The 66,041-nt window shown below is 38.7% G+C and overlaps 1 protein-coding gene across 1 annotated transcript; it reads right to left on the minus strand.

Annotated features, from left to right (window-relative positions):
* Positions 1 to 24,744: 24,744 nt before the first annotated feature.
* On the minus strand, positions 24,745 to 41,282 carry LOC141632407 (protein FAR-RED ELONGATED HYPOCOTYL 3-like). The gene is made up of 4 exons (XM_074444957.1): positions 40,981 to 41,282; positions 40,502 to 40,676; positions 24,973 to 24,976; positions 24,745 to 24,860 (listed from the first exon to the last, which is right to left on the minus strand). The coding sequence occupies exons 1-4, from the start codon at positions 41,280 to 41,282 to the stop codon at positions 24,745 to 24,747; spliced, it is 597 nt and encodes a 198-aa protein (XP_074301058.1).
* Between the last annotated feature and the right edge of the window lie 24,759 nt (positions 41,283 to 66,041).

A 66,041-nucleotide genomic window follows, 5' to 3' on the forward strand; every position in this document is an offset into this window, starting at 1 on the left:
TATAACATAATTCATTATCTATCGATCTCTTATATATTTATTCTTTTGGGCCCTTGAGCTTTATTTGTTGGGTTTACCATATTCCTAGTTGGATGCTAGTTTAGTTTAATTAAAATATTATTAATTCCCGTCTCGTGTTTTATACAAGTAATCCGTTAATTACCGCTCTTTCACACATTCTATTTATTGGGCTTTATATGTTTATTTGGCTGGGCTTGTCATATTCATTCAAGTGGATTTGTCTTGTTAATTTAAGTGGGTTTATCTTGTTAATTTAATTGGACTTGTCTAGTTTACTTAGTGGGGGTATAAATGAGTTACTTGAGCTTTGTCACATTTTATTCCGTAATTTTCATATAACGTAAATTATTCATTATCATTCATTATATCTTATTTAATCGGCATGTTAAATTATAAAAAGGAATGTTTAGTAATATAACACAAGTATGAGATATTTATTATAAGTACTGGAAAGAGTCATATTCTTGATAATGTCTTGTATTAATCTGTTGTGAGAGGCTTGGTCCTATCGGATACTAGAGGTGAGCTATAAGCCCCCTAGTTGCGATATGATCGTCGGGATTGATGCTTCCATCCATACTCATGGTGAGATGCAAGCCATAAGTATTAATGATACATTAATGATCCCGCGTCATATAATGTATGCATGATCATTCTTACTCTTATTGTGACTCAAGTGTGACGTTTTACATTGTGTGACGACTTGACATTCCTTATTTGCCCTTTCGGATCTTTGGTTACGGATATGTGTGCCATGTTTCCGTAGTGGGTTATCCTTCCGCCTCTTCGGACCTTTGGTTACTGACTGTGTGCCATTTTCCGATTTGGGGTTACTCGACCTTTGGTTACGGACTGTGTGCCATGTTTCGAGTCTTGGATGCGGATAGGTCACCGCATGTCGAATCGGGTGACGTCCATCCTGAGAGTCTGGATCCAGGTTTAGACCAGGACCGTATTATTATCATCGTCCTACCAGGAGGTTGGAGTCTAGGATGTAGTCTTGTGTGTGGTATCTCAAACATGCTTTAAAGGTAGCTTCTGAGCCGGATACTCCGTCTACACTTTGTGTCGGTCTTACACTTGTGGAGTCGTGTCAATATGAGTTGGTTGACCTGGTTGTTCTATGCCCTTGACTGCATATTTATTCTAATATATCATGCCTATTCCATTAAGAAAGTATTATGCCTATCTCCTCATGATTATCAATTATATCCTCTTGTTCTTTATTGTTTATATGATGCATGATCTATATGTTTAATTAAGTGGTTGTTTACTTGCATTTCGACATATTGTGGCTGGGAGAACCTTGAGTTACTCCCCACTGACTGTGGCGTTCATGTTTACATGAATGATAGGTGGTGAAGATGCTTACATGGGGAAGACGTGTGGGCTAGCGAGAACTAAACCCTTGGACCTTAGTTGCTAGTTTAGAAACCCCTTATATGGGTATTCATGGGATATCTTTTCCCCGCTTTCTAGACTTGGGTCGTAATAACCTAAATTGGCCTATTATTGTATTTTGTTTCTTTTCGTTTTTGGCACCCGCGTGTTAATCTTTAACTAGTAATTTAAAAGTTTTAAAAATCTCATAAATTCCGCTTTAATTTATTAGTTATATTTTCCGCTTTATCGCGGGGTGTCACAGTTGTTATCAGAGAATATGTTGCTCCCGACGCACTCACGTGTACCCCAAATTTAATTTGAACTTGACCTTGAATAATGCATGAGAGATGGGTAGACTTAAGGACCTAAGGTGGTAGTCTGTAGTGTGTTTGCTCTTTGTTAGGCTTTAACATGTTTGTTGATCGTCATTTAATATCTGTTGTGCCTTTGGATCATGACCGTGAGCTTACCTACATGAAGATCAAGATTTGGTGCCTATTGCCGGAAATTGAAGATTTATTCAACTTTGAAGAACGATTCTACTTCCTCGAAGATGTTTCTCACTCTTTGTGTGCCTTGCCTTATTCTTTATCTCTTGGTGCTTATCCTTCTTCTAAACTCTCTTCTCTTTTATTTTGAAATCTACTCTTATACCCCTAACTTGTTCTTTGTTCCTTGCTTATCCTTACTTAACGCCTTTTTGATAATACTCTTTCTTTTGAGGAATGTTGACCTTGGTTGGGAATTTGACTTTTGAGGAGATTGTGGTGTTTGACCCTTAACTCTGGTTTTGAGAGGTTGTGATGTTGGAAAGACTTAAGTGGTGTGATGAGACATACTTAGTGGTTCTTATACCTAGATCCTTGATAAAGTGAGTATATTTGATTGGTGGATTTTGTGTGTCAAGTGTGAGTTGCATTGGTTACTAAGGTTATAGAACTTGGCTTTGTTGTTTATGTTTGGGAAACTAGCGCTTAGTACTTGACCTAAGGTGGACGAAATTGAATGGTGGATTTGAGGATATAGAATTGACTAAGTAAGTCGAGTTTTTGATTGGCTTCCATAATCACTTTGGACATGAGAGTTTGATAATGTGTATAACCATATGAGAAAAACTAATGGTGGGATTATTAGTTAGTTTAAGGGAGTGATATTGATTACTACTTGAGGTATGATATGAGAGTAAGACTAAGCTACGTTGTTGGGATGTCTTGGCACTTGTTTTAGTAACTAGAAAGGGTAATGGTATGGTTGACACCAATTGTTAAGTTTAAGGACATAGTTTCAATTTTTGGTGTTAGGATGAAGAATATGAGGTGATAAAGTGTTCTTACAACTAAGACCTTGTTCCTTGAGAATTTGATGGTAAGTTTTAGGATGTCAAATTTGAAAGAATACTCCTTGGGATGTTGATGACCATAATGGATTGGTGATGTGATTTGATTTTAGCTGGCTCTTAAGAGTTCTTGAGTTGAGAGAGACTTAGTATTGAGAAGAATTTGTTAACCTTATAATTTTATAGGCCTTGAAGTTGCATTGAGTACTTGAGATGATGGGATGATGTTGTAGTTGAGTGTAGTTCCGCTTTTGGGAATCCTTAATAAGTAAAAGGATAGAGAGACTCGAGATTTCATTGATTTTTCAGACTTTGGGTTGACTTGTTGCTACCTTGCCTTATAGGAGAACCTTGTGGAATATTTGAGGAACCATTTCTAGGAATTTAGAGCTTAGTATTCGGATCTTTGATTGGGGATTTTACCATTTTGAGAAACCCGTGGTTGACACTAGTTGGATATGAGTATAGCTTTGTTGGAACTTTGACCTTGACCTTGTGGAAGTCGTTTGTAGATGTTTGAGGTTTTGCAGTAGTGAGATCACACTTATAGTGGAGTACCCTGTTTCATGGAATTGCTTAGGATGAAGTAACATGAGTGTTTTGAGGAAATCCTTGGAAGTGTTGTGATTATGAGTTTTGTTGTTAGGAAGTTTTCGGAACCGTTTAGGATGATGTTTTTGTTCGAGGTTTGAGTACCTGGCGTTTCCTTGTTGTCTAATTAATCTTCTTCTTCGACCATAAGCGTTACCGTTCATACCTTTCTTCCTCGCTTCATCTTGCTCCTCCCTTGAGTTTGATGCTAGTGACCTGTGAAACTCTACCTTTGACATTCTTAGTGACTTGACTTCAATTCTTACCCCATGAAATTAATCATATCTCTTTTGATTAGTTAAGTTTGAACCCTTTTAGCATACTTACACCTATGATGTCAAAGTTATTTTTCACTTCGTGAAATTTCTAAACATTTCAAGCTACCATTTTTGATTCGTTGTTAAAAGTTTATGTTACTTTTGCAAAACCTTACCTATTTTAAAGATTTGAAAATGAAAATTTGATTTAGTTCCCTATTCATTCCATGAGTATAAACTCATTTATCACGATTTTAATTGCTAAACTCGAGATTTCTTTAAATTTTATCCAACTTCTATTAACTTTGATCTATTTATGATTTCTTTGTCAAAGTTTGATGTTATCATTTCACAAACTTGCCTCCTTTTTAATTTTAAAAGTGAAATCTTCATTTCTATTTTGGATTTTGCAAGAGAAAATTTGAGTAGATTACCTTTCTCTTTTGATTTTAACGTTGATCGGATGTTAGACCTCGTTATTGGAGACGTTAAATAACTTGTTCTACGCTTGTCGGCGAGAGATTTTTGTTTTAAATCTGTCTTTGGTTTGGAAAGTTAGCGTTCTTGTGTGCACGACAAGAGCAATTTCGTTCCATGAATGAGACTTACACTTTTGAAAACTCTTCATTAATGTTTTTGAAAGTATTTTAATTTTTGATTTATGCAAATGATTTAATTTTCGATCCGGTTCGGTCGGAAAATTTTATTTGGAACTGTTGAAAGAATTTCGACTTACGACAAGTAACCTTTAAAATGTTTTGGTTACCGATTACAATTCCAGTTTTATTTTATATAACCTTTCATTTCTAGTTTCAAGTTTCGAGGACGAAACTTTTTAAAAGATGGGGTGATTGTAACACCCGCGAATTTCCCATTTTGACATTTAAAATTTATTAAACCGTTTGACTTACTTTATTAAGTACTTTTGAATTATTCAATTTAAGTAATTTTATGTCAAACACGATTTTTATAAAAGTAATATATAAAAGCTCATTTTTATAAAAATACATATGATTAAATTATATTCTTGAGGCATAATTTATATAAGAATAAATGTATACATATTTTTGGTCGGACAGTAATAGTGACAGTAATAATAATAATCTCTATCTTAAATTCCGTCTAGCTATAGACCGTCACATTTCCACTTGTGAGACTAACCTTTCTCGACCTACCCTATATTGACAACACATCACACCCACCTAACATCCTACACTCTACTTTTAAAATTATCTCTTTATTATATATTTATATAGTATTATTATTATTATTATTATATATTATTATTATTATTATTATTATTATTATTATTATTATTATTATTATTATTATTATTATTATTATTATTATTATAATAATAATAATAATTATTATTATTATTATTATTATTATTATTATTATTATTATTATTATTATTATATATTATCATTGTTGTTGTTTTGTAACCCGTCCCCACTCCCCCTTTTCTTCTTCATTTCCTGCGAGAAACAAGAACAACAGCAGCCACATAACAACCCATACCACCTCCATTTCCATCGACCTTCAACCTCCATTTTCTCCCTTATTTCTCAACCAAACTCCATTATTTTTGTACCATTAGCTTCCTCGTCCCTTCCCCGTTCTTTTAAGGTAAGAAAGCTTTGATTTTATTGAATTTTCGAAATGGGCATCTTATGACAAATTCGGTTTTGGTGACTCAAACAACTCGTTTTTCCTTCCCTTTTAGTTGAAGACCTCGAATACTGAAGAAAGCTCGTGCTTTGGACGTTTTCACTCGGGAATTCGAGAGTTAAAGGTAACGGTGATAGGTTACTTGACAATTAGTCGATACTTTCGTCCTTCTTACTCGATCTTTCCTTTTTCATTGTAAAGTTTGAGTCTTTCCTGAGTTTCTCATGTAAGAAGTTTAGTTTTCAGACTTGTGGTTAATTTCCATGGTTGGCGTGGGTCGAAATGGTGGATTGTTTGAACTCCGTTTGTTTAGGAACCATGGCTGCGGAGCTCTGCCTACTCGAGCTCTGTTTAGGACTGCTTGGGTTTGTCTGTACAGGTGGTCCGTATAACACCATTCTGGGGAAAGTTTTGCAGGTCTGTTTTGGGACGGGTGTGGATGCTGGTTGTAGGTAGTCGCGTGGTGGCTGTGTCGAGGCTACACACGGCTTGGTTGGGTCTGTTTTGGTGCCCTTTTTCAGATGGTCTCGATGGGTTGTGTGACACGGTTTTAGTACTAGCTAGGGAGCAGTTGTGCAGTTTCGGGTCTGCCTTGGGACGGGTGTAAGAGGGTTTATTGGGTGGTATCATGGATCTGTTTTAGAGCTGTTTTAAGGACGGTTGTGTGAGGGTGTTGGGGTATGTGTTAAGCTCAGTTTTTGGGTGGTTGGTTGGGTTGTTTGTCTCGGTTTTGGGTGGCTTTTGAACAAGTTTGATGGCTGGGTGTAGGGAAACGGGTACAGGGCCGTTCAATGGTCCCTTGTGTCGTGGGTCGAGTTGTGTTTTGGCGCTAGTTTTGTTTACTTGAAATTATTTAAATAATCGTCTCGTAATTTCTATAACGTAATTCATTATCTATCGATCTCTTATATATTTATTCTTTTGGGCCCTTGAGCTTTATTTGTTGGGTTTACCATATTCCTGGTTGGACGCTAGTTTAGTTTAATTAAAATATTATTAATTCCCGTCTCGTGTTCTATACAAGTAATCCGTTAATTACCGCTCTTTCACACATTCTATTTATTGGGCTTTATATGTTTATTTAGTTGGGCTTGTCATATTCATTCAAGTGTATTTTTCTTGTTAATCTAAGTGGATTTATCTTGTTAATTTAATTGGACTTGTCTACTTTACTTAGTGGGGGTATAAATGAGTTACTTGAGCTTTGTCACATTTTATGCCGTAATTTTCATATAACGTAAATTATTCATTATCATTCATTATATCTTTTTTAATCAGCATGTTAAACTATAAAAAGGAATGTTTAGTAATATAACACAAGTATGAGATATTTATTATAAGTACTGGAAAGATTCATATTCTTGATAATGTCTTGTATTGTTCTGTTGTGAGAGTCTTTGTCCTATCGGATACTAGAGGTAAGCTATAAGCCCTCTAGTTGCGATATGATCGTCGGGATTGATGCTCCCATCCGTACTCATGGTGAGATGCAAGCCATAAGTATGAATGTGACATTAATGATCCAGCGTCATATAATGTTTGCATGATCATTCTTACTCTTATTGTGACTCAAGTGTGACGTTTTACATTGTGTGACGACTTGACATTCCTTATTTGCCCTTTCGGACCTTTGGTTACGGATATATGTGCTATGTTTCTGGATTGGGTTATCCTTCCGCCTCTTCGGACCTTTGGTTACGGACTGTGTGCCATGTTTCCGATTTGGGGTTACTCGACCTTTTGTTACGGACTGTGTGCCATGTTTCGAGTCTTGGACGCGGATAGGTCACCGCATGTCGAATCGGGTGACGTCCATCCCGAGAGTCTGGATCCAGGTTTAGACTAGGACCGTATTATAATCGTCGTCCTACCAGGAGGTTGGAGTCTAGGATGTAGTCTTGTGTGTGGTATCTCAGACATGCTTTAAAGGTAGCCTCTGAGCCGGATACTCCGTCTACACTTTGTGTCGGTCTTACACTTGTGGAGTCGTGTCAATATGAGTTGGTTGACCTGGTTGTTCTATGCCCTTGACTGCATATTTATTCTAATATATCATGCCTATTCCATTAAGAAAGTATTATGCCTATCTCATCACGATTATCAATTATATCCTCTTGTTCTTTATTGTTTATATGATGCATGATCTATATGTTTAATAAAGTGGTTTTTTACTTGCATTTCAACATATATTGGCTGGGAGAACCTTGAGTTACTCCCCACTGACTGTGGCGTTCATGTTTACATGAATGACAGGTGGTGAAGATGCTTACGTGGGGAAGACGTGTGGGCTAGCGAGAACTAAACCCTTGGACCTTAGTTGCTAGTTTAGAAACCCTTATATGGGTATTCGTGGGATATCTTTTCCCCGCTTTCTAGACTTGGGTTGTAATAACCTAAATTGGCCTATTATTGTATTTTGTTTCTTTTCGTTTTTGGCACCTGCGTGTTAATCTTTAACTTGTAATTTAAAAGTTTTAAAAATCTCATAAATTCCACTTTAATTTATTAGTTATATTTTCCGCTTTATCGCGGGGTGTCACATCCTTGGCCGTTGAGCATGAAGAGAAGCGATCGAATTCTGCAGTATTCATGCCATTTTGTAATAGGTTATTGCTTTAGAATTCTTTTCGGCCTTCTTGTAGTCAGCCTCGACGTAATCCTCTTACTTTTTCTCATAGGTAGTGCCTTCAGCGGATGCAACCAAAATTTTATGCGGTCCATTTTGGATAATCCTCCAGCACTCCCAATCATGACCCTTCACATAGTGAGTCATCATGTTCTTCCATAAACCATAATTCTTCCCATCAAATACGGGACACTTGAGATATTTGGAATCCATTTATCACGTGATAGGCAGCGTAATATAAAACGATAAGATAAATAAAGATAGACAGATCAGGCTCTTTGCGGTTAGGCAATCAAGACCACGAGGCTCTGATACCAATTGAAGAGTCTATCGATCCCAAATACCCAAGAGGGGGGGGGGTGAATTGAGGATTTAAATAAACTTTAGCCTACTTTTTTTATTATAAGAATGTAATTAATTATTTAAAGTTTATTGATTAAACTTTAACTAATTAACGAATTAAAACAAAGCGTAAGGAAAACGAAAGATAAAAAAAGACACACGGATTTTTGAAGTGGTTCAGTTTCACAAATCGAAACCTACGTCCACTATTCTCGATTAATAAATTTAGTACCTTTCTACGAATTACAAATTTACTAACCCAACTCGTACAACTAACCCTAGTTGTAACTCAAGTAAGTATCGTTAAATACTCGAGTGACTAACTTACGCTAATAAGAAAGCACTAATGATTCTTCAAAAAGTTCACGTTAGTGAACGAGTAAGAAATCAATTAAGCACTATTATCTTATAACGATAATGAAATAATGAATGCACAAGTATATAAGGCACACGACCTTTTCAAAATAACAAAACGGTTTTTTCTTGTAATACACGGTTTTTGATTTTAAAATAAAATCAAAATTGTGCTCAAAGGTCGTACTTTCAAATGTAGCAAAAAGTAGAGTAATAGCAAAAAGAGGAAGCATGGCACTCGGTTTCTTCGAAACCCTAGAGGCCGGAATAATAGATATGTAAATAAATCATATCTTGTTATTTCTTTCCTTAAAATCTTAGGAGATAATAGAGAATAACTAAAAGATAATTTTATCAATTATTCTCCTATTATCTTTTCCTTAAATCTTAAGATATGATAAGATTTTCATAACAAAAATATCCTTATCATATATAACCATATCAAGCTAAATATAAAATATATGTTAAGATAATTCTAGAGAATATAATCTTAACAATGATCAACTTATATTGCTAAGTTCACACGAGAACAACACGGCTCATGGGCCTTGATTTTCGTGAAAACCCTAGCTTGATAATAGGTTAGATTTAGGGTTAAAGAGTATGTAATATTAGAAACCCTAATTACTAATATGACTCAACTCATAAGTTGATTCAACATAATTACTAATTATAAGCTTAAAATAAAACCACACTTAATATGAATATGGGCTTCCTTGTTAAATAAATACTTTTTGCTAAAACCTTTAAAAGAGATAAAAACATTTTTCGAAAACAATTTGAAAACATTTTAGTCGTGTATTATGTAAACATGACATCTCAATGTTATAGTAAAAGAGCTATAACATTGAACTCTTATATAAGCAATGTTATAGCTGTGAAGCTATAACTTTACCAATTTAAGAAGTGCACTCAAACGTTACCATTACGAGATAATCACCTATGCTATTCTAATCTTCTTAGGAGATCTTCGAGTGTAGGCTGCTTCATCATTCAAGCTTGATCAATATTTAAATGAGCTTCATCTTCTCATGAATGCTTTAATAATTCTTTCACCATCTTGTAATATCTTGATCCGTGTTTGAGGGATTGATCACAATATGTTCTTGTATACTTTCATCACAATTCTTTAAGCTTTGCAAATAATAAGTCTAATCTAAAGAGACTAAACATACACTTACGCGCAACGAGTATATAAAATATAAAGTACTCTTGACATCATCAAAACATAAACATATATATCTATATGGTAAATGTGGTGTGGGAATGGTAGTCTCAGACTCCTAAATATGAAAAGTCAGCTTGTTTCGTTATGATGGTTGTATCCAAATTTGAGGGACGTCCGTATAAGTCTTGGTACCACAAGAAGTTATATCGGCGGTTATGTTGTGCTCAAATCGCTGCATCTTTACTCTTGGCAAACATGAATAAAATAAGGACTGAATTGCTGGACGCTGTTGAAATCTTCATCGAATCCAAGAGAACTCTTTGGCTTGACATATATGCAAGGAGAGAAGCCCTTAGAATGGCCAAAGGAAAGGCACCAGAAGACGTACTGACAGATGACGAAGAACCGGTTCAGGAGAAACCGAAAAAAATCAACACTGAACTGCCTGTCCTTCATTTTAAAAAAAAAAAGTAATGTTAATCTGTGACTAATTACAAGTCAGATTTCTTAATTACGTAACATCTTACCTTGTCAAATTCAGTTTTGTTTTAAAACACTGCTATTGGACAATAATTTAAACAACAAATCATTAATAAGTAACTGTAACACTAAGACAAATCATTAATAAGTAACTACTCTTAATCAAGGGAAACATACAACGTGGTTTACATCAATTTTTAAATTTAATTTTAACTTCTTAAATAAGTTTTTTACTTTCTGACTTCCAAAATAAAGTAACAGTTTTTATAGCAGTTAATTAATTTTGATAACTGTTTTTAACCATTAAAATTCAAGATTGTAACTACTATTGGACTTTATTTTAAACCACAAATCATTAATGATGTTACTGTAATAATGTGACGGTTAAAGAATGTGACGCTTCGAATTCTCCACTCTCCGCATAAGTTATAACTGCTCTTAATCATGGGGAACATGCAGCATGGACTACATCAATTTACACTTATTTTTAACTTTCTCAATTCCAAATTAATTAAAAGTTTATTTTACAGCAGTTAATTCAAAAATGTAAGTACTTCTTATTCTCACTTGTCTATAAATACAATCATTTTCATTCAACATATGCACTTCTCTTTTTTAAAAAAAAAAAAAAAACCAAGACAAAACACAACAACTTTGCCTTAATTACAAAGGTTTTTTGTTTTAAATTTTTTGTTGTTTTGCAATAGTAAATCTACTTAAAATTTATCGAATCTTTAATACTAAAAATGTTGCTCTATTTCGATTTTAATATCTTAATACCTTGCTTTCTGTTTTCATCGTACCTGCATTACTCGAATGCTATTACCAAGAGTAATACCGTTACAGTTTAAGTTTTTTTTATTAATATATTTTATTTTTGCTGGTACAGAGACAAAAGGTCAAAACAATGGAACAAATTAAGAAGACACTTTCAGACACCAAGAATGAGCTTAAAGAAACAATAAGGCATAGGGATGCCTTATTTGAAGAGGTTTTGGCGTTTCATACTAAGGTTCAAGAACTAGAAAAATTTTTACAATTGCTTGAAGAAGATTTTCAGAATGCTGAAGCGCATGTCAAATTTCTGATTGCAGAGAAAAATGTATTGCGAGACAACTAGAAGAAAATAAGGAGAAGAAATACACCGAAGCTGATCTGGACATGCAATTTCTCCTTGGTGTAACAGCTTTAAGGGAATCATATGCCAAAATCCACCCTTTGAATAAGGTAAATTAGCCTAAAGTTGTGGAAGCAATTGAAGAGATGGAAGGTTACATGAAGCGTCTTAAGTTGGAGTTGCTTGAGGATGAAAGTAGCGTCCATGCTTCCGGGAACAAACGTCCTAGAAGGGGCTGAAAATTTTGATATATTTTTAACTGTACAACATCATGCTGTTACTGTAACAACATGCTGTTACAGTTTATTTTAAAGATAACTATTGTTAGTTTTTGCGGAATATTTAGTTTTTTTACTCGTTGTTGACTTGACATTTTGTCTAAGAAGATATTTTTCATGAATGAACGTTTCCTAATTTAATTAATTGCGCAATTTATTCTGTTTAAATAGCATTCTATATTAACACTTTTTCTCTAACAATGTGATGCAATTTCGTATATGGGTCTGTACATGTACGTATAAGTTTTGTACAAATATGCAATTTCATATTGGGTCTGTACATGTACGTATGTGTATTAAAATACGTATAGTACTATTCAAACTTTTAATATTCATACCTACGGGTCAAGTGGTAGCTTTAGAAGCCCGTGACAAAACTCAAAAGCAAGAGCACTAATCTGAGTATAAGCAAAAGTTGGATAGCTGGTCACTTTCCAGAAGATACCAAGACAGCTGTTTTCCATAATTTAAAAGCAACGGACCATATTAACCTGCAAATCAGAATTCAACAACACACTTGAGTTACTTTTCTAGTCATCTCTGAAGCTGACTATAAAAGGCAACATCAACATTCATATCAGGCATCGAGTTTTTTCTGCAAAACAAAGGAAATAGGCCTCAAGCCAAATAATTTTGTATTAGATTGTAACTCAAGATCTCCTGTAGTAATTCCTAGTCAATTACTTATTCAAATATTGTAAGTTTTAAAAAGATATATTTTAATAAAATTAAGTTGGTCAAAATCTTTTTGATTTCATTTACTTTGTTCTGTTTTCACTTCTATACTTGTCTTTGACCCTGGTATCTGTTCCTGGTATCAGAGCCATTTTAAGGCTCAAAGCATACAGTGTCTGTCACCTTTAGGCAGGTGTTGGTAAGGTGTTGGTCAGCCCTGGTAAGTCCGTTGGTAAGCCGTGTCTAGGTGCTCCCGGTAGGGTGGTCCCATTGTTCCCGTCTGCATAAAGTCTGCATTAATTAGTGTGTCAAAACCTTTTTATGGCAAACTGGCTAAGAAGAGCATTTCCAATAGGAACAAGTAGGGATTTAACAACAGTTCAAAGCAATGAAATCAATGTTCCCGTTGATTTTTCAAATTGGGATATTCCCAGAGAAAATCCAACTAGCATATATCAAATAGGATCATTTGATTTCAAAACTGCTTTTTCAATACGAACTCATGAAGACACTCGAAGCATTTGTAATCCTATCGAAACATTGCACTTGCTTTCTCATACATGTATTCAAAGATATATACAGAAAAAATATAGATTCATTCATTTTGGATTAGTTCAAGTAGCAGTCAAACCTTTAGTTCATAAAGGTGTCGATTGTCCTTTGTTTATGGCTTTAAGAGATAATAGATTAAGGTCATATAAGGATTCATTATTGGCTGTTATACAAACTAATGTGTGTAATGGACCTGTATATTTCAGTTGTTTTCCTGATTTTTCAATTGATTTACATGATCCATTAATTCAAGATTCTTTGATTCATGATATTCATATTCAAGATAATAAATTCAAAGATTTTGCAAGGAACTTTGCAATTGTCTTTAGAATTTATTTCAAGTTGATGACCTCAACTGTTAATCCCAAGTTTATTCATGAACCCTCTGCCAAAGAAGAAACTATTTTCTTGGAAGTTCATTCAAAAGACAGTAGAACTAAATCCTTAGTTACTACTGCTAAAACGCTTTCATGTGATAAAATAACTATCCCTGAGGAACTCCAGATTATTAACGAACCTCCTACTCTTAATATGCTCAAAAAAGATTTGGATGAAGTTATTGAATATGATAAAAGGGTCATTATGAGATTTAACTCTTTTAAAGAAGGATCTTCATCTTCTACTTCGATTCCAAGATACGTTCCTCCACGAAAATCATGCTCTCAAATTGATTTGCAAAATTCCAATTATAAAATTCATTTTAAATCTCCAATTCCAGAATATGAAGCCACGTCATCTCCTCCTCAATCTCCAACAGCATCAGACTTCCAATCTATTAATATGCTTAAGGAAGATTTTGAGATAGATAAGGCTTATCTAAGAAAAGACTTTAATTCTCCTGTTAATGTTCAAAAGAAATCATGGTTTCTTTCGTTTCCGGAAGAATTTTAAAGTCAAATAAGGGAAATTTGGTATGAAGATATGAATCATCATTCTTTAAACATACCTTTTTTCACTTGGTTTTCTCTCTTTTGTCATAACAAGAGTATAGAAAACCCTTATGAGCAATCTCAAATACAAGTTCAAACTCAATTGAGAAGAACTTGGAACATGGCGGATGGAAGAACAGTTACTTCTGTTCATCCTCCTCTTGCTCCAATTAAATTTTCCATAGAGGAACAAGAAGTTACAGCTAATTCCTTCAAAGTCGGTCGAAAAGATCAAGCTAGCGAGCCAGTAATTGTAGATGATATATTAAAAATATATCAGCAAAATAATTACACTAATCAAACCTTGAATTCAAGAGCCAATCAAGTAGACCATATGTCTACTAAGATGGACTCTACAAGGTCATCTGACCTACTGAAACCTTTCCCTCAAAAACAAGTTTCATTAGGAAAATTTCCTAATGAAATCTCATCTCAAGCTCATTTCAAAGTTCAAAGTCTGCCATATCCTTTATTGAATAAAACATCTAGTTCATCAAATTCTTCTAAATCATCACAGGAAACACCTCCTAATAAAATAGGCGTTATTTCAAGGAATTCAGATTCTATTTCAACTTCCGAATCTGAAGATTCCGATCAAATTATTCAAATAGAAAATCAATTCTCAGAAACTCCAAATATCAATAAAATACGACGGTCTTGGAAAAATATCTCCACAAAAAACTATTATCCTAGACCAACTCCTCCTGATATTCAATATGAAGAACGATCTAAATTCCGTACTCATGAATATCATCCTGATACAATTCATGAGTGGAACATAGACGGAAAAGCTGAATATGAAATTCTCAATACACTTCAAGAAATGGGTATGGCTATGGCTTCCTATAAAACCGGTAGAGTTAATACTGAACAAGCTGTATTTGGAAAACTAGTTTCTGGTTTTACAGGATAATTGAAGAATTGGTGGGATAATTCCCTAACTCTTCAAGATCAATTAGAAATTCTTAATCATTCTATCATTCTTGAAGATGAAAACGGGATTGAACAAACTGTTAATGACTGTTGTAGCTTCCTTATAGTTACAATAGCCATGTACTTTGTTGGAAATCCCAGGGAAGAATTATCAGCTCAAAAGATTGTCTTGACTAACCTTCGATGTCCAACATTAAGTGACTATCGATGGTATATGTAGGAAATATCGGTATACTTCCCTTTTAATTATAAGGATTATAATGAAATTATATTAATGATAACTAGTCATAAACGAATTAACATCAACAAAAGAGAAAAGATTAATAATCAACCTTTGGTCCTTGCAAATATGGCCTAAGAACAATATCAAAATTGATATTCGCCTAATCGTTGCACCCAAGATGATATGAGAAATGCTCTTTTGTTCTTGCTAGAATCGATCCCCAAATTCACTAATTAATTTAGGGTTTTGTGTGATTTTTAATGAGAGAATTTTTAGGTCAAAAATTAGGTTAAAAAGGTATAAACAAAATGATCTCCCTCTCTCCCTATTATAACCGAAATAGGGAGAGGAATAAGGGAAGATATTTCTTCCTTTTTCGGTTTTGACCAACCGAAAAATAAGAGAAATTATTCTCTTATTTTCGGTTTTTACACCTACCAAAAATAATGAGATTAAATCTTCTAATTTTTGGTAGTTTACAAAATGTATAAATGTGTATTATTTTCTCAATTGTCTATATATCGACATGTATTAATAAGTCCACTTATAACAGCTTGCAGTCGATTCATCAATACCAGTATGTCAACATATATTATGACAATATTGTATAATATATACATTAACTATAAATATCGCATATTTATAATTTGCTAATTAAATATAACTGGTTACATTTAATTACGAATTAACATCTTAATTCGTTCAAGCTAACATTATATACATTAATTAAATATAATATATTATATTCAATATACGAATTGACAGTTAATTCGTCTCAGCTAATATTATTTAATTAGATTAAATAATAGTCTCATCAACACATTGACTAACTGTTTAGTCAAATACATGGACTAACCTTTTAGTCAAGCGTCAATGTGATTATATTTTCATACAATCACATCTCTCAAACACATCCTTTAGGTGTGACTTTTAGGGACCAGTTGATCACCGCCATCAGTATGATAATAACGTCAAACTTTCTAGCAAGCCAACCGTTATTAAGTAATCGTTAATCAAATGATAAAATACAAAGTATACCCTTGTGAACTTATAAGAGATTTATAAATGTTATCACACTAATTGTGGAGGACACAAGCTCCAACAAACTCCCACTTGTCCTCACAAGTGCATGTGCGATAACCGATTCTCATATCCTAGAATTTCTCCCACTCAATGTAAAACAATTTGCAAAATCCGTATTCACAAAGGTCGTATTTTACAAGTGATCAATATCAAGAGTGGTTTGCCCGACTAGAGAGTAACTTAACTGATAAACGAATCATCATTCGAGCATGGCCATGCATTTCAGTTACAACTCCTCGAGTGGCCCTGAGAAATAACTATACCTGATAAAGGTTGGATATTTTCCTGAACTCGAATCCTGCAGATATAAGCACAGTATGAAATGACCCAGAAAAAAATCTGCTTAGCCTCCTGTTACGGCAGACCATGAGAAAGAAACCAAAGTCACCCAAAAACTGCCTTAATCTCAAGAGACAGTCGATAGTTAAAAGAATCGACTCTAGTAACACAATGGACATCCAATCCACGACCTGGCACCGAATGTTTTAAACATTTAGGACTCCATTACGTTGTCACAAAAATTGTCCTACGAGGTATCGTTATAACTCGTATCTGTGATCGATCAGCCAACTGTTTGACTTATGGCTCGTTGAACCCACCATCAATCAACTTCACAAAATAATAGCCAGAGTTATCAGCTCATGTAGGCGATTACGGACCAAAAGAAATATAATGTAATTCAGTTCACTTTGTGGCGTTAAATGTTGTCAGTACAATCCACATGAAAAACAAAATATTATAATAAAACGATGAAGTTATAACTAGTATATGAAAAAGAAAATGTATCGAATCCATAATCAACTACTACAACTCAAGAACACGTTTAACTCCCATGGAAATAACGTGCCCTTCATGCTTATCATAATTCGACGGTTTAGTGAGAGGGTCCGCGATGTTATCATCTAAAGCTATCTTGTCAATCACTATCTCCTCTTGCTCCACGTAATCACGGATCAGGTGAGCCTTCCGATGTACATGTCTAGACTTGTTGCTAGACTTAGGCTCCTTAGCCTGGAAGATGTCACCTCTATTGTCACAATAGATGGTGATCGGGTCATTCGAACTAGGAACTATCGTAAGTCCTTGTAAGAATTGACGCATCCATATAGCTTCCTTTGCTGCTTCCGAAGCGGCATAGTACTCGGATTCAGTAGTAGAATCTGCTACAACATCCTGTTTGGAACTCTTTCAGCTGACCGCAGCACCATTAAGAGTGAAGACGAACCCGGACTGAGATTTTGAATCATCTCGATCCGTTTGGAAGCTAGCATCTGCGTAACCGATTGCACATAGCTTAGTATCTCCTCCATAAGTCAATACCCTATCCTTAGTCCTCCGTAGGTAATTAAGGATGTTTTTAACAGTTATCCAGTGTGTTTCACCTTGATTCTTTTGGTACCGACTCGTCATACTCAATGCATATGCCACGTCTGGACGTGTGCATATCATGGCATACAGGATTGATCCTATGGATGATACATAAGGAATACGACTCATGCGCTCAATACCTTCAGGCGTCGTGGGTGACTGAGACTTGCTCAAATGCATCCCAGACGTCATTGGAAGGTTCCCCTTCTTGGAGTTGGTCATGCTGAACCTTTCAAGAATCTTATCCAAATAAGACTCCTGACTCAATGATAACGTCCGTCGTGATCTATCTTGCTAGATACGGATTCCCAATATGCGTTGTGCCTCACCCAGATCTTTCATCTGGAAATGGTTCTTCAACCATCCTTTAACCGAAGATAAGAGAGGAATGTCATTTCCAATCAAGAGTATGTCATCGACATACAATATCAAGAAAACAATCTTGCTCCCACTCGACTTGATATATAAGCATGGTTCCTCGACCGATCGAGTGAAACCATATTCTTTTATCACCTGGTCGAAGCGATGATTCCAACTCCGAGAAGCTTGCTTAAGTCCATAAATGGAACGCTTAAGCTTGCACACTTTCTTAGGATTTTCAGGATCTATGAAACCTTCGGGTTGTACCATGTACAACTCTTCCTCCAAATAACCGTTTAAGAAGGCAGTTTTCACATCCATTTGCCAAATTTCATAGTCATGAAAAGCGGCAATCGCTAAGATTATCCGAATGGAACGCAGCATAACTACGGGTGCAAAAATTTCATCATAATGTAATCCGTGCACTTGAGTGAAACTTTTTGCCACTAGTCGTGCCTTATAGGTATCTGGTTTCCCGTCTACAGAACGGTTTATTTTGTAAAGCCATTTGCACTGTAGAGGTTTTACCTTATTAGGTAAATCAACTAGATCCCATACGTCATTCTCATACATGGAGTCCATCTCGGATTGCATGGCTTCAAGCCATAGCTTTGAGTCGGAACAGGTCATGGCACCTTTATAGGTAGCGTGTTCATTACTCTCTAGGAGCAAAACGTCACTCTCCTCGACCATACCAATGTATCTGTCCGGAGGATTAGAGACTCTACCCGACCTCCTAGGTTCCTGAGGAATATTAACCGTATCATCAGTTGGAGGAACAACTTCCTCCATCTGTTCTTCGGTTGTTGGTTCTGGAATCTCCGACAGCTCGAAGGTTCTATTACTTGACTTGTTCTCGTGAAATTCTTTCTCTAAGAACGTCGCACTAGCCGCAACAAAAAACTCGATGTTCGGTAGGCGAATAGAAGTAATGACCAAACATTCCTTTTGGATAACCAATAAAGTATGTCTTGACCGATCGCGGGCCGAGCTTATCCTCGTGTCTCCACTTAACATAAGCCTCGCAGCCCCAAACCCGAATAAAGGACAAGTTACCGTTCCCTTCCCCATTTCATATGGAGTCTTGTCGACAGCTTTAGACGGACTTCGGTGAAGTATAAGAGCAGCTGACAAAAGTGCAAAACCCCATAATGAATCAGGTACCACCGTATGACTCATCATGGATCGAACCATATCAAGTAGTGTTCGATATCTCCATTCGGACACACCATTTAATTGAGGTGTTCCAGGTGGAGTTAATTGTAAAATGATTTCACAGTGTTTAAGGTGTTGATCAAACTCATTTGAAAGATATTCGCCACCCCGATCTGAACGGAGTGCTTTAACCTTTCTACCAAGTTAGTTCTCAACCTTATTCTGGTATTCCTTGAATTTCTCAAAGGACTCACTTTTATGCTTCATTAAGTAGACATATCCGTATCTACTCAAATCGTCCGTGAAAGTGATAAAATATCTAAAGCCATCTCTAGCGGTAATTGACATAGGTCCACATACGTCAGTATGTATGAGTCCTAATAGGTCACTAGCGCGCATTCTAACACCTTTAAAGGAAATTCGAGTCATTTTGCCGATAAGACATGATCCACACGTGCCAAATGTAGAAAAATCGAATGCGGGAATAATCCCATTCTCGACGAGTTTCTTTACACGTTTTTCATTTATGTGTCCCATTCGACAATGCCATAGATATGTTTGATATTTGTCACCAACCTTTAATTTCTTATTATTCACGTGTAATATATCCGTGGTTTGATCTAAGATGTAAATTCCATTCATGGAAACTGCTTTGCCATAAATCATTTCATTGAAAGAGAAATACAGCTATTATCCTTTATTGAAAATGAAAAACCGTCTTTATCAAGTACGGAAACAGAAATAATGTTCTTAGACAAACTGGGTACATAGTAACAGTTATATAAATATAACTCAAGACCACTTGGGAGTTGGATTACGTATGTTCCCTTCGAGACTGCAGAAACTCTAGCTCCATTCCCGACTCGCAGGTCCACATCACCCTTTCCGAGAGGTGTGATGTTTTTTAGGCCCTACAAATGATTACACAGATGAGAACCACAACCAGTATCAAGTACCCAAGTTTCGAAACTTGCATGGTTAATCTCAATCATATGAATATAAGATGACATACCAACAGGAGTGTCGCGGCCTGCTTTTATGTCCTCACGGTACACGGGACAGTTCCTCCTCCAATGTCCAGTCTTGTGACAATGGTGGCACTCAATGTCACCGCCCTTGCTTTTTGCCTTGCCTTGTGCGCCACTAGTCTCACCAGGCCCACTCTTACCGTTTCCTGGCTTCTTAAACTTTGGCTTACCTACAGTTAGGTCGCCGGGAGCTTTTCCCTTACCCTTATTCTTGTTGGAAATCATGAGAACATCTTGCTTCATGCTCCCACTCAATTTCATATCCTTCTCGGTCTGTACGAGAAGTGAGTGTAGCTCATGAGGACTTTTCTTCATGTCATTCATGTAGTAATTTGCCCTAAAAAGGGCAAAACCATCATGAAGTGAATGAAGCATACGGTCAATGACTATGCTCTCACTGATTTTGCAATCAAGTGCCTCCAATTTCTCGACATTCTCAATCATGTTACGAATGTGTGGGCTAACCGGTTGGCCCTTCTGGAGTTTCGCATCAAAGAAGCGACAGGTATGCTCATAAGTAATGATTCTCGGTGCTTTTGAGAACTCGTTAGTGAGCGTGGTAAAAATCTTGTTTGCACCTTGGGCAATGAAGCGTCTTTGCAAGTTGGTTTCCATTGTAAAGATGAGTACGTTCTTTATCGCACCCGCTTCCATGACGAAATCACTATAAGCAAGTGACTCGTTAACTCCTGCATTGGGGCCTGGGTTTACCGGTATTGGCTCAGTTAAGTACTTGAGCTTACCGTCAGCAATGGCGATTCCGCAATGATGCCTCCCGATCCGCAAAGTTGGACCCGTCATTTTTCAGACGTGTGAACTGATTCATGTGGTCCATGAAAGCTTTCAGCCAGGACTCGCGTCCAAGTGTGGCACTTGGCATTGGGATTTCGTTATTTCCAGCCATTTGTTGTAACAGTATTATCCAAATAAACGTATTCTATACTGCGAAAAGAAGAATAAATATAATAAGCATACTCATCGTTTATGATTTAAGTCTAATGCAATACTTTTATAACGCGAAGACTCAAGCATTTATACAATTGACCTCCCTCAAGAATTATATAAATGATCCCAAGACTCAATTTTCTGTAAATTGATAAGCCAACCTCTTGGCTAATTCTACTATTAGAATTCTTGGTCGATAAATTTCTGTAAATTCTATCTTTAGTCCATCATAATCACGAGAAACTCTTCGGACTATAATGTTTAGGTAAACTAAGTCATCACAAACTACTTACCCAACGTACAAGGGGGTCATATGGAGAGTAAGGTCCTATATGCCTACCGACGAAGAAGGGATTCATAGTTGTTTGCCCTTATAAAGACTAGTCTCAATTTCAGTTTTAGAGGAAGATCCCATCAACTTTATTTTAATTCATTTTAAGTGAACTAATATCTAGCATGCGAGAATGAATAAACTAAGGTGATGGCTTAAAATTGTGTGACATCTGTATGTCTATGAAAACTAACATTCAACCTATATGAGTCAATTTTCATGCATTTTAGTAGGTGGTTTGGTTTAGGCGGAATATGATGCACTAACTATCATGTGAATGACAAGCAATAAGAATGGAAAAACGTAAAACAAAATAATGTCCTAGTGTGGACTATCTACCAAAAAGAACATAAATATAACTTTGGAATCCATCCTTGGACCCGAGAAGCTTGTCTTGATGTTCCATCTTGGTCCATGTAGCGGGAGTGAGCAATCCAATCTCCATCGTTAGTCTTCTCAAAATTACAATTTAAAAATTACATAATAAACCTATTTACATTCTAATTTCAAAACCGTAATAATTAAAGAAAACCAAACGGAGATACGAGATCTCAAATTACATTAAAAAATATGTTTCCATCATTACGAAAACATAATTAACTAAGGCCACACTAGGTATTACAAATTACAACCGATTGCAAAAATACGTAAATAAAACCATTCAACGATTCATTCAACTAAAATAAAAAACATCAACTATAAAATAAACATTCAAGACATAATTCCTTAATTATGTAGATTAATTTATCCAAACCACCTATTTAAATGATCAAATTAAGTGACAATTCCTCAATTACTCACATTAATTTCAATCTTAATTCACATTGACCTATAATATAAATTAATCTCACATTATTTTAAACCTCTTTAAAATAATTAGGTATCTTGATTTGTGAACCTCTTCACAACAATTAATCATACATTATAAATTTAATGTATAATCAATATTGGCCAAAAACTAACAAAAACAGAAATTTTTTTTTTTCTTTTTGGTCTCGGCAAAACAGGAAAATAAAAAAAAACTGTTTTTTTTTTTTCTTTGCTCACGGCACTTACAAAAAAAACAGAAAAAAAAGACGAAAAACCAATTTTTTTTCTTTTTCTTCTCGGCTTAAAAAAAACAAAACAAAACAGCCCTTTTTTTAATTATTATTATCAAAACAAAAACATTAAGATGAACAAATTTGTTTATAGTTGCTATTAGAACAAGATTGGCATAATCATCAACAATATGAATTAATCCAATATGAATTAATGATACATGATTCTTAAACAACAATTTAATCTCATGTATGCCAAAAACTATATAGTAAAAACAAAAATCATCATTAATCAAAACAATTCCATTTACATTTCAATTTAATGCTAATTAAATCAAAACATCTACGACTTTATTATATTATCATCTTAACCTATTAAAACAACAATATGAATAAATCTAAATGGAACAAAAATATCAACAAAACCGAAAAACAACTCGACATACAAAAAAAAATGATTCGGAATTTTTTTAAAAAAATTTCAGCCAAATTTTTTTTTTTTTCGTTTCTGCAAATTTTTTGTTTAAATCATTTATGAAAATCACACAAAAATAATTCCGTGTCCTTGGCTCTGATACCACTTGTAGGAAATATCGGTATACTTCCCTTTTAATTATAAGGATTATAACGAAATTATATTAATGATAACTACTCATAAACGAATTAACATCAACAAAAGAGAAGAGATTAATAATCAACCTTTGGTCCTTGCAAATATGGCTTAAAAACAATATCAAAATTGATATTCGCCTAATCGTTGCACCCAAGATGATATGAGAAATGCCCTTTTGTTCTTGCTAGAATTGATCCCCAAATTCACTAATTAATTTAGGGTTTTGTGTGATTTTTGATGAGAGAATTTTTAGGTCAAAAATTAGGTTAAAAAGGGATAAGTAAAATGATCTCCCTCTCTCCCTATTATAACCGAAATAGGGAGAGGAATAAGGGAAGATATTTCTTCCTTTTTCGGTTTTGACCAACCGAAAAATAAGAGAAATTATTCTCTTATTTTTGGTTTTTCCACCTACCAAAAATAATGAGATTAAATCTTCTTATTTTTGGTAGTTTACAAAATGTATAAATGTGTATTATTTTCTCAATTGTCTATATATTGACATGTATTAATAAGTCCACTTATAACAGCTTGCAGTCGATTTATCAATACCAGTCTGTCAACATATATTATGACAATATTGTATAATATATACATTAACTATAAATATCGCATATTTATAATTTGCTATTTAAATATAACTGGTTACATTTAATTACGAATTAACATCTTAATTCGTTCAAGCTAACATTATATACATTAATTAAATATAACATATTATATTCAATTTACGAATTGACAGTTAATTCGTCTCAGCTAATATTATTTAATTAGATTAAATAATCGTCTCATCAACACATTGACTAACTGTTTAGTCAAATACATGGACTAACCTTTTAGTCAGGCATCAATGTGATTATATTTTCATACAATCACATTTCTCAAACACATCCTTTAGGTGTGACTTTTAGGGACCCGTTGATCACCGCCATCAGTATGATAATAACGTCAAACTTTCTAGCAAGCCAACCATTATTAAGTAATCATTAATCAACTGATAAAATACAAAGTGTACCCTTGTGAACCTATAAGAGATTTATAAATGTTATCACACTAATTGTGGAGGACACAAGCTCCAACAGTATAAAGACATGTTCCTTACTTATGTGCCAAGACGATCAGATTGCAATGAATCATTCTGGAAAGAAAAATTCATATCTGGTCTTCCTAACCTTTTCGCTCAAAGGGTATTTAGAAAGCTTAAAGAAACTGTAGGATCTGAAGAGGTTCCTTACAAAGATATAACCTATGGGCAATTATTTGCCTTCGTAAAGAATGAAGGTTTATCTTTATGTGAAGAACTTAAACTTCAATCAAAATACAGTTCAGACAAGAAACTTTCTAGAAAAGAACTAGGATGTTTCTGTGAAGGATTCGGCCTTGAAAAGGTTCAAGCTCCTTCATCAAAAAGAAAAGCACATAAAAAATAAAGCAGTTTCAAACGTCATTCAAAAGAACGAAGTTACCCTTATTACAAAAAGCCTCATAAATACAGAAAGAAGAAGTTTACACCTTCTTCATCAAAAGAAATTATCTGCTATCGATGCGGTAAAGCAGGCCATAAAGCAGATAAATGCACCACAAAGAAGAAAATAAAAGAATTATTTCATAATGATTCAGAACTTTGTAATAAATTATCAAAGCTTCTTCTTCAGTCTTCTTCCACTACTTCTGAGGGGGAAGAACTCGACATAGTTCAAAACTCATCAGATTCTGAATCTTATGATTCAGCATCATCCTCCCCTATTCAAAAAATTAATGTCATCTCTACAAAATAAGATAACAACAAAGATAAGGAATTTCTCTTTGATGTTATAGACAAAGTAGATAATCCTGACATTAAAAAGGATGCCTTAATTCGTCTCAAAAGTCTAGTCTTGAAAGATCAAAATCTTTTACCTTCTATTACTGAGCCATTCAGTATATCAAAACTTTTTAACAAATATCCTTCTACAACTGTTAAAGGAAAGTCACCAGTTGCATTAGAACTAACAGCTTCACCTGTTAAACAAATGCAACAAGAGATCAATTCATTAAAAGTTCAAATTAATGAAATCTAAAATTTTTGGAAAATCTTAGAATCTATAGGTCTTGATATTGACTCAAGACTTACATCCCTGGAAGAATCACGATTCATAACAAGTAACCCAGACCAACAGCAAGGTCCTCAAGGATCATCAAAAGACGATTCGGATCATGAAAATAAATTCATCAAAACCATTAGTAAGATAAAATTTCAAAAATGGTACTGCGTAATTACAGTTAGAGTTAAGGATTTTACCCTTAAACTCATGGCACTACTTGATAGTTGTGCTGATCAAAACTGTATTAAGGATGGAGTTATACCATCCAAATATTACGAAAAAACTGATACCAAATTATATGGTGCTAATAACAGCCCATTAAAGATCAAGCATAAAGTTCCTAAAGCTCATATCATTAATAAGGATTATTCCTTTAAGAATACTCTAATTGTTGTGAAAGATGTTTCGGAAGATTTAATTCTTGGAACACCTTTCCTAACACAAATTTATTCCTTTCGAGTAGATAACTCTGGGATACATACAAATATCTTAGGAAAATAAATAACATTTGAATTTCTTTCTCCTATTGCTCAAAAGGATATTTCATTACTTCAATCCTCTACTATTTATCAAAAGATGAATACTATTCATCAAAAGCTTATTCAGATTAAAAATTTGAAGGAAGAAATTTCTTATGAAAGGATTGATGAAAAACTTCAATCCCCTGCAATTCAAAAACAGATTGATAATATTGAAAATCTGTTTAAAACAAAGGTCTGTGCTGACATTCCCAATGCATTTTGGGAAAGGAAAAAACATGTAGTCACACTACCTTACATCAAGGATTTCTCTGAAAGATTAATCCCTACTAAGGCTCGACCCATTCAAATGAATACTGAGCTCTTAGAAGTCTGCAAAAAATAAATTCAAACCCTCTTGGATAAAAAGCTCATTAGACCCTCCAAATCTCCCTGGAGTTGTGCAGCTTTTTATGTCATGAACAATGCCGAAAAAGAACGAGGAGTACCTCGATTAGTTATCAATTATAAGCCTCTTAATAAGGTACTTCAATGGATTAGGTATCCAATACCTAATAAAAGAGACCTTCTCAAGAGACTTTATAACGCAAAAATATTTTCAAAATTTGATATGAAATCAGGGTTCTGGCAAATACAAATTGCAGAACATGATAGATACAAAACAACATTTACAGTCCCATTTGGACATTACGAATGGAACGTAATGCCTTTTGGACTCAAAAATGCTCCTTCAGAATTTCAAAATATTATGAATGAAATACTTAATCCATTTTCAGCATTTTCAATTGTCTATATTAACGATGTTTTGATATTTTCGCAAAGTATTGAGCAGCATTTCAAACATCTTCAAACCTTTCTTTATACAATTGAGAAAAATGGATTTGTAGTATATGACCCAAAAATGAAGCTTTTTTAAAGTAAGATTAGATTTTTGGGACATGACATTCATAAGGGAACTATACGGCCAATAGCGCGAGCTATCAAATTTGCTGATAAATTCCCAGATCAAATCAAAGATAAAACTCAACTTCAAAGATTTTTGGGATGCCTGAATTATGTTTCAGATTTCTTCCCAAAATTAAGACAAATTTGCAAACCCCTTTTTGAAAAACTCAAAAAGAATCCTTCTGTATGGTCATCATTTCATACTAATATAGTCAAGCATCTCAAAGATAAAGTCAAGTCATTACCTTGCTTAGTCATTCCTCATCCTAGTGCATTCATGATAGTCGAAACAGATGCATCTAATATAGGATATGGAGGCATACTTAAGCAAAACCTGCATCAAAAAGAGAGTCTTGTCATATTCCATTTTGGTATATGGCTTGGTCCTCAAAAAAAGTATTCAACTATTAAAAAAGAAATTTTATCTATTGTTTTATGTATTTCAAAATTCCAAGATGATTTATACAACAAAAATTTCTTTTACGAATTGATTGTAAATCAGCAAAAGAAGTTTTAGAAAAAGATGTTCAAAATATTGTATCAAAACAAATTTTTGCAAGATGGCAGGCTATACTGTCAGTATTTGATTTTGATATTGAGTACATAAATGGAGATAAAAATTCTCTTCCAGATTTTCTGACACGAGAATTTTTACAGGGACGAAATGTTGATTTCATCCAAGAACAAGGGCAAGGGAATTGCCCAACAGGGATACCAGTCCTCTGATGACTACGAGATGGATATTCAAATCACAAAACTAACCACATCAAAATCAACTACATCAAAAACTCAAAACCCAATCAAAACGTCCAATCAATTTATACCTCTAGCTTCAAATTTTCCTGCTCTGCCATACTCTCAAGCAGTGCAAAACCAATCCAATTTGACCAAAGCACAGAAACAACAGAAGGAAGTTAAAAATAATACTTTCCGAGCCACTGGCTACTATATCACTAAACAAGTAACAGAAACAATCTGCCTAACCAAATTCAAAACTACACCTTCTGTCCAAGAAGTCAGGAAAAATACCTATAAAACCTTTCCACAAGGCTTTCATTGGTTTCCTGATCACATTAATAAAACCCAAAGATTTTATGAATTCATTCTGGATGACTCTGGTTCAGCAAAGATAAAACATGAGCGATCCCCTACTGATGGTCGCATTATTTACTCAAAACTCATAATCAACAAGGTTCTCCATTCGGATGAATGGATCGAACCTTATGCAGAAAAGGAATTTTAAAAACGATTCATCCCTCAAACATATTCATATACAGATTACAAACAAGCATGGTCTAGAACTCTTCTTCTTCAAGACTATGACCATTCTTGGTTCATAACATTCAATAAAACCTGTCCGAAGAATTTCCCTATCTGGTTCTATACCCGGTGGTATTTCTTTGGACCTACTCAGGAAATATACCCTCCAAATTGCACCAAAGGGTTTGAAGTCTTTCTTACACATACCAAAGGAGAGTTATACTCAAAACCTTTACTTTTCCATGCCGAATTCAAAATTCCATGGATACTTTGTTGGCACTACGCCCTTCTGCAAGTGTATCCATCTCCCTATCCCCTCTCGTTAGTCAGCGGATTCAAAATCAAATGGTGGGACAAATTCCTTGTTGAAATCTGCTCCCCTGAAAATGTAGAAAAATTCATTTAAATAGGAAGAAAATTAGAATGGGGTGTCCACCAACTCAATAAAGGCACATCGCCCTAGGAAGGGACGGGTGATACCCTGTCGTGGGAGAGAGTAAAAGAGGGGAAAGACGCCTTTAAAACGGGACGAAAAAGGGTTGTGGGTTGGATTAGGCGTCACCGCTTCCCGGAGCCGCCTAATCTAACCCTAAACCCTTTTCCTAAGTCAAAGGTCGATCGTAGTGCAAAAACCCAAGACTAAACCCTAGGGAGGGACGGGTGATACCCTGTCGTAGTATCGTGGGAAAGATTAAAATATGGGAAAGACGCTTCTAAAACGGGACGGAAAAGGGTTTAGGGTTGGATTAGGCGTCACCGCTTCGCGAAGCCGCCTAATCCAACCCTAAACCCTTTTTCTTAGTCAAAACTAGTTCATAATCAAACATATATTAACACTGTGACTCTAAAACATGTATGCGAGTAAAAGAGGGGAAAGATGATTCTAAAATGGTTCGGAAAAGGGTTTAGGGTTGGATTAGGCGACACCGCTTCGCGGAGCCTCCTAATCCAACCTTAAACCCTTTTCCGTAGTAAAAGGTCGTTAGTAGTGAAAAAACCCAAGACTAAACCTTAGAGAGGGACGGGTGATACTCTGTCGTGGGAGGGAGTAAGAGAGGGGAAAGACGCTTTTAAAACGGGACGAAAAAGGGTTGCGGGATGGATTAGGCGTCACCGCTTCGCGGAGCCGCCTAACTAGCCCTAAACCCTTTTCCTTAGTCAAAGGTCGGTCGTAGTGCAAAAACCCAAGACTAAACCCTAGGGAGGGGCGGGTGATACCTTGTCGTAGTATCGTGGGAGGGATTAAAATATGGGAAAGACGCTTCTAAAACGGGACGGAAAAGGGTTTCGGATTGGATTTTAGGCGTCGCGGCTTCGCGGAGCCACCTAATCCAACCGTAAACCCTTTTCCTTGGTCAAAGCTAGTTCATAATCAAACATATAATAACACTATGACTGTAAAACATGGATGAGAGTAAAAGAGAGAAAACACGCTTCTAAAACGGGACGAAAAAGGGTTAAGAGTTAGATTCGGCGACACCGCTTCGCGGAGCCGCCAAATCTAACCCTAATTCCTTTTTCTTAGTCAAAGGTCGTTCGTAGTGCAAAACCCCAATACAAAACCCTAGGGAGGGGCGGGTGATACCTTGTCATAGTATCATCGGAGGGATTAAAATATGGGAAAGACGCTTCTAAAATGGGACGAAAAAGGGTTTCGGGTTGGATTTTAGGCGTCGCGGCTTCGTGGAGCCACCTAATCCAACACCAAACCCTTTTCCTTGGTCAAAGCTAGTTCATAATCAAACATATAGTAACATTGTAACTCTAAAACATTAATGAGAGTAAAAGAGAGAAAAGACGCTTCTACAACGGGACGGAAAAGGGTTAAGAGTTAGATTCGGCGACACCGCTTCGCGGAGCCGCCAAATCCAACCCTAAATCCTTTTTCTTAGTCAAAGGTCGTTCGTAGTGCAAAAACCCAAGACTAAACCCTAGGGAGGGCCAGGTGATACCCTGTCATGGGAGGGATTAAAATATGGGAAAGACACTTCTAAAACGGGACACAAAGCGGTGACGCTTAATCCAACCCTAAACCCTTTTCCTTATTAAAAGGTCGTTCGTAGTGAAAAAACCCAAGACTAAACCCTAGGGAGGAACGGCTGATACCCTGTCATGGGAGAGAGTAAAAGAGCGGAAAGACACTTTTAAAACAGGACGGAAAAGGGTTTCGGGTTGGATTATGCGTCACCGCTTCGCAGAACCACCTAATCTAACCCTAAACCCTTTTCCTTTGTCAAAGGTCGACCGTAGTGCAAAAACCAAAGACTAAACCCTAGGGAGGGGCGGGTGATACCCTGTCGTAGTATCGTGGGAGGGATTAAAAAATGGGAAAGATGCTTCTAAAACGGGACGGGAAAGAGTTTAGGGTTGGATTAGGCATCACCGCTTCGCGGAGCCACCTAATCCAACCCTTTACCCTTTTCCTTAGTCAAAGCTAGTTCATAATCAAACATATAGTAACACTGTAACTCTAAGATTTGGATGGGAGTAAAAGTGGGGAAAGACGCTTCTAAAACGGGATAGAAAGGGTTTATGGTTGGATTAGGCGACACCACTTTGCGGTACCGCCTAATCAAACCCTAAACCCTTTTCCTTTGTCAAAGGTCGTTCGTAGTGCAAAAAACCCAGACTAAACCCTAGGGAGGGACGGTTGATACCCTATCGTGGGAGGGATTAAAAGATGGGAAAGACACTTTTAAAACAGGACGGAAATGGGTTTAGGGTTGGATTATACGTAACCGCTTCACGGAGCCGCCTAATCCAACCCTAAACCCTTTTCCTTGGTCAAATCTAGTTCATAATCAAACATATAATAACACTGTGGCTCTAAAACATGGATGAGAGTAAAAGAGAGAAAAGACGCTTCTAAAAAGGGATGAAAAATGGTTAAGAGTTAGATTAGGCGACAACACTTCGCGGAGCCGCCTAATCCAACCCTAAATCCTTTTTCTTAGTCAAAGGTCGTTCGTAGTGCAAAAACCCAAAACTAAACCCTAGGGTGGGCCAGGTGATACCCTATCGTGGGAGGGATTAAAATATGGTAATGACACTTCTAAAACGGGACGGAAAAAGGTTTAGGGTTGGATTAGACGTCACCGTTTTGCGGAATCGCCTAATCCAACCCTAAACCCTTTTCCTTATTAAAAGGTCGTTCATAGTGAAAAAACCCAAGACTAAACCCTATAAAGGGATGGGTGATACCCTGTCGTGGGAGAGAGTAAAAGAGGGGAAATACGCTTTTAAAACGGGACGGAAAAGGGTTTCGGGTTGGATTATGCGTCAACGCTTCGCAGAGCCACCTAATCTAACCCTAAACCCTTTTCCTTTGTCAAAGGTCGACCGTATTGCAAAAACCAAAGACTAAACCCTAGGGAGGGGCGGGTGATACCCTGTCGTAGTATCGTGGGAGAGATTAAAATATGGGAAAGACCCTTCTAAAACGGGACGGGAAAGGGTTTAGGGTTGGATTAGGCGTCACCGCTTTGCGGAGCCACCTAATCCAACCCTTAACCCTTTTTCTTAGTCAAAGCTAGTTCATAAACAAACATATAGTAACACTGTAACTCTAAGACATGGATGGGAGTAAAAGTGGGGAAAGACGCTTCTAAAACGGGATAGAAAACGGTTTAGAGTTGGATTAGGCGACACCACTTCGCGGTGCCACCTAATCAAACCTTAAACCCTTTTCCTTAGTCAAAGGTCGTTCGTAGTGCAAAAACCCAAGACTAAACCCTAGGTAGGGACGGGTGATACCCTATCATGGGAGGGATTAAAAGATGGGAAAGACGCTTTTAAAACAGGACGGAAAAGGGTTTAGGGGTTGATTAGTCGTCATCTCTTAGCGGAGCCGCCTAATCCAACCCTAAACCCTTTTCCTTGGTCAAAGCTAGTTCATAATCAAACATATAATAACACTGTGACTCTAAAACATGGATGAGAGTAAAAGAGAGAAAATACGCTTCTAAAAAGGGATGGAAAAGGGTTAAGAGTTCGATTAGGCGACAACGCTTCGCGGAGCCGCCTAATCCAACCCTAAATCCTTTTTCTTAGTCAAAGGTCGTTCGTAGTGCAAAAACCCAAGACTAAACCCTAGGGAGGGCCAGGTGATACCCTGTCGTGGGAGGGATTAAAATATGGTAAAGACACTTCTAAAATGGGACGGAAAAATGTTTAGGGTTGGATTAGGCGTCACCGCTTTGCGGAATCGCCTAATCTAACCATAAACCATTTTTTTTATTAAAAGGTCGTTCATAGTGAAAAAACCCAAGACTAAACCCTAGGGAGGGACGGGTGATACCCTGTCGTGGAAGAGAGTAAAAGAGGGGAAAGACGCCTTTAAAACGGGACGACAAAGGGTTGCGGGTTGGATTAGGCGTCACCGCTTCCCGGAGACGCCTAATCTAACCCTAAACCCTTTTCCTTAGTCAAAGGTTGATCGTAGTGCAAAAACCCAAGACTAATCCCTAGGGAGGGACGGGTGATACCCTGTCGTAGTATCGTGGGAAAGATTAAATTATGGGAAAGACGCTTCTAAAACGGGACGGAAAAGGGTTTAGGGTTGGATTAGGCCTCACTGCTTCGCGGAGACGCTTAATCCAACCCTAAACCATTTTCCTTAGTCAAAACTAGTTCATAATCAAACATATAGTAACACTGTGACTCTAAAACATGGATGAGAGTAAAAGAGGGGAAAAATGCTTCTAAAATGGTTCAGAAAAGGGTTTAGGGTTGGTAGGTGACACCGCTTCGCGGAGCCGCCTAATCCAACCCTTAACCCTTTTTCTTAGTAAAAGGTCGTTAGTAGTGAAAAAACCCAAAACTAAACCTTAGAGAGGGACGGGTGATACCCTGTCGTGGGAGGAAGTAAGAGAGGGGAAAGACGCTTTTAAAACGGGACGAAAAAGGGTTGCGGGATGGATTAGGCGTCACGCCGCGGAGCCGCCTAACTAGGCCTAACCCCTTTTCCTTGGTCAAAGGTCGATCGTAGTGCAAAAATCCAAGACTAAACCCTAGGGAGGGGTGGGTGATACCTTGTCGTAGTATCGTGGGAGGTATTAAAATATGGGAAAGACGCTACTAAAACGGGACGGAAAAGGGTTTCGGGTTGGATTTTAGGCATCGCGGCTTCGCGGAGCCAACTAATCCAACCCTAAACCCTTTTCCTTGGTCAAAGCTAGTTCATAATCAAACATATAATAACACTGTGACTCTAAAATATGGATGAGAGTAAAAGAGAGAAAAGACACTTCTAAAACGGGATGGAAAAGGATTAAGAGTTAGATTCGGCGACACCGCTTGCGAGCCGCCAAATCCAACCCTAAATCCTTTTTCTTAGTCAAAGGTCGTTCGTAGTGCAAAAACCCAAGACTAAACCCTAGGGAGGGCCAGGTGATACCCTGTCATGGGAGGGATTAAAATATGGGAAAGACACTTCTAAAACGGGACACAAAGCAGTGACGCCTAATCCAACCCTAAGCCCTTTTTCTTATTAAAAGGTTGTTCGTAGTGAAAAAATCTAAGACTAAACCCTAGGCAGGGACGGGTGATACCCTGTCGTGGGAGAGAGTAAAAGAGGGCAAATACGCTTTTAAAACGGGACGAAAAAGGGTTGTGGGATGGATTAGGCGTCACCGCTTCGCGGAGCCGCCTAACTAGCCCTAAACCCTTTTCCTTAGTCAAAGGTCGATCGTAGTGCAAAAACCCAAGACTAAACCCTAGGGAGGGGCGGGTGATACCTTATCGTAGTATCGTGGGAGGGATTAAAATATGGGAAAGACTTTTCTAAAACGGGACGGAAAAGGGTTTCGGGTTAGATTTTAGGCTTCGCGGTGCCACCTAATCCAACCCTAAACCCTTTTCCTTGGTCAAAGCTAGTTCATAATCAAACATATAATAATATTGTGACTCTAAAACATGGATGAGAGTAAAAGAGAGAAAAGACGCTTCTAAAACGGGACGGAAAAGGGTTAAGAGTTAGATTCGGCGACGCCGCTTCGCGGAGCCACCAAATCCAACCCTAAATCCTTTTTCTTAGTCAAAGGTCGTTCGTAGTGCAAAAACCAAATACTAAACCCTAGGGAGGGCCAGGTGATACCCTGTCGTGGGAGGGATTAAAATATGGGAAAGACACTTCTAAAACGGGACACAAAGCGGTGACGCCTAATCCAACCCTAACCTTTTTCCTTATTAAAAGGTCGTTCATAGTGAAAAAACACAAGACTAAACCCTAGGAAGGGACGGGTGATACCCTGTCGTGGGAGAGAGTAAAAGAGGGGAAAGACGCTTTTAAAACGGGAAGGAAAAGGGTTTCGGGTTGGATTAGGCGTCACCGCTTCGCGGAGCCACCTAATCTAACCCTAAACCCTTTTCATTTGTCAAAGGTCGACCGTAGTGAGAAAACCAAAGACTAAACCCTAGGGAGGGGCGGGTGATACCCTGTCGTAGTATCGTGGGAGGGATTAAAATATGGTAATGACACTTCTAAAACGGGACGGAAAAAGGTTTAGGGTTGGATTAGACGTCACCGTTTTGCGGAATCGCCTAATCCAACCCTAAACCCTTTTCCTTATTAAAAGGTCGTTCATAGTGAAAAAACCCAAGACTAAACCCTATAAAGGGATGGGTGATACCCTGTCGTGGGAGAGAGTAAAAGAGGGGAAATACGCTTTTAAAACGGGACGGAAAAGGGTTTCGGGTTGGATTATGCGTCAACGCTTCGCAGAGCCACCTAATCTAACCCTAAACCCTTTTCCTTTGTCAAAGGTCGACCGTATTGCAAAAACTAAAGACTAAACCCTAGGGAGGGGCGGGTGATACCCTGTCGTAGTATCGTGGGAGAGATTAAAATATGGGAAAGACCCTTCTAAAACGGGACGGGAAAGGGTTTAGGGTTGGATTAGGCGTCACCGCTTTGCGGAGCCACCTAATCCAACCCTTAACCCTTTTTCTTAGTCAAAGCTAGTTCATAAACAAACATATAGTAACACTGTAACTCTAAGACATGGATGGGAGTAAAAGTGGGGAAAGACGCTTCTAAAACGGGATAGAAAACGGTTTAGAGTTGGATTAGGCGACACCACTTCGCGGTGCCACCTAATCAAACCTTAAACCCTTTTCCTTAGTCAAAGGTCGTTCGTAGTGCAAAAACCCAAGACTAAACCCTAGGTAGGGACGGGTGATACCCTATCATGGGAGGGATTAAAAGATGGGAAAGACGCTTTTAAAACAGGACGGAAAAGGGTTTAGGGGTTGATTAGTCGTCATCTCTTAGCGGAGCCGCCTAATCCAACCCTAAACCCTTTTCCTTGGTCAAAGCTAGTTCATAATCAAACATATAATAACACTGTGACTCTAAAACATGGATGAGAGTAAAAGAGAGAAAATACGCTTCTAAAAAGGGATGGAAAAGGGTTAAGAGTTCGATTAGGCGACAACGCTTCGCGGAGCCGCCTAATCCAACCCTAAATCCTTTTTCTTAGTCAAAGGTCGTTCGTAGTGCAAAAACCCAAGACTAAACCCTAGGGAGGGCCAGGTGATACCCTGTCGTGGGAGGGATTAAAATATGGTAAAGACACTTCTAAAATGGGACGGAAAAATGTTTAGGGTTGGATTAGGCGTCACCGCTTTGCGGAATCGCCTAATCTAACCATAAACCATTTTTTTTATTAAAAGGTCGTTCATAGTGAAAAAACCCAAGACTAAACCCTAGGGAGGGACGGGTGATACCCTGTCGTGGAAGAGAGTAAAAGAGGGGAAAGACGCCTTTAAAACGGGACGACAAAGGGTTGCGGGTTGGATTAGGCGTCACCGCTTCCCGGAGACGCCTAATCTAACCCTAAACCCTTTTCCTTAGTCAAAGGTTGATCGTAGTGCAAAAACCCAAGACTAATCCCTAGGGAGGGACGGGTGATACCCTGTCGTAGTATCGTGGGAAAGATTAAATTATGGGAAAGACGCTTCTAAAACGGGACGGAAAAGGGTTTAGGGTTGGATTAGGCCTCATCGCTTCCCGCGGAGACGCTTAATCCAACCCTAAACCATTTTCCTTAGTCAAAACTAGTTCATAATCAAACATATAGTAACACTGTGACTCTAAAACATGGATGAGAGTAAAAGAGGGGAAAAATGCTTCTAAAATGGTTCAGAAAAGGGTTTAGGGTTGGTAGGTGACACCGCTTCGCGGAGCCGCCTAATCCAACCCTTAACCCTTTTTCTTAGTAAAAGGTCGTTAGTAGTGAAAAAACCCAAGACTAAACCTTAGAGAGGGACGGGTGATACCCTGTCGTGGGAGGAAGTAAGAGAGGGGAAAGACGCTTTTAAAACGGGACGAAAAAGGGTTGCGGGATGGATTAGGCGTCACCGCTTCGCGGAGCCGCCTAACTAGGCCTAACCCCTTTTCCTTGGTCAAAGGTCGATCGTAGTGCAAAAATCCAAGACTAAACCCTAGGGAGGGGTGGGTGATACCTTGTCGTAGTATCGTGGGAGGTATTAAAATATGGGAAAGACGCTACTAAAACGGGACGGAAAAGGGTTTCGGGTTGGATTTTAGGCATCGCGGCTTCGCGGAGCCAACTAATCCAACCCTAAACCCTTTTCCTTGGTCAAAGCTAGTTCATAATCAAACATATAATAACACTGTGACTCTAAAATATGGATGAGAGTAAAAGAGAGAAAAGACACTTCTAAAACGGGATGGAAAAGGATTAAGAGTTAGATTCGGCGACACCGCTTCGCGGAGCCGCCAAATCCAACCCTAAATCCTTTTTCTTAGTCAAAGGTCGTTCGTAGTGCAAAAACCCAAGACTAAACCCTAGGGAGGGCCAGGTGATACCCTGTCATGGGAGGGATTAAAATATGGGAAAGACACTTCTAAAACGGGACACAAAGCAGTGACGCCTAATCCAACCCTAAGCCCTTTTTCTTATTAAAAGGTTGTTCGTAGTGAAAAAATCTAAGACTAAACCCTAGGCAGGGACGGGTGATACCCTGTCGTGGGAGAGAGTAAAAGAGGGCAAATACGCTTTTAAAACGGGACGAAAAAGGGTTGTGGGATGGATTAGGCGTCACCGCTTCGCGGAGCCGCCTAACTAGCCCTAAACCCTTTTCCTTAGTCAAAGGTCGATCGTAGTGCAAAAACCCAAGACTAAACCCTAGGGAGGGGCGGGTGATACCTTATCGTAGTATCGTGGGAGGGATTAAAATATGGGAAAGACTCTTCTAAAACGGGACGGAAAAGGGTTTCGGGTTAGATTTTAGGCTTCGCGGTGCCACCTAATCCAACCCTAAACCCTTTTCCTTGGTCAAAGCTAGTTCATAATCAAACATATAATAATATTGTGACTCTAAAACATGGATGAGAGTAAAAGAGAGAAAAGACGCTTCTAAAACGGGACGGAAAAGGGTTAAGAGTTAGATTCGGCGACGCCGCTTCGCGGAGCCACCAAATCCAACCCTAAATCCTTTTTCTTACTCAAAGGTCGTTCGTAGTGCAAAAACCAAATACTAAACCCTAGGGAGGGCCAGGTGATACCCTGTCGTGGGAGGGATTAAAATATGGGAAAGACACTTCTAAAACGGGACACAAAGCGGTGACGCCTAATCCAACCCTAACCTTTTTCCTTATTAAAAGGTCGTTCATAGTGAAAAAACACAAGACTAAACCCTAGGAAGGGACGGGTGATACCCTGTCGTGGGAGAGAGTAAAAGAGGGGAAAGACGCTTTTAAAACGGGAAGGAAAAGGGTTTCGGGTTGGATTAGGCGTCACCGCTTCGCGGAGCCACCTAATCTAACCCTAAACCCTTTTCATTTGTCAAAGGTCGACCGTAGTGAGAAAACCAAAGACTAAACCCTAGGGAGGGGCGGGTGATACCCTGTCGTAGTATCGTGGGAGGGATTAAAATATGGGAAAGACGCTTCTAAAACGGGTCGAAAAAGGGTTTAGGTTTGGATTTGGCGTCACCGCTTCGCGGAGCCGCCTAATCCAACCCTTAATCCATTTCCTTAGTCAAAGCTAGTTCATAATCAAACATATAATAACACTGTAACTCTAAGACATGGATGGGAGTAAAAGTGGTGAAAGACGCTTCTAAAACGGGATAGAAAAGGGTTTAGGGTTGGATTAGGCTACACCGCTTCACGGTGCCGCCTAATCAAACCCTAAACCCTTTTGCTTAGTCATAGGTCGTTCGTTGTGCAAAAACCCAAGACTAAACCCAAGGGAGGGACGGGTGATACCCTATCGTGGGAGGGATTAAAAGATGGGAAAGACGCTTTTAAAACAGGACGAAAAAGGGTTTATGGTTGAATTAGGCATCACAGCTTCGCGGAGCCGCCTAATCCAATCCTAAACCTTTTTCCTTAGTCAAAACTAGTTCATAATCAAACATATAGTAACAGTATGACTCTAAAACATGGATGAGAGTAAAGACGGGAAAGACGCTTCTAAAAGGTTCGGAAAAGGGTTTAGGATTGGATTAGGCGTCACCGCTTCGCGGAGCCGCATAATCCAACCCTAAACCCTTTTCCTTAGTAAAAGGTCGTTCGTAGTGAAAAAACCCAAGACTAAATCTTAGGTAGGGACGGGTGATACCCTGTTATGGGAGGGAGTAAAAGAGGTGACAGACACTTTTAAAACGGGACGAAAAAGGGTTGCGGGTTGGATTAGGCGTCAGCGCTTCGCGGAGCCGCCTAATCTAACCCTAAACCCTTTTCCTTAGTCAAAGGTAGATCGTAGTGCAAAAACCCAAGACAAAACCCTAGGGAGTGGCGGGTGATACCCTGTCGAATTATCCTGGGAGGGATAAAAATATGGGAATGATGCTTCTAAAATGGGACGGAAAAGGTTTTAGGGTTGGATTAGGTGTCACGGCTTCGTGGAGCCGCCTAATCCAACCCTAAAACCTTTTTCTTGGTCAAAGCTAGTTCATAATCAAACATATAATAACACTGTGACTCTAAAACATGGATGAGAGTAAAAGAGAGAAAATACGCTTCTAAAACGGGACGGAAAAGGGTTAAGAGTTTGATTAGGCATCATCGCTTCGCGAAGCCGCCTAATTCAACCCTAAATCCTTTTTCTTAGTCAAAGGTCGTTCGTAGTGAAAAAACCCATGACTAAACCTTAGGGAGGGCCAGGTGATACCCTGTCATGGGAGGGATTAAAATATGCAAAAGACACTTCTAAAACGGGAAGGAAAAAGGTCGATCGTAGTGCAAAAACCCAAGACTAAACCCTAGGTAGGGGCGGGTGATGCCCTGTCGTAGTATCGTGGGAGGAATTAAAATATGGGAAAGATGCTTCTATAACGGGACAGAAAAGGGTTTAGGGTTGGATTAGGCGTCACCGCTTCGCGGAGCCGCCTAATCGAACCCTAAACCCTTTTCCTTCATCAAAGCTAGTTCATAATCAAACATACAGTTATACTGTGACTCTAAAACATAGATGGGAGTAAAAGATGGGAAAGACGTTTCTAAAACGCGACAAAAAAGGGTTTACGGTTGGATTAGGCGTCACCGCTTCGCGGAGCCGCCTAATCCAACCCTAAACCCTTTTCCTTAGTAAAAGGTCGTTCGTAGTGAAAAAACCCAAGACTAAACCCTAGGATGGGGTGGGTGATACTCTATTGTGGGAGGGATTAAAATATAGGAAAGACGCTTCTAAAACGGACGAAAAAGGGTTTAGGGTAGGAATAGGCGTCACCGTTTCGCGGAACCGCCTAATCCAACCCTAAACCATTTTCTTTAGTAAAACGTTGTTCATAGTGAAAAAACCCAAGACTAAACCCTAGGGAGGGACGGGTGATAGCCTGTCGTGCGAGGGATTAAAAGATGGGAAAGATGCTTCTAAAACGGGACGGAAAAGGGTTTAGAGTTGGATTAGGCGTCACCGCTTCGTGGAGCCGCCTAATCCAACCCAAAACCCTTTTCCTTAGTAAAAGGTCGTTCATAGTGAAAAAACCCAAGACCAAACCCTAGGGAAGGACGGGTGATACCCTGTCGTGGGAGGATTAAAAGATGGGAAATACACTTCTAAAACGGGACGGAAAACGGTTTAGGGTTGGATTAGGCGGCGCCGCTTTGCGGAGCTGCCTAATCCAACCCGAAACCCTTTTTCATAGTCAAAGCTAGTTCATAATCAAACATATAGTATCACTGTGACTCAAAAACATGGATGGGATTAAAAGAGGGAAAAGTCACTTCTAAAACGGGACGAAAAAGAGTTTAGGGTTGGGTTAGGCGTCACCGTTCTGCGGAGCCGCCTAATCCAACCCTAAACCCTTTTCCTTAATCAAAGGTCGTTTGTAGTGCAAAAACACAAAACTAAACCTTAGGGAGGGACAGGTGATACCCTTTCGTGGGGAGGGATTAAAAGAGGGGAAAGACGCTACTAAAACGGGACGGAAAAGGGTTTTCGGTTGGATTAGGCGTCACTGCCTCGCGGAGCCGCCTAATCCAACCCTAAATCCTTTTCCTAAGATAAGTTGTAATAGCAACACTGTTACTATTAGCATATATAAAGATTATTAATTTAAAAGGTATTAATACTTGAGAAAATGTGAAGTTAGATGGATAAAACCCAAGTATTATAGCTGAGATATCAAGTTCTCATGTTAATTTCTTGAATGAAAATCATTACTTCATCATCACAAACTGAATACTTTGGCATGTTCTCTTGTCGTGGTCAACTTTTTCTTTGCAGTATGCACATAGTTTCTTGGGCTTTACTGCTTTTTCAATGACTTGTGTTTTTGCCGACGTCAATCTTTTTCCGCTCCCTTTATTGTGTGCTTTAACCGGAGGCCAGATAGTGACTTCAGAGGACGAGCTGCAACCCAAGAGAATCTCTATTTATTGATCTTTTGTAAGTGGTTGAACATATAACTTCTCCTGGAACTCAACTAGTAGAGATGCTAATTCGTCCATGTGAACTGTAGGCAAAGTTTTGAGAACTCCAACGGTTGCACTGAACTCTGCCCATAGCTTGCACGCATGGCAGTTATCAGACTGAGCCATATTTGAATCCTCGATGACATTCCCATTGGAATCAAGCCTGATAATGAAACATAAAGTTACTGTTTTATATGGTAACAATGTTACTGTAATAAATTATTGGAGTGGGGGCTAAAAGTGAAACAGTAAGCCAAAGTTCGTAATATAGCAGTGTTATTATCACAATATATTTAAGCAAGATATTTTTAAAGGGGAACAAATGAGATGTGTGAGTAATAATGTTTTCGAATCAAACTTGTTAGTTGCGTGAGAGTTCTTTGGTCCAACTATCTAAAATGTACTTGCTTGGTATTTGCCGAATTCCTTCGCCCTTGTACACCTACACAATATGTCTGCAAAGTAACCCTATTCTTTCAAAGAGTTTGCAAGCACATTCTGCATCCGTGGTTGAAAGGTTGAATGTCACCTTAAAAGTTCTGTTTGATTCAGCATCTTCCACAAAAATTATCCGCACATTGTTTTCCTTGTCAAAGTCTGCGACACTACATGATATAGAAGCCTTTACTTCCTCTTGGAACATCTTAAACACAGCATGTGTGTATACAATAGCACCATGTTTTTCTAAATGTATGTTTGTGTCTAGGTTAAGTAATGAATGGTCACTGTCATAATCGTCGCACCTTTGTGTGTAGCGCTGCTGGTCCATAGCAGCTTGGAACCTAGTAATAATATGACAAGGGCACCACAACAAATGAATAATGCAATAATGATACAGTAACGATATTACTGTAACGTAAGCTGTGTACGGAGATTGTAACCAAAGGAACAAAGATGTTTACCTCATCCAAAATTCGACCAGTGTACCTGATACTTGTCGTTTAAGTACCAAAAATAAATACCTAAGTACTACTTCAGAAGTCAGCGGTAAGTAGGGTCGATCTCCACAAAGAGGCGGTCACTATCTACTTGTTAATTCAATCTGTCTACGGTCACAATTGGGGGTTTAAGTTGTTTGAACTAAAACTAAAGGAGATTAAAGTGAGAAAAGAGTAAGAGAGATTAACAGTAAAGGAAGAGAACTAGGATTGTCGGGTCATCAATGAATGTCAGATAATTACATCTAAGGTCACAGCTCGACCAATTGTATTGGTCTAAGGGGCAACGAATATCTCCTTCCGGTCTCAATTCGCCCTAAAATACTATTAGCTTAGCTTCTGCCCTCACTAAAGCATCATATTGTTCACTGCGGGTCTCACCCCTTCCAACCTTCCGGTCTAGGTTAAGGCTTACCAAGATTAATTAAGCTAAATGCATCGATTCAAGTAGCTAGTTACAGTTAATTGCAGTGATTAACAACATAGACATAATAACAACGAAAGATCTGTAAACTAATTAGCAACTAACAACAATTCATTGACTCCCCTAAATCCTAGCAAGAGATTTAGCTAGACATAAATAAGAAAAGAGCAAGAATAAGGGATAGAAAAATAATAAACATCACAAATTAATGAGATAATAAAAGAAAGAGAAAGAGTAAAAGGGAGAATTACAGATTAAGAGATCCGGAAAAGAGAGCAGACCAATCGTTTCACAATAAGGAAAAGAAAAGTAATGTTTTAAGTGGTGTGTTAACCTCATGTCGTATTTCCTATTATAGGAAAGACAATTATTAACCTAATACGATATTAAAACCTTGCGGAAGATAGAAAAGCACTCGATCGAGTGGTTTAAAACTCCTCTATCGAGTAAATTATAGCAAAACCTCTCGATCGAGTAGAAAAACTACTCGATCGAACACTATCTAAAATAAGCAATTCGATCAAGGACTTAAACTATTCGATCGAACCTATTCTACTCGATCGAGTGGTTTCCAGCGCATAATTCCTGCTTCGCGCACTGAACTTCAAACGGCTTCCATTTCTTCGTTACTTGGGCAAACAGGACGTTTCCAGTGGTGTTGGAAAGTTAAGAGGACAAGCTTTCATCTCCAATTAGAATCAGCTGAAAATCAGTTGTATAACTCTAGATATGGCTCTTTAAAGTAGGCAATAATAATTTGAAGTTCTTCCTTTGCTCGCCTAGGTATCTTACTTCTTTGCGCATCTCAAAATAGTAGTCTTAAAGCTCCGAATCAACTCATCTCCTAAATGAATGCATAGGGACATGTATTAACCTTGATTTAGCTTCTCTTTGGTTCATTCCTGCAAATAAGACAAGAGAAATCAAAGTAGACTATTCGGGGGACAATTGTAGCTAAACACTACTAAATATGCATAAAGATGCGTGCATATATGGTACAAAAAGTCTATATAAAATGTACGCATCAAACTTCCCCAAACCAAACCTTTTCTTGTCCCCAAGCAAACTATATGCAAAAGTAATGGAACGGAAAAGAAAACTCAGAGCTAGCTACAAATTGTCCACTTAAACCAATTTAATGCAGCAAACTAAGACTTATAGCAAAACAGTCAAATGCAAACGAGTTGTAAGATGTTTATAATAAAGCTGAACCGTCGACCTTGCAAGACCTTTAATGATGGACTCTCATGGGTCACTCTTCTCTCGTGAAGCAAAGGGTAAGCATATGAATGTAAGAGAGAAAGAACTATAGTCGCTCACCTAAACTACGACCCACATAAACATGCATGCAGCTAAAATGATAGACAATTCTAATCACCACACATACATTCCAACCAAACAAGGTCCGTCACAGCCGAAGGCTTACAAAAGTATGGTAAAGTGAGGTAATGGGTAAGAAAAGGCAAAACATTTTTGGGAATGTGGAGGTATACGTGGCCAAGCTAGTACCTGAACAGAACCAAATAGAACATATCCATCTCTAATCCATCAAAATTAAGCTCAATGCCTTCTAATTGGCATACAAACTCACCAAACCGAACCGAACATACTCCTAAATAGATATAAATAAAGCATAGGAGTGGAACTTTCAACGGTCAAACATCTTTTTTTTTCTTTTTCTTCTTCTTCTCGGTTTATTTTTTCTTTTTTTATTCTTTTTTTTTTTATTCTTCAATTCTTCTTTTTTTTTTCAACTCATCCTTCTTCTTCTTCTTTTTCACCAACTCCAAATAATGCAATACAAACCAAACTTGATACAATAGACAATATACTGCAAAAACATACACTAACTAGCTTGACAAGGCAGGCTAAATTTGGGATGTAGTTAAGGGTCAATGACAGGGTAGTCGTATACCTATCAAAAATAACCAACTGGCTCTAACTAATATAGCTAGGGAAGTCGGGTCAATCTCCACAGGGAGATGGGAAGATGTCATCTTTGCTTAAGTTCGTCACGGTAACCAAATTGGGGGGATGTATTTGATTGTTTTAAACTAAAAAGACTAAGAAAGAGAGGAAAAACAAGAGAATAAAGATTAAGCAAATATGGAGAAAATAGCTAAGACAGTCGGTTCACCATAATCATTCAGTCAAGCAATCTAAGTCTCGGGTCAATGCAAGTATGGTCTGAGGAGCAGTGAATATCTCCTTCCGGTCTCAATTCGCCCTAAAGCACAAATAGATTAGCTTCCGCCCTCACTACGGTGCCCTAATGTTCGCTACAAGTCTCGCCCATTCCAACCTTCTGGTCTAGGTCAAGGTTTACTATGATAAAATGACTAATTGCGTCGACTCAATTAGACAGAAACAGTTAAATGCAACGAATAACAACAGAGACCACACAAGCACAAAACCTAATATGGCAATTGCTATTCCTTCATAATCATGGATTCCTTAGTATTAGCAAGAGGGATTTAGCTACACATTACTATCGAATCAACAACAATAACATATAGATAATGAGAATCGAAAATAGTAATAAAAACTGACGAATCAAATAAAACAATAATGATAACAATGAGAGAAAGGTAGAAACAAAATGATAATTGCGATTAAGAAATAAAAAGGAGAAATAATACCAATTACAAATTTGAATCCGAGTAGAAAAGAGTAGAAGTAAGGTAAAGTGAAGTAGCAGTAGAGAAAGATAAAGTAGAAGTGAATGAATGAGAAAGAGTTACGCAATCTACTCTATTTAGTAGCATACGAAAATCTTCCCCTTAAACCTAATCCATAGCCTAATTACAAAAGGCCATACGAAATTAGGCCGAAAAACTTATTACAGGCCAAACCACTCGATCGAGTGGAAATAAACCACTCGATCAAGCAACTAAACGACAAACCCTTCGATCGAGTGGAAATAAACCACTCGATCGAGTAACTCCTTGTATTGCCTTCTCGATCGAGTACTATAACTACTCGATCATGTAATCTTCTTTATATAAAGCATTCGATCGACTTGAAAAGTAGTCGATCGAGCTATTTCAACACGATTAGGCACTAGACACCTTACGAAACCAGCTTACGCGTCTTCAAGTGACAGATTCCAAGGTCCGGTTCCTTGTTCTCCATAAATGCATGCAAATGGGACGAGTTTAGGCTTGATTTATCTTCTCTTTGGTCTATTCCTGCAATTTACACAAAACGAACCAAAGTAGACTATTCGGGGGTATTTGTAGCTAGATACCACGTAAAATAGTACAAAAATACGTGTAAAAATGAGGTAAAAACCTTATATAAAATACACCCATCAAATCTCCCCAAACAAAACCTTTGCTTGTCCCCAAGCAAACTATGAATTCAACTAAGAATAAACAGTGGAACGGGACCAACGCATCAACTACAAATCATCCACCAAAACCAGTTTAATGCAACAACTAACAAAGTGGCAAATGATAAGTGCAAATGAATTAAATCAATGTTTCAAACTTACTGAACCGTCGACCTTGCAAGAATCAAAAGTATCGGACTCTCACGGGCCGCTCATCACTCAAATTTAGGCACGAGGTGAGTATAAATGTGAAATATAGAAAGAAGTAAAGACACTCACCTAACTCAACCTATAAGAACATTTATGCAGTTAGGAATATGCAAGGCTAAGGTAGGGATTCAATGTAGCGTCAAATTTCAAACGTTCCGACTCAAATTAAACGTGAAATTTTTTGAAATTTATGTGATTTTGAATTTATGTGATTTTTGAATTAAAACGACGATGCATGCGAAAATAAATACACGTGCAAACGAAAATGCAAGAAAACATGCAGACACGGATATGGATGCATACCTCCCCAAACCAAACCGTACAATGCCCTCATTGTACCAAAAATAGGGAAAGAAATGCAAACTGAGGAGACTAGGATGACTGGAGTCGGAAAACTTACAAAATATCGTGAAGAGGGGACCTCCCCAAACCGACCATGAACATGGGAGGTCAAAGGAAGTCAAACAGTAGGTCGACAGACAAAAAGTAACGGCTGGAAGACGAAACTACTTGATTGAGTGACCTAGAACAGGTCGATCGAGTGATTTGGTGTCAGAAGGACTCGATCGAACGAAATAATCACTCGATCGAGTGATCGTGAAATTGCAGCTTGTCGATCGAGTAAATAAACTACTCGATCGAGTGAATATCATCTCAAATGTGCTCGATCGAGTAGAAAAACACTCGACCGAGTGATTGTACCTGCAAAAAACGTATAAGAAGCATAGGGAAAGTAGAGAAAACATAGTTTTGTGTCTAAAGTTCAACTTAAAGCTAAAGGCAAAGAAATAGTTCAACAGAAATACAACAAAACAGTCCGGGTTGCCTCCCGGAGAGCGCAGGTTTAAGAGGTCCCGCACGACCTTTCTGGCATCAATTAACTGGCGCGTCAAGCTTGTCGAAGTATAGGACTTCAACACGATTGTCTGCTTCATTTGCCTCGTGATAATGCTTCACATACTGCCCATTCACCTTGAACTGATTTCCCTCAAGGCTTTCTAGCTCAACGGATCCAGATTTAGTAACAGCTGTCACCGTATAAGGACCGCTCCACCTGGACTTCAGCTTGCCAGGAAATAATCGCAGTCGGGCATTAAACAGCAGCACCTTTTGTCCAACATGAAATTCCCGAGGTAAAATTCTTTTGTCATGCCATCTCTTCGTCTTTTCCTTATAAATGCGCGAGCTATCATAGGCATTAAGCCTAAATTCTTCCAACTCATCTAGCTGCAAATGACGATTCTGACCACACAACTTAGGATCAAAGTTGAGCTCATGAATTGCCCACCAAGCCTTACATTCCGACTCAACAAGTAAATGACATGATTTCCCATAAACTAACCTATAAGGTGATGCACTAATTGGTGTCTTAAAGGCAGTTCTGTAGGCCCATAATGTGTCTTCTAATTTAAGACTCCAATCCTTCCGTGATTTAGAAACTACCTTAGACAAGATCTCTTTCAGCTCACGATTAGAAACCTCAACCTGACCACTAGTTTGGGGATGATACCCCAAACCACGCCGGTGTTGAACACCAACCTTAGACAGAATGGAAGTTAGTTTCTTTTCTTTAAAGTGCATTCCCCCATCACTAATGACAACCCTAGGGACACCAAATCCGGGAAATATGATCTTTTTAAACATTTTTATCACGGTCTTGGCATCACAATGAGGTGAGGTAATTGCCTCAACCCACTTCGACACATAATCTACAGCTACTAAAATGTACCTGTTACCTTTACTAGACGGGAACGGTCCTTGGAAATCAATGCCCAGACATCGAAAACCTCAACCTCTAAGATACCATTTTGTGGCATCTCATGTCTCTTTGAAATGTTCCCTGATCGTTGGCAGGCATCACAAGCTGAAACAAAAGACTTAGCATCAGCAAACAAAGAAGGCCAGTAAAACCAGACTGAAGTACCTTAGCCACGGTGCGCGATGGACCGTGGTGACCACCATAGGAAGAGGAGTGACAGCCTTCCAGGACTACCTTGGTCTCCCACTGCGGAATACACCGTCTGTTGAGACCGTCTGCACATTCCTTAAATAAATAAGGATCGTTCCAAAAATACTGCTTAGCGTTATACAGAAAACGCTTCCTCTGCTGATGAGAAAGATCAGGCGGCACCTTGCTACTGATAACGTAGCTAGCAATATCTGCATACCAAGGCTCTTGGTTAACAATAGACGATAATATAGCAAATAAAGAATCATTAGGAATAGACTCATCAATAGGTAAAGAATCTTCCCCTTCTTGTCGCGACAGCCGCGACAGATGATCAGCTACAACGTTCTCAGCTCCTTTTTTATCTTTAATCTGCAAATCAAACTCTTGGAGAAGGAGTATCCATCTCAATAGCCGTGGTTTAGCCTCCTTCTTAGCAAGGAGATGCCTCAAAGCTGCATGGTCAATAAAAACAGTAACTTCTGACCCAATCAAATAAGAACGAAATTTCTCTAAGGCATAAACTACAGCAAGCAGCTCTTTTTCAGTGGTTGTGTACTTCACTTGAGCCTCATCCAGAGTTCGGCTCGCATAGTATATTGTATTTAAAGCTTTGTCTTTTCGTTGGCCTAGCACCGCTCCTAGTGCATAGTCACTGGCTTCACACATTATCTCAATCGGCAAGTCCCAGTCAGGAGGCTGTATGATCAGTGCAGAGACCAAAGCATGCTTTAACCTGTTAAAAGCAGAAAGACACTCATTAGTAAATACAAAAGGGGTATCCTTAAGTAGCAGCTGTGTAAGTGGTTTAGCAATTTTTGAGAAATCCTTGATAAACCAGCGATAAAAACCGGCTTGGCCAAGGAAACTCCTCACCCCCTTAACATTAACAGGAGGGCGTAATTGCTGAATCACTTCCACTTTTGCTTTATCAACTTCTATTCCCCTATCAGAAACTAAATGCCCTAAAACAACTCCCTCGTTGACCATGAAATGGCACTTCTCCCAATTAAGCACGAGATTAACCTCAATGCAGCGCTGCAACACTTTATCAAGGTTAGACAGACAGTTAGAAAAATCACTTCCATAAACACTGAAATCGTCCATGAAAACTTCCATAATAGACTCAATATACTCTGAAAATATCCCCATCATACACCTTTGGAAGGTGGCAGGGGCATTACATAAACCAAAAGGCATCCTGCGATAAGCAAACACGCCCTGAGGACAAGTAAATGTAGTCTTAGCTTGATCATCTGGGTGAATAGGGATCTGAAAGAACCCTGAATACCCGTCTAAATAGCAGAAAAACTTATGAGAAGCTAACTTTTCTACCATTTGATCAATAAAAGGAAGGGGAATGTGATCTTTCTTGGTGGCGGCATTCAGCTGTCTGTAATCTATACACATCCGCTAACCAGTCACTACTCAAGTGGGTATTAACTCATTTTTGTCATTCCTAACCACGGTAGTCCCTCCTTTCTTCGGGACCACCTGCACTGGACTCACCCATTTAAAATGACCAACCGAATACATAATACCTGCGTTGAGCAGCTTCATTACCTCAGCCATCACAACATCTTGCATCTTCTGGTTCAGTCGGCGCTGGCTCTGTCTGCAAGGTTTGTGATCTTCCTCCAGCTCTATCCTGTGCATACAAATATCGGGACTAATCCCCTTGATATCGTCCAAAGAATAACCCAAAGCTTTCCTGTTTTTCTTGAAAGACACTAACAAAGAAGTTAGCTGATCATTATCAAGCTTAGCACTAACAATGACTGGATATCGCTCAGTATCATCTAAGAAAACATATTTTAGATGAGAGGGAAGAGGTTTACGCTCCGGTACCTTTACCTCAATGGAGCAAAGGGTACTGATCATCTATTCCACTTGCTCTCCCTCAGCGTCGGTGAGTTCACGCTCATCTAAATCATCTATAAGCAAATCCAACACAGCATCATCATCATCTGGGTTATCTGCACACTCATCCAAAAGCATAAAATCTTCTAGTGGGTCCTTCATAAAAGAACCCGACCAGAACTCATAAATAGACTCGTCAATAATATCAACTGAATAACATGTATCCTCTATCATTGGCCGAGCTAAAGTGCTAGGCAGACTGAAAGTAATCGCGGCATCCCCTACTGCAAGAGTCAAATGCCCTTGTTTAACATCAATAATGGCCCTAACTTTATAAAGGAACGGTCTTCCTAATATAATTGGGGTCCGGGTGTCCTCAGCTATATCTAAAACAATGAATTCTACTGGTATAAAGAACTTGCCTATTTTCACAGGCACGTCCTCTAAGACACCCAAGGGTCTCCTAACAGATCTATCAGCCATCTGTAGGGTAATATTAGTCAACTTAAGATGACCCATATTCAATTTCTTGCAGACAGATAGGGGCATGACAACGACGGCTCCTAAATCACAAAGAGCCTTATCAATAACCACATTGCCTATAACACAGGTAATAGAAAAGCTACCCGGGTCTTTCATTTTAGGTGGAGCCTTATTTAAAAGTAAATTACTAGACTCTTCCATAAATGAAACCGTCTCAAATTCACTTAGCTCTCTCTTACGCGTCACAATATCTTTCATGAATTTGGCCTAAGTAGGTATCTGGGTAACAAGTTCGGTAAAAGGGACAGTTACCTGGAGGTTCTTCATAACATCCACAAACTTACCGTACTGTCGCTCGACCTTCGCGTCCTTCAGACGACTTGGAAAGGGTACTCTGGTAGCAATAAGTGGACCCGCGACTTTCTCTTTACCTTTATCAGTGCGTGACGTCTTCACAGCAGGGGAAGATGACATGGTAGCGGAATTAGATATCAAAATAGGGTCTCCGCTGGTTCTGGCACTCGATCGAGTACTTTCCTCACTCGATCGAGTGGTTTCATCTGAGCATTTACTCGATCGACCATCTTCTTCACTCGATCGAGTGACTTATTCCTCTTTTTCACCCGATCAAGCAAAAATATCACTCAATCGAGCATCTATGAATTGGGCACTACTCGATCGACCTAGATTATCACTCGATCGAGTGATTGGATGGATTATTTCACTCGATCGAGTAGAAATTTCACTCGATCGAGTGTCTGGACAGCACGTAGCAAGGATATCGTCCAGAAACTCATCCAAATCATCTTCCGGGGTGTTATCAGCAGACACAACCTCGTTTTCTGGTATTTTTGGCCTCTCATGAGCAGGGCCACTTTGGAGATTCGTTGCATTAACTGGGTTGCATGTCGGTGGATGGTTAGCTTGGTCTTTCGCGAGTGTCAATTGCGTGACTTGTTCCCTTAACTCCACGATAACAGTTTCATTCTTGCTACATTTCTCCCCAAACTGTTGTGCTAAGTTCAACAACAAGGATTTCAGTTCGGCAATTTCCTCATTTGTAGAAGGAGAGACCGGCTGCGGTGCTGGCGTAGAAGGAGTAGAAACATTTTTCATTTCTTCATATAATTAAGAAAAAGGAACTCCTTGCTTGTATTTCTGATAAGCAAGGACGCGCTCTATGCTCGCCAGATAATCAATAGGGTCATGCCCTTCCATGCCACATATACCGCATAACTCCACATGCTCAGTAATTGAACAAACCTCTGCACTTTCACCCATAGCCTCCGTAATCTTCACATTACCTAGACTTTTGCTAGGACTTCCCACTTCAGCTGCTACCAACTCGTTAACTTGCCCACTTCCTCGGGGATTCCCATATTCGGCGACATGAATGGCCATCTCCTCAATAAGACGCCACCCTTGATCATCTTCCACGTTTTTAGTGAATCTCCCCTTAGCTACACTACCAAGGATAGCTCTCTGGTTTCGATATAACCCGTTGTAGAACTGGGAACAAAGGAACCAACGCTTAAAACCGTGGTGAGGTACAGAACGGACGAGCTTCTTGAACCTAGTCCTAGCCCCATCCAAGTTTTCGGTAGGCAATTGCTCAAAAGTAGTAATATGAGCTCTTAAGGCATTGGTGCGCTGCGGTGGGAAATATCGCCTGTAAAAGGCCAAAGCAAGAGAACTCCAGTCGGTTACACCGGCTGCTTCCTTATCTAAATCCCTCAACCATTCTCGGGCATCATCAGCTAAAGAAAAGGGAAAAAGAACTCCCTTCACCTTGTCCTGTGTCACCCCAACAACAAGAGGAATGGTAGAGCATGTAATACTCCGTATTTATGAGTCTTTGGGTACTCTATCGAGTAGGCCTTACTCTGTTGAGTAAGGGTGAGTTGCGTTTTAAAATAGTTTCTTACCTGTTGGGTACTCGATCGAGTAACTAGGATACTCGATCGAGTAAGGGGGCACTCGATCGAGTACCTTAGCTACTCGATCGAGTAGCCGGTTTACGGGGAGTTTTCTCGGGTTTTGTTAATTATGCGATTAGGTATATAATCTTTTCCGTCATTGTTCTTAAACACTTTTCAAAACCTAATTTACTGTCAAGAGAGAAAGCAAAGTACGTTCTTCACTTTAATCGCATTGTTGGCAAATCCCGGAGTTTGGAAGGTCGGATTTCACCTTTCTGTATACCTTTGTGATCCTGGCGTCGAGGGTAAGATCTACATACCGTTTTTATAGTATTTCCTTAAAGTTGGTTAAACCCTAATTTTGGGAATTGGGGATTTGTGTTAGTTTTGTGATTGTTAGTAATTATGTGATTATATGTTAGGAGGAGGATTCGTAGAAGATGAATTTTGATATCACCGTGTGAGACCGTCGATTGTATTCTTTGTTCGGGTAGGATTTCCTACTCAGTATTAGTCCCATAATGGGATGATTGTTGATGTGTTGTGGTTGATTGAATAATATAGTAATTGTATTGTGACGGTTTGTTGATTGTGATTGTTTGTCTCTGGTTCTCGAGGCATGTCCTCGGCTGAGTGGGGTCACTTGCGGGAGTGGCTTCACGCCCTAGTTTCGCCCTTCGTGGAACCCGCCACGGAAGGGGATGTGCACATTAATGGACAGGGTTATCGCTCATTATGAGGAGCGGGGATTTGGTGGGTACGGCTGCGGTCCCCCACTGGCAGGGCTGGTCCAATGGACAGTCGGTGATTGAGATTGTTGGGATTGGTGTGGTTGTGTGTGTGTGTGTGTGTGACGCTTAAGCTGTCTGTTTAACTTATTGTTGATCTATTAAATTGTGTGATTAGTACTGACCTCGTTTAAATGTTTTAAAAACTGTGGTGATCCATTCGGAGGTGGTGAGCAGTTATTGAGCAGGTATGATATGACGCGTATGGGATAGCTGGGATGAGTCATCACGGGGCAGTTAGAAGTCTTCCGCTGTGTCAGACGATGTTTTATAGCTTTGATAGTTTTAGCAGTAGACCGTCTGAGAATCTTGTATTTCTTTTTATCAGTTTGGAATTGCTATGTAATCACTTTAAACATTATTTACTTTTAAGTATGTTTCGTTATTGTCTTATGATTATCATTGCCTCGGGTAACCGAGATGGTGGCATCCTTATACCTGAGTGGTCCTGGTAAGGCACTTGGAGTGTGGGGGTGTTACAGAGCAATACTCCGTAAATAGCTCTATATGCCTGCACGGATCTTCTTCAAGTATCCCCCTGAAGAGATTTCTCTCGACCAGCTGTATATAGGATGGGTGGATTCCAAAAGTTCCTGACTTAGTAGTGGGTAGTAAGAAACCTTTTGGAAGGGAATCCACATTAGGCTCTGAATGGCTGGCTATATTTGGCATCCTGGCAAATAGAGTTTACAAAGCAAAGCAGGTGTGACGAAGTTCTCTTATAGAACAGATAACCTGCAAAACTAATCAAAAACTTTGCAAAAATGAGATCAGTCTCAAGGAATAAATTCCTTGAGACAAGAGATAAACTTAAATAAAGCAACAAAATTGCGCCACCTCCCCGGCAATGGCACCAAAATTTGACAGGGCAGTCGTATACCTATCAAAAATAACCAACTGGCTCTAACTAATATAGCTAGGGAAGTCGGGTCGATCTCCACAGGGAGATGGGAAGATGTCAGCTTTGCTTAAGTTCGTCACGGTAACCAAATTGGGGGGTTGTATGTGATTGTTTTAAACTAAAAAGACTAAGAAAGAGAGGAAAAGCAAAAGAATAAAGATTAAACAAATATGGAGAAAACAGCTAAGACAGTCGGTTCAACATGATCATTCAGTCAAGAAATCTAAGTCTCAGGTCAATGCATGTATGGTCTGAGGAGCAGTGAATATCTCCTTCCGGTCTCAATTCGCCCTAAAGCACAAATAGCTTAGTTTCCGCCCTCACTATGGTGCCCTAATGTTCACTACAAGTCTCGCCCTTTCCAACCTTCCGGTCTAGGTCAAGGTTTACTATGATAAAATGACTAATTGCGTCGACTCAATTAGACAGAAACAGTTAAATGCAACGATTAACAACAGAGACCACACAAGCACAAAACCTAATATGGCAATTGCTATTGCTTCATAATCATGGATTCCCTAGTCTTAGCAAGAGGGAATTAGCTACACATTACTATCGAATCAACAACAATAACATATAGATAACGAGAATCGAACATAGTAATAAAAACAGACGGATCAAATAAAACAATAATGAAAACAATGACAGAAAGGTAGAAACAAAATGATAATTGCGATTAAGAAATAAAAAGGAGAAATAATACCAATTACAAATTTGAATCCGAGTAGAAAAGAGTAGAAGTAAGGTAAAGTGAAGTAGCAGTAGAGAAAGATAAAGTAGAAGTGAATGAATGAGGAAGAGTTACGCAGTCTACTCTATTTAGTAGCATACGAAAATCTCCCCCTTAAACCTAATCCATAGCCTAATTACAAAAGCCCATACGAAATTAGGCGGAAAAACTCTATTACAGGCCAAACCACTCGTTCGAGTGGAAATAAACCACTCAATCGAGCAACTAAGCGACAAACCCTTCGATCGAGTAGAAATAAACCACTCGATCGAGTAATCCTTGTATTGCCTTCTCGATCGAGTGCTATAACTACTCGATCGTGTAATCTTCTTTATATAAAGCATTCGATCGATTGGAAAAGTAGTCGATCGAGCTACTTCAGCACGATTAGGCACTAGCCACCTTCCGAATCCAGCTTACGCGTCTTCAAGTGACAGATTCCAAGCTACGGTTCCTTGTTCTCCATAAATGCATGAAAATGGGACGAGTTTAGCCTTAATTTATCTTCTCTTTGGTCTATTCCTGCAATTTACACAAAACGAACCAAAGTAGACTATTCGGGGGTATTTGTAGCTAGATGCCATGTAAAATAGTACAGAAATACGTGTAAAAATGAGGTAAAAACCTTATATAAAATACACGCATCAGTCAACAGGCAAATTTGGCTAATGTGGAGTTAAATGGGTAAAAATTAAAGAAAAGGGGAAATGTAAGCGCCTCCCTGCATGTGACACCAACCACTAACCCGAATGTATGCAGGCAAAAAGTAATTGAATTTCATATACGTGTAAATTAATGATACATGTTATGCAAGGAGTATACTACTCACAATCCTACATGAAACCGGTCATAAATGACACTAGTTTATACGACTCTAATCCTTAGAATTTATAAGTAGTTTGCCAAAATCTCAGGTCAAGTCTATATGTTCAGCTGTATTTTAACATTAACTCGTAGATATGCAATAAGACAATGCTAAAAGATATTAATTTATGCAAGGCTTAAGGAGAAAGACAAATAATAGTGCAATTCATCATTGAAATCATCCGTTCTGACTCAACCTATATGCTAAAAGTAAACATGAAATTTTTTGAATTTTATGAATTTTTAATTTTTATGGGATTTTTGAATTTTTATAGAAATAAACAACAATGCATACAGAATTTAAACGTGATAAGTAAATGTTATAAAAACAACATGCAGACACAGATATGGATGTATAACCTCCCCAAACCAAACCGTACAATGCCCTCATTGTACTCAAAATTAAGGAAAGGAAATGCAAACTAAAAAGGAAAGAGATTGGAGATGTGGAAAACTCACAAGACAACGTAAAGGAGGGACCTTCCCAAACCGACGATGAACATGGGAGGTCGCTAACAGCTCCGTAGCAGAGTCACAGGAAGTAAACCAGCCAAATTCACGCGATGGTACTCGATCGAGAAGATTTAGTACTCGATCGAGTACATTAGATTGCATAAGCTGTCAATCGAGGAAGTAGGGCTCTCAATCGAAAGATCCTCTTTGGCAGGCACTCGATCGAGAAGAAGCTTTGCTTGATCGAGTGAAATCATCAACAAAAGGGTTCGATCGAGTATCTAAAGTACTCGATCAAGCCATCCATAATAGATTCCTGCAAGATGCAATAAACAGTCCGTGAAACTAAAAAAACAAGCTTAACTAGCTTAACTGTTCCAGTTTATGGTTTAAAAAACCAATTATTACACACAAAGCTAAAATGTTTGAAAAGACAAATAAAAATAAAACTTCGGGTTGCCTCCTGGACAACGCTAGTTTCAGACAGGTCCCAGCTCGATCTTCTTTTCTTTCAGTCATCAAATCCAATTGAGCCCAGTCAAAACAGCTCAAGACACGCAGAAATCAATCAAATAACTGCGCATGTGCTACACAAAAATGTAGGTATCACCATAATATAAAAATAAAATAGGAAATTAAAACATGCAACCATTTGAGCCTAACGAATTTCCTATGACAGCTCCCAAATTTATCCACAAAGTAATCCTGCCCTCCATCTACGGGCGGAATATAAAAGCTCAAATTATCCGTAAGTGGAAAATAAGAGAGCTTGGGAGTATTTAAAGGTAATCTATGGTACCGTCTCAGTTTAACGAATTTCTGGTGACAAGTATGGTGAAAAATCGTTAACTTATTCGTCTCACCGTGAGGGGGTAGAGCATCAAAATAGAAAACATAAGTCAAATGAGGTATTTTACTATCAAACATGATAAAATTATCATTAACTACCTCAGGTCGGTCGCCCCTAACGTCGGAATCATTGACAAAAGAGTATTTTACCTCTTCCGTGCTAGGAACAATCGCTGACTCAGCTACCTTCTCGTTACCCTCCTTGGTGGGTTCTGTCCCATATATCGCAGCCTCTAGCGCGTCCAGCTCGGCTTTGAAATGGGGAGATTCACCATAACCATTGTCTTCAGCAAATTCGTCATCCAAAACAGACCCAAGTGACAAATCATTGCTCTCCATTGCCAAAGTAGTCGATCGAATAAAGACAGAACTCGATCGAGAGCTTTCCTCTCGATTTTTACTCGATCGAACACAAGAACATGCTCGATCGAGATCTTCCTTAGAGTTTCTATTCGATCGAGTGAAATTTTCTGTTCGATAGAACACTTCCTCAGATATTCCACTCGATCGAACACTATTACTAGCTCGATCGAGTAATTGTTCTAGTGCAGCGCAGAAATCTCCGTAGCTTGCTTCATTTTCAGATAGATAATCGCATTCTGAGTCATACAAATCATCAGCGTCGATAGGCAACTCGGGTCCTTCAAGGGTAAGACCACTCTCTGCGTGCCTAAAGGTCGTCTCAGCGGCTAACTGAGCTATTTGAGACTCAAGCTTATCGATTTGAGCGTACGTATATCTATCATACTCTTGCATTTTAAATGCAAGTGTCTTGATCAAGGATTTCAGTTCCGCAATCTCTTCTTTCTGTCTATCAGGAGAAGGAGCTTGTTGTTGCGGTGGCCAAATGAATGGAGGCTTTTGATAGCTCCGTTGATAAAACGGATGTGGCGGCACAATTGAAAAAGGTTGACTGGCCTGTCTACGCTGCTTAAACGCGCAAACTTCATCGTTCCCTGTCAAATAAACAGTGGTATTGTACACAGCAGCACCACATCTCTTACAATAAACCACTTGTTGCGCCATAGGATGGAACATAGGTGGAGGTCAAAGGTACTCAAGCCTTCCCTTTGACGATCTTTTACCATGAACTGTCTAGGTAGGACCTGTAGGGCCTATCAAAACAACACTCAAGGAAAAAGATAAGAACTACCTCAAGGAATAAATCCCTTGAGGCTAAAGACAGACAAAAAGAAACAAGTAAATAAAATAGTTGCCTCCCCGGCAACGGCGCCAAAATTTGATACTTGTCGTTTAAGTACCAAAAATAAATACCTAAGTACTACTAACAGAAGTCAGCGGTAAGTAGGGTCGATCTCCACATGGAGGCGGTCACTATCTACTTGTCAATTCAATCTTTCTACGGTCACAATTGGGGGTTTAAGTTGTTTGAACTAAAACTAAAGGAGATTAAAGTGAGAAAAGAAAAAGAGAGATTAACAGTAAAGGAAGAGAACTAGGATTGTCGGGTCATCAATGAATGTCAGATAATTGCATCTAAGGTCACAGATCGACCAATTGTATCGGTCTAAGGGGCAATGAATATCTCCTTCCGGTCTCAATTCGCCCTAAAATACTATTAGCTTAGCTTCCGCCCTCACTAAAGCATCCTATTGTTCACTGCGGGTCTCACCCCTTCCAACATTCCGGTCTAGGTTAAGGCTTACCAAGATTAATTAAGCTAAATGCATCGATTCAAGTAGCTAGTTACAGTTAATTGCAGTGATTAACAACATAGACATAATAACAACGAAACATCTGTAAACTAATTAGCAACTAACAACAATTCATTGACTCCCCTAAATCCTAGCATGAGATTTAGCTAGACATAAATAAGAAAAGAGCAAGAATAAGGGATAGATGAATAATAAACATCACAAATTAATGAGAGAATAAAAGAAAGAGAAAGAGTAAAAGGGAGAATTACAGATTAAGAGATCCGGAAAAGAGAGCAGAACAATCGTTTCACAATAAGGAAAAGAAAAGTAATGTATGAAGTGGTGTGTTAACCTCATTTCGTCTTTCCTATTATAGGAAAGACAATTATTAACCTAATACGATATTAAAACCTTGCGGAAGATAGAAAAGCACTCGATCGAGTGGTTTAAAACTCCTCTATCGAGTAAATTATAGCAAAACCTCTCGATCGAGTAGAAAAACTACTCGATCGAACACTATCTAAAATAAGCAATTCGATCAAGGACTTAAACTATTCGATCGAACACTATTCTACTCGATCAAGTGGTTTCCAGCGCATAATTCCTGCTTCGCGCACTGAACTTCAAATGGCTTCCATTTCTTCGTTACTTGGGCAAACAAGACGTTTCCAAGGGCGTTGGAAAGTTAAGAGGACAAGCTTTCATCTCCAATTAGAATCAGCTGAAAATCAGTTGTATAACTCTAGATATGGCTCTTTAAAGTAGGCAATAGTTGTAATACTCCGTATTTATAAGTCTTGGGGTACTCTATCGAGTAGCCCTTACTCTGTCGAGTAAGGGTAGGTTGCGAGATAAAATAGTTTCTGACCTGTTGGGTACTCGATCGAGTAGCTGGGGTACTCGATCGAGTAAGGGGGTACTCGATCGAGTACCTTGGGTACTCGATCGAGTGTCCTTTTTTTTGGGAGTTTTCTCGGGTTTTGTTAATTATGCGATTAAGGTATTTAAACATAGTCGTCATTGTTTTAAATCACTTTTACAAAACCTAAAACCCTGTTTAAGAGAGAAAGCAACCAGTTCATCTTCCTAATCGCATCCTTAGCAATTCCGGAGTTCGACGGTCAGTTCTTGTCGTTATTCGTATCGTTGAGTTCCCTGCGTCGAGGGTAAGCTTTTAATATAATTTTATAATGTTTTGTTAAGTTTGGTTAAACCCTAATTTAGAGATTGGGGGTTTTGGTGTGTAGTTTGTGATGTGTAGCCTCTATGTGTTATATGATAGGAGGAGGGTTCGTAGAAGAGACTTTTTGATACAATTTGATACCGTCTCGATCATTTGTGCTTTCCAGGTAGGATTTCCTACTCAGTATTAGTCCCATAATGGGATGATTGTTGATGTGTTGAGATTGATTGTTTGATATAGTAATTGTATTGTGACGGTTGTGATTGTGATTGTGATTGGTTTTCTATGGTTCTCGAGATGCGTTCTCGGCTGAGTGGAGTCACTTGCGGGAGTGGCTTCACGCCCTAGTTTCGCCCTTCGTGGAACCCGCCACGGAAGGGGATGTGCACATTAATGGACAGGGTTATCGCTCGGTATGATGAGCGGGGCTTAGGTGGGAACGGCTGCGGTCCTCCACTGGCAGGGCTGGTCCAGTGGACAGTCAATGATTGAGATGATTGGAATTGGGTGGTTGTGTGTGTGTGACATTAAGTCATCTGTTTATCTTATTGTTGATATATGTATTGAATTGTGTGATTAGTATCGACCCCGTTTAAATGTTTTAAAAACGTGGTGATCCATTCGGGGTGGTGAGCGATTATTGAGCGGTGTGATATGACGCATATGGGATAGGCCGGGATGAGTCATCACGTGGCGGTTAGAAGTCTTCCGTGTGTCGACGAAGTCTAGTAGCTTTGATAGTTTTAGTCAGAGACCGTATGAGAACCTTGTAATTCCTTTTATTAGTTTTGGTTTGAACATGTAATCACTTAATCTATAATTACTTTAAAAGTACGTTTCTTTATTGTCTTATGATATTCAGTACCTCGGGCAACCGAGATGGTAGTATCCTTATACCTGAGTGGTCCTGGTAAGGCACTTGGAGTATGGGGGTGTTGCAAATGGTATCAGAGCGACGATTTTGGAACCTGTAACAAATGAACATAATGAACATAGGGAGTCTAATAAAATGAACCTGGTGTATGTGTAATGGGAGCCCCGGCTGATGCTAGGTTTTGGGTGAGTAGGCGCCCTCACTTCAAAATCTTGGCCCCATGATACTTAAGCCAGTCACATGGTATGGGAACGTGGAGTCCGTGTGTATATGTGCGACGTGTATGTTAATTGTGATGTATATGGTTTGTTGAAAGCATGTTGCATGATAGTTGGTTGACATGTTGGTTGGAATCGTTGGAAAAGTATATGAGAATGATGAATGATATGGTAGAAAAAGAAAGTAGTTCGTATATGATGATGTGTGATGAAGTGGATTTGTAATGTTGTTGTATTAGCAACATGGAAATAGGATTTGTAGTGTATGGGTGTGGTTTGTGTTATGAAAAGTTATGAAAATTTAAACCATGCGGGTAATACATGATTGAAATTTGAATGTTATATGAGCATGATAGATGGTAATGTTTGACTTTTGGTAAGTAGTAACATGAAGAATAGAGGTTCAATGATATGTGTTTTATATAACGAATTGGATGAAAAGCATGATGGTTGTTTATAACATGGCACTTGATAACACGAAGTAGATTATTTTGTTAATTGTATGAGGAGTCGCGCAGATTTGAATGCGTAGTTGTAATCATAATGTTGAAATAATAATGAATGCATAGTACGTTAGGGTATGTGAGATAACATTCGGGTAGTATTAACGAGTCTGCATGACTCGATCGAGTGGGTTTGATTCGATCGAGTGGGTACTTGTCGTTATTTTGACCAGAATCGTGTTTTTGGGCACTCGATCGAGTACCTCGGGCACTCGATCGAGTATGGGGTCACTCGATCGAGTAGCCGGGCTACTCGGTCGAGTAAGTCAGAGATCAGAAGGTCTGTTTGGGTTCTGGAGTCGGGGCACTCGATCGAGCATGTTGGGCACTCGATCGAGTAGGTTCTGGTACTCGATCGAGTGGGGTATGTGCAGGTCATATGCATATTTCGGGTCATATGTTTGTCTTTTGACATTCGTTGCATATTATGTTTAATTCAAAGGTGTTGTATTACTTCTTTATGTATTGTTTTACGTATGTGTTGGTCCTGAAGCGTAAGTTACCCAATCTTATGATGTAAAGAGTGGCACTATGATGAGTATGAGTTCGGTGGGGAGGACATGAGTTATATGTGATTATGATAGATGGTGGAAAAATAAAAGGAAGATTGGTATAGTTTATTGAGGCATGGCGCACGTTTTGCGAGACGGGATGAGTGATATGATTGTGTGTTGAGTAATGTAAAAATAAGTGAATATAGACAAGGGATGATGTGAGTATAATGAACGTGAGAATGAAAAGATTGAAAGTAAGAATGTGGATAGTGGCAGCTTGAGATGTGTAAAGAGTTAAGGAGGGAAATGGTTAGGAGTCGTGTGGGTTATGGATTTATGTAGTGAAAGTTCGTTTAAAGGGGTTGAGAAGAGTAATATATAGTGAACTTTGTGGAGACATGTCGCGAGGTGTATTTGTAGACAGTGAGTGAGTTTGGGAGGTTTGGTTTATTAAAAGATGAAACTACTGTGTGATTTCCTTGGGTAATTAACGGTATTAAATGAATTCGACTTCTAGAGATGTAAAAAGGGGATGCAATTGTTTGAACATTAAACGTTGGTTCTATGGATAGATTAGTGGCAAGTATGAGTGATAGCATAATAAGAGAAGATCCATGGTAAGAAAGAGTGAGATGATGTCGGTAGAAAATAATGGAATTAAGTTTTGGAGCAACGAAGGGGTAACCAGATTTCTAAAGAGTTAGCTAGAAGGAATAAGGAGTTGAACTATTAATTGGTATTATTGAGTGTAAAGAGAAAAGAAGGATAAAAGTAAGCTGAGGAAAATGTTCACCGGAGCTATGTGATATAAAGATAAGAAATCATCGAAATATGTGATGGTATCACGAGGATGTTAGCTAAAGGTTATATAGGAGTTTCAGGGCAACATGATTGGTAATGAGTTTCGAGGAATTAAGGGAGTAAGAAGTTGGTGGAGTATTGGCACGATACGAGATATTTGGTGGAGAGTTGGATGACAATACAAATAAGATAGCATTGGGAATAATGTTGAGGTAATTTTGTGGATGGGTTTGATGTCCGTTATTTGCAAACCAAAAATGGTAGAAAAACCATGTTATTTTGATATGAGTGTAAGAGATTTGATATACGAGCAACGGTGGCATTGTGGTGTTATCACTAATGGCTAAGAGTGATGGAATATTAGAAAGGTAGCAATTCTAAAGAGGTTGATTTGGTAGGGACCTGATTGTTGTGTATGATTGTGAGAGGGTATAAGATGTGGTTAGATGAGGCGGACGCTATTAGTTGAATAGTGAAGGTGTGATTATATTTGGCAGGAAGTGATGGTTGTGCGAATGGGGAATATGTTATGAGGGGCATATGAGTTAAACTCGGGCGGCAGGTAACCTTTTTCGAGTGGTGACTTACGTGGTCGGGATTGACTAGTTGGTTGTGATTACGGGTCCTGATTTGTGTAAATGTTTGTGTGAGGTTCTGACCTCACAAGAAGTGGTATGGTATGATAATTATAAAATTGTTTTATGAATGTTCGGTAATATATATGTTGGACACGGTAATTTAATTTAATGATATCCAAAAAGGTAATAATTTGATTGATTTGACATGGCTAGTTATAATTTTATGTGTATTGGTAACACATGTGTATTCCGGGAAATGGCGGAGAGGATGTTCATGAGATGCTTATCTGTTTATCCATATAATATGTTGCGTGGTGATTTAATAAAGTGGATTTGAGTAATTTTTCTTGTCCTCGAGAAGTTATGCTAAGTCGGTATTTATGGGAATTGTATGCAGTTGTGATGTCTATCGGTGTGGTTGTGGTGCCTCGGGTGGTGATCCGGGCACGGTACATAGTCTTTGTGATGCGGGTACTTTCGCACTACGGTGTGGCTGTTGGTGGCGGTGTTGTGATGCCGTCACCGGTTGTGGTGGAGTAGGCGGGATGATTATGATTCCGGTTTCGAAAGTACATACCAGTTATACATAGATTGTTGTTTTGTTTGATGTTGCTCTCTGCGAGTGTCGGTTTGTCTTTGATAGACGGTTGTCTTGCTTATTCATGTTTTCTTTACCAAGTTAAGTTGGGAATGAGGTAGAGTATGATGTGAAATAGAGTTGTATATGTTTCGTTGTTGTCATGGGATAGTGATAATCTGTTGATGGGACACGGTTGTGAGAGGTTGTTACGGTAATTTTGATCTTGTTTTCTGATGAGACATCGGTAGACATGGTAATGGAAAATGATTCGTGGAACATGTGTTGTAATGAGCTGAAAGCGGCGGGTAGTTCATAATCTTTTGTTGAGACAGTGAGTGTAGGGTGTTGGGGAAATTAGTGTCATGTTAAGTTGTGTATGAATTTTGCGGTAATGAAAGAAAGAACTTGAGGATCTAGTGTGCGTGTACGTAACGAGTGCGGACCGTGAGTTATGCTTCTGGGAGATAAGTGCCCTACGTAGAGAGGTATGTTGTTTGGCGGTAATAATGAAGAGTGGGTATGGTGATTTGCTACGAGTTTATGGTATAGGTTAGGTCTTGCTTGCGAATGAGTTGAGGAATGGGAAATGTTTATGTATGGGAGCCTTGGATATAAGAATGGTGAGTGTTTGGTTTATAGACGGTTATCTTTGACATGTGGTGGTACAGAGGGTAATGAGATATAGATATGGTTTGGTATTAGTGAGTTACGAGGACGTAACATTTGTCTTAAGAGGAGTAGGATGCGATAAAACAGATTTTGATGGTTGTACATATGATAATATATTCGGAAGTTGAGTCTTGATGTAGAATAAAAGATCGATTCGTGTTGTGGGTGATTTTATTAAAGGTCATGACCGTGCTTGTAGTAGCGTGATGTTTAGGAGTGTGAGAATATTTCGCTAGTGTTGACGGTTGGATGATGAGGTTACGAGTGTGAGTAAACTTCGAGGACGAAGTTCTTTTTTAAGGGTGGTAGAATGTAACATTCCGTTTGATGTCTATGAGTGTCTTGGTATTGGATTTCATAGTTGATGATATTATGGAGCTAGCAGCATTAGGGGATGGTAGTTGGTTATGTATGGAGTTGGTATCGTGAGAGATATATATGTGGTAGATACGGTATAGTGAGTCATGTTGTGGAAGTAAACATAGTTGGTGGAGTGGGTGTTAAGAGTTCATGTTCTATGTTCGGTCGAGTTCTTGAGTCCTTAGCTAAGTTGTTGTGTCTTGGTCGAGTCTGTATGGTTGTTTTTATGTATGGGTTGAACTTCGGGGACGAAGTTCCTTTTAAGGAGGGAAGACTGTAATACTCCGTATTTATAAGTCTTGGGGTACTCAATCGAGTAGCCCTTACTCTGTCGAGTAAGGGTAGGTTGCGAGATAAAATAGTTTCTGACTGTTGGGTACTCGATCGAGTAGCTGGGGTACTCGATCGAGTAAGGGGTACTCGATCGAGTACCTTGGGTACTCGATCGAGTGTCCTATTTTTACGGGGGAGTTTTCTCGGGTTTTGTTAATTATGCGATTAAGGTATTTAAACATAGTCGTCATTGTTTTAAATCACTTTTACAAAACCTAAAACCCTATTTAAGAGAGAAAGCAACCAGTTCATCTTCCTAATCGCATCCTTAGCAATTCCCGGAGTTCAGACGGTCAGTTCTTGTCGTTATTCGTATCGTTGAGTTCCCTGCGTCGAGGGTAAGCTTTTAATATAATTTTATAATGTTTTGTTAAGTTTGGTTAAACCCTAATTTAGAGATTGGGGGTTTTGGTGTGTAGTTTGTGATGTGTAGCCTCTATGTGTTATATGATAGGAGGAGGGTTCGTAGAAGAGACTTTTTGATACAAATTTGTTGATACCGTCGATTGTGCTTTCCGGTAGGATTTCCTACTCAGTATTAGTCCCATAATGGGATGATTGTTGATGTGTTGAGATTGATTGTTTGATATAGTAATTGTATTGTGACGGCTGTGATTGTGATTGTGATTGGTTTTCTATGGTTCTCGAGATGTGTTCTCGGCTGAGTGGAGTCACTTGCGGGAGTGGCTTCACGCCCTAGTTTCGCCTTCGTGGAACCCGCCACGGAAGGGGATGTGCACATTAATGGACAGGGTTATCGCTCGGTATGATGAGCGGGGCTTAGGTGGGAACGGCATGCGGTCCCCCATCAGCGGCGGCTGGGTCCAATGGACGATCAATGATTGAGATGATTGGAATTGGGTGGTTGTGTGTGTGTGACGCTTAAGTCATGTCTGTTTATCTTATTGTTGATATATATTGAATTGTGTGATTAGTACTGACCCCGTTTAAATGTTTTAAAAACTGTGGTGATCCATTCGGGGGTGGTGAGCAGTTATTGAGCAGGTGTGATATGACGCATATGGGATAGCTGGGATGAGTCATCACGTGGCAGTTAGAAGTCTTCCGCTATGTCAGACAAAGTCTAGTAGCTTTGATAGTTTTAGCTGTAGACCGTATGAGAACCTTGTAATTCCTTTTATTAGTTTTGGTTTGAACATGTAATCACTTAATCTATAATTACTTTAAAAGTACGTTTCTTTATTGTCTTATGATATTCAGTACCTCGGGCAACCGAGATGGTAGTATCCTTATACCTGAGTGGTCCTGGTAAGGCACTTGGAGTATGGGGGTGTTACAATAGTAGTTTGAAGTTCTTCCTTTGCTCGCTTAGCTATCTTACTTCTTTGCACATCTCAAAATAGTAGTCTTAAATCTCCGACTCAACTCATATCCTAAATAAATGCATAGGGACATGTATTAAGCTTGATTTAGCTTCTCTTTGGTTCATTCCTGCAAATAAGACAAGAGAAACCAAAGTAGACTATTTGGGGGACAATTGTAGCTAAACACTACTAAATATGCATAAAGATGCGTGCAAATATGGTACAAAAAGTCTATATAAAATGTACGCATCAGT

This window comes from Silene latifolia, chromosome Y (assembly GCF_048544455.1).
Source record: "Silene latifolia isolate original U9 population chromosome Y, ASM4854445v1, whole genome shotgun sequence".
Taxonomy (NCBI): Eukaryota; Viridiplantae; Streptophyta; class Magnoliopsida; order Caryophyllales; family Caryophyllaceae; genus Silene; species Silene latifolia.

Excerpts from the sequence above, each read along its gene's own strand:
- LOC141632407 (XM_074444957.1), bottom strand. The coding sequence starts at position 41,282 with ATGGACCAGCAGCGCTACACACAAAGGTGCGACGATTATGACAGTGAC. Across the intron at positions 40,677-40,980 it reads AAACTCTTTGAAAGAATAGG|GCTTGATTCCAATGGGAATG; the intron begins GTTACTTTGCAG and ends TTTCATTATCAG.